This window comes from Silene latifolia, chromosome 11 (genome assembly GCF_048544455.1).
Source record: "Silene latifolia isolate original U9 population chromosome 11, ASM4854445v1, whole genome shotgun sequence".
In the NCBI taxonomy this organism is placed as follows: domain Eukaryota; kingdom Viridiplantae; phylum Streptophyta; class Magnoliopsida; order Caryophyllales; family Caryophyllaceae; genus Silene; species Silene latifolia.
In genome coordinates this window covers 102,135,055-102,207,143 of record NC_133536.1, presented here as the reverse complement: position 1 = coordinate 102,207,143, position 72,089 = coordinate 102,135,055, and the positions used below count along the sequence as shown (strand labels likewise).

At 36.2% G+C, this 72,089-nt stretch overlaps 1 long non-coding RNA gene across 1 annotated transcript; it reads left to right on the top strand.

Annotated features, from left to right (window-relative positions):
* Positions 1-42,143: 42,143 nt before the first annotated feature.
* LOC141615001 (uncharacterized) lies at positions 42,144-44,139 on the top strand. Its single transcript, XR_012529534.1, has 3 exons — positions 42,144-42,246; positions 42,347-42,454; positions 44,012-44,139. It is a non-coding gene; the product is annotated as an uncharacterized LOC141615001 (long non-coding RNA).
* The last annotated feature ends 27,950 nt before the right edge of the window (positions 44,140-72,089 follow it).

Below are 72,089 nucleotides of genomic sequence, written 5' to 3'. Positions count from 1 at the left end.
TTGTCCAAAAAGCGGTCACTTGAAACAGTGCACACTGTCGCACTTACTAAGGAGTCTTGCTCCTATCTGTCTCACACTGCGCCCCATAAGTTAGAGGACCCGGGTAGCTTTTATGTTCCTTGCAAAATAGGTACCTTCTCAATTGAGAAGGCATTGTGTGACCTAGGGGCTAGCATAAGCGTCATGCCCTTGAGTTTAGCTAGGAGGCTTAAGTTGACCCGGTTTTCTATCACAGACATGACAGTTCATATGGCTGACCGATCTGCGGTCGAGCCTATAGGAGTCCTAGAGGACATACCCGTCCAAATAGGGAAGTTTTTCTTCCCTGTTGACTTTGTTGTCCTGGACATGCCTGAGGATGCCCATATACCGATCATCCTAGGTAGGCCGTTTCTGCACACTGCTGGTGTAGTTATTGACGTAGGCTCTGGAACTTTGACCTTCAAAGTTGGGAAACATTCTATCATTTTTGCCCAACCTGCTAAAAAGAAGGATCCCATGTGGCCTGTTACTTGTAATACGGTCTCTGAAAAGAAATCGTACTTTGTGCTCCCCTGAATTGCTGTCCCTATCACTACTCTTCTTTGTGTTAACCCCTCCGCCCCAGATTGGGAGCAAGAAGGAGGAAGAATCTGTTGTTTTAGATAATGCAGGAGCTGGTTTGGGGAAGGAAGTGCTACAAGTTGTGCCAGCTGCAAAAAAGCCTATCATTCAAAGAGGAGGCCTTGGATGCCTAAGCTATGGGACTGATGAGGAAGTGGAAGATGAGCCAACCAAGGTGAGACGGTCTGACTTGGATTCCGTTGAACCCAACAAAATTCTTGATTGGGGAGCTGACAAAGTTGATCCGTTGAGCCCTCCGACTGTCGAAGCTAAGAAGGGTGCAGCTGATGAGATGAGCACCATTGAGGCTACCTCTAGTAGCCAGAAGCCAACGAAGTGGGCCATACCGTGGTCCTTCTTGATCAACTATTAGTTGATCGATCTCGTTATAAACTTCATTTTATTTGCTTTGTTAAGACAATTTTTATTGCTTTTGTGTGCGCGAAAACTTCGCATTTTATTTCGCTTGTTTAGGATTTTTAAGTACTTTAAACTTCGTTCTGGGTTTGCGCAATTTTTGGGCGCGTGTTATTGCGTACTTGCAGGTATTTAGAGCTTGTTAGCTCAAATCATGGAGCAATTACGAAGAAATAAGGAGTACAGCAGTACCTTCAGTCGATCGACTGGCCATCATGGTCGATCGACTGATTTGCAGGTTTACAGGAGCTACTGTTCACGCTCACCTGGTCGATCGACTGATTTCCGTGGTCGATCGACCACCGCTGCTGCTGTATTTGTTCACGACCTCTCCCCTGCTGTGTTTGGTCGATTTGCGGACTTAAGGGAGTTTTCTACTCCACTCTTTCTTCCGTCGTTTTATTTATTTCTTCTGATTTTCTCATTTGTGCACAATTTTACCGCTTCAAAAATTGTCTTCTCGATTTTATGCGTGGGTTTTATTTGTCTTTCAGGTAACTTTTAGTAGCACTGCTGGCTACTGAAACCTCCTAGCTCACGCTGGTTTGGGGAGGTTTCCTTTGCTGCGCTTAAAGTCTTGTGAGTTTCATATCTTTCCTTTGTGTCTTGCTTGTTTATTTTCTCGCAAATTCCCATTTCTCTTTCCTTCATTACATGATTTTGCACAATGGGGACATTGTGCGATTTGGTTTGGGGAAGGGTTTTGCGTCGCATATCATTTGCTTGCATTCACGTTTAATTTTGTTTTGCATTGTTTATTTCATTTCTCTTATATATACAGAAAAATTCAAAAAAAAAGATAATAAAATTTCAAAAAATTCCATAAAATGCACGTTTATTTTAGCATATAGGTCGAGTCGGAACGGTAGTATTTCTATGATGATTTTGCATTTGCACCTGTTTTGCCTGAGCCTTGCTAGATTAACATGTTATTAGTAGAATCGTATATGCATATCTACGAGTTTTCGTTACATTCTTGCTGAACTTGAGACTTGACTTTGATTTTTGGCAAACTACATCATATTTCTGAGAATTAGAGCCTATAACTGGTGACATTCATGACCGGTTTAATTAGGAATGTGAGTAGTACTCCTTATGAGACATGTTTCCTTAATTTGCATGAATATGAATTTGATCTACTTAATACATGTATGCATTCGGTTTGTGGTTTGTTGACACATGTGGTAGAGGTTGCCTTTTCTCATTTTACCCATAAGCTTCACACTGCCAAAAATAGCCTTTTTGTCCCATTACTACATCCTACATTTAGCCTGTCCCTCGTCAAGCTAGTAGTCTGTGTTCTTGGGATTGTTAGTCGTTTTTGGTGGCAATTGCTCTGTTGAGATGATGATTGGAAAATGAAAAAGGAAAGAAAGAAACAAAAGAAAAAGAAAGAAAAAATGAAAAAAAATGATTCGAAAAAGAAATGAAAAAAGAGGTTCTGTACTGTTTAAGCAGTCGATCGACTGCCAAATATGGTCGATCGACTGATATTCGAGGAAGAAGTCAATTCGCATAATTTAATCCTTATCTTTTGGCGATTTTTTGCTCCCATGTTTCATTGATATCCTATGGGGAGTTATTGATTTGATAGTTTGGAGATTGTCAGTTTTGTGCTTGCTATAGCACTGTTTCGTTTGATTTCGAGCAAGAAGTTGGATGTTGCCACTTGGTTCCGTTTTGGTACTAGCTTGATCACCTGTACCTCCACTTTACCATAAAATGTTTTGCCTCTTCTTACCCATACCTCACATATCCCATATATACCTCGGCATGTGTCATTGGTCATCTGTTTGGTTGGAATGCGTATGTACGGTTGTAGAGGTCATTTTCATATTTTATTGCTGGCATGTTTTTCATAGGTCGTAGTTAGGTGAGAGTCACTACAAAATTACTTCTTTCTATCTTATACATTATTCACCTGTGCTTATCGAGTGATTTGAGCGACCCGTGAAGTCCAATTTGATAAGTCTCCACAGTTGACGGTTCAGCATGTCTTTGACGACTCCATAACTCGTTTGCATGATTCACATTACTAATTGATTGTTGGTTGTGCATTAAATCGGTTTAGGCTTAACAGTTTGCATTTTGCTCTGAGATTGAACTCGTTCCATTAGGTCATTAGAATCGAGTCTAGTTCTTGCTTGGGGACAAGCAAGGGTTTGGTTTGGGGAAGTTTGATGCGTGTCATTTATATGATGTTTTACATCCCATTTTACACGCATTTCAGAGCTCATTCTTGTAGTTTGTGCTACATTTCTCCCTATTTCCGTCTACTTCCGTATTTTGTACATTATTGCAGAAATGTGAAGAATTCAACGGGAAATCAAGCCAAATCCGTCCCCGAGTAAACTGCATTGCAAATGACGTAAAGGAATTACTTAAGGAACGAGCTTGGTGCGCAATCCAAGGCCCAAAAGACAAGTCCACGAGTTTCAAGAAGTCAAGTAGCAGCTCCATTAGTCGATCGACCATCACCCTCAGTCGATCAACCAATGTTCGGGTTCCGAAGCTCTTTTTTTGAGGAGCGATCGATCGACCAGCCTTATCAGTCGATCGACCAGATTGCTATTCCAGACGAGAATTAGAAGACCGAGAAAGCGCAAGCCCATGATGCTAGGTTTAGGAAATAAGATGTTACGTTATTTGCTATATAACGTAACATAAAACATTCAGTTTATCATCCAAGTTTTATCTAAGTTTCATACAGTAACTTTCAGTTTTATTCATTCGAGTAATTAGGGTTTGGAACATCGTTTTAGCATTGGAATTCTGTTCTTGTTCTTAATCTTTCCTCTGAAATCTCGGTATTCCTTCTGCCCTAATTCCAGTTTATTGTTTTACTTTCATCATTAGTATAGATTTGCTAGTTAGTACCCCGAAAGCCAATTATCGTATTATCGCTGTTTGTTATTTACTTTAAGCATGAATTCAGTAATCACTATTAGTTTTATTGTTGTTTTTACCCTTAGCATGAGTAGCTAATTCTATAGTGTTAGGATGTAGGCGATTTATGGCATAGGCGGCAATAGATTTTACACGGACTGTCTCGCGCGTTGGTCGATCGACTGACATTGTCAGTCGATCGACTGACCTCTTAGGGTTTTCCTTCGTTTTAATTGAATTTAATCTTGTATTTAACGAATCGAATGCATGCGACCAGTTAGATACCTATTTTGTGACCGACCCATTAGATCGAAAGATAGGGAAAGTTATTTGACCATCAATTAAATCGACTAAACTGTGCTAAGATCGAAAGATAGGTATAGTTTAGACCGTTAGTCACTTTTCAGGACGAAAGTTAGTATTAGTGACATTAGGGACCTATAGCGAGATCGAAAGATGCTATTTGTTAAGAGTGGACCGAGAGGACCTCTTTATCTCCCGCCTTACCTGTGTTTGATTCAGACCGACTTAGTTTGCTGCCGCCGAAGCTATAATGAACCGATCATCCTAGTACCCTTCTTTTATCTGTTTAAATCGTTTATTTAGTTTATTATCTTTGTTCACTTTTAGCTGTAGACCAATTCAATTCAACCCCCCACAATAGTTACCTCAGACTGAACTTAAATCAACTAAAATTTACATCTGCCTCCTTGTGGTTCGACCCTGTTACCACTAGCCTAGGTTAGTCTTAATAGGAGATTATAAATTTTATCTTTGGTACTCACGACGACGGGTATCAACCACATTTTTGTCATCAAAGGGAATGGGCACAAAAAGAAATCAATTTGAGTTCAATGAAATGAAAAGTGAAAGAAAGTTTGCAAAAATGCATCAAATGAAAAGAGGAGCAAAAATAGAACTCCTATGCTTCAAATATAAGGCACCCTCACTACATATGGGGTGACTTTGAAAATGTTCAAAAAGAAAATGCAAAAAAAAGTTGAAAGTTGTCAAGTATGAAATGCCAAACATCAAAAGAAATGGCAAAAGAAAGTGTTCTCAATTGTTATATGCCACAAGAAATTGGGGGGAAAAACAAAGAAGAAAAGCAAACTCCCAAAGTGAAACTCAAATATCTATTGATCCCTTTATCCATCGTATCCATTTTTGTGCATGGTAGAGAGGGGACGACCCTTCTTCTTGTCTAGGCAAGGGGGGGAATTCCGCGATCCTCCAGTGTTTCTAACACCATAGGGAGTATACTCTTGGCAAAAGCATTTAACGATTGAGGACAAAGTTACCCTAGCTTGACACAATTTGGAGGTGATTTATTGGTATCCTTCTAGGCTTAGTAGTTTGAAGAAATTGCATCTATGAAGGAATGTGTACCCTTGAATTGCTTCCCTTGTAGATAATTTCCGCCACTTAGATGAGAAAAGTGGCTATTCTTTTGTAGATGCATCCATTACTTGATTTTGTATGCTTAATGTTTGGATGTGTCGCCATTTTGGCAAGACCCACCTTACCTTGCAAGAAGGCATCCTACCTCATGGTTGTCTTGTTGTGAGTTGAAGGGGCGGAGTGAGACCCGCTAATTGTCTCACATCGGCTATATTATTAGGATAGTTTAAATAAAGGTCTAGTTTTTGTCACCTCTTTACTCGGGACAAGTAAAGGTTCGGTTTGGGGATATTTGATGTGAACATTATTTGCGCACATTTAGTCCCCTAATTGAGCCTATTTTGCATACTATTATAACATTCTATGGCCATTTTATCCGTCAAAACCTTCCTATTTGTTTTTTCTATCGCATTTCATATGCTTTGTAGGAAAGAAGATAATAAGGCGGAAATTCCCGTCTTTCATGCGTATTCGGAAGCTATTTGACGATATTTGATGGACTAGTATGAAGAGGAGGCGAGAACTAAAGACCAAGTTTACAAGAATAAAAAGAAAGTAAAGAAAAAGGACGATGTCTCAGAAGACGTCCGTCTTCTCCCCAAGCCACCCGTCCTGCAGTGACAACCCGTGCGTCCCAGCAAGAAAGACGCCCGGATTCCTCCAAAGAAGACGAGCGGATTCTCCCAAAGACGCCCGGGCAGAAACTCACGAATCCGGCCGTCCCGTGCCTAAGACGCACGGATTCCAAGGCAGCACAAATTCGTTTCTTCTTGCTCCGTGAAAGATGCCCATCCTTCTAAAAAGACTAGCGTCTCCCTACTCTAAACTAAAAAGTGTAATTACTAATTTAGCCTAGGTTAACCTAATGAATCCCTACTATAAATACCCCATTTGTAGTAATCAAAAGAACACATCTTTTTAGCTAGAACAAAATCCATCTTTAGATTAGATTAGGAGTAGATTAGAATAGGCTACTCTTTAATCTTTCCACAAATCTCACATTAATCTCTCCTTAAATTATTGTTCAAGTTTGTTACTTTTGGGTAATTGAAGATTATTGGGTTATTATTGGAGGATTGACAACCCTTCATCAATCAATCAAGTTTCTTCTATTATTCTTTGCTTTATTATTTGGATCATCTCAAGTTTGGTATAATTCCTTTACTCTTTAATCTTTATTGTTCATTCCTTCATTCTATTATCATGTTTATACTTGTTGTGATGATTGACACCATTAATGACATGTTTCCCATGATAATGAGTGAGTAGTCTCTTAGCTAGGATTAGTGGGTAATTAAGGGAAACCAACATGGGATTGATTAATGCTTAATCTAATATGTTCACATGATTAAATTGCTTGCTTGTTGTGATGTCAACTTCATGCACATGTTATGTTTGATGAAATGCTAAGCCTATGAATCCTTGCATTTACAACCATCCCTTATCTACTCAACTTGACTTGTAAGATATAAAGCAACTCGAGTCTTGTTAGACCATGCATAGAGGTTGAATAGGAGGAAAGTAAGTCGACTTGTAGGTGTTGTACAATCTAATCGATTCGGCTCCGGGACCCAACTCCTCCTATAAACCGTAAGACATAAACCAACTCGGTTCCTCCACAACACTAATTGCTTGCTTATAATTGTAAACATGTTTGTATGATCAAAACCATGAATCCCCTATGACCCCATGATAACCTAGCACTTTTAATCATTTGTTTACATCGTTCCTTTTATTACTTGTTTTACCTTATTGCTTGCATTAGTCTAGACATAACTACAAACCCAAACAAATTGTGACACTAGCATAAATCGAGATAGATAGACTTAGAACCCAAAGCACACCATCCCATGGATCGACCTCGACTTACCGCTAACTAGTAGTTTGTTGAGTATTATAAATGTGTTTTGATTGGGTGTACAACGACACGCCCACGTCAATTATACACAAACTTCCAATAAAATATGATGACAATGGTAAGGCTTTTTCGAGAAGTTTTACTTGGATGAGAGATAAGCTTCGTCAAGGTGGTTATACGAACGTTAAAAAGGTCCACCCAACTTGGACTAAAGTTCATGGTTTTCTTGGTTACGCAATGATCGAGTTTGAAGGTTTTGGGAAGAAGCTGGAATCTTTTCGTCAAGCGAGAAAATTCCAGGCAAGATACGAGGATCATGATGCTGGGAAGAAAAATTATTATACGGATGATGTGTTACAAGCGCAATATTTATGGATTGCAACCGATTGTGACATTAATCTATTAAGAACATATCGGCACTAAATTGACACTGTGCCTCGTTCTTGGGAGGCAGAACAAGTGCCTCTTAATAATCCACATATTGAATTCCCAATATTTATCGCAAGCGCAGGGGAATTACAAGATGATTATGTTAATTAATTATTATTATTATTCTAATTAATGGTTTTAAAACCGCGCGTCTTTTAATTTTTTGTTATGTATGTGTTTTTCTTGAATAATATATGCGTGGTAGTGTATTTTATTTTCTAATTATTTATTGCAAGTTACGTAGGTTTAAAATATTTTTTAATAAGTCAACTTTTACATTAAATTAATTACCAACAGTTACTTTTACATTAAATGTGACTATAAATGTTAAAGCATCTTTTACAAACATTCATTAATCAAATCACAATATTTCATCCCCATTACACAAATTTGAAACAACATGGCAATGAACCCTAATTTTATCAACAACGAAGAATGGCTTACACAAACGATTGAAGATGATGGGAACGTTCTCGCCGGGCTTCCCGCCGATCAACACCCATTAATCAAAGCATCCCTTGAACATCAACGGAATTATTGGATTAAGAGGCGTGAAGCAGTCCGGCTTGTCAACAAAGCCTCATCATCATCATCATCTTCATACCCTCGTGAGCCTGTTACTCGCAACTTGGCTGCAGCCAGAGATATGTTGAGTTGTACTCTTCCAACCTTATCTCCACATGCAAGTCGTGTCCTTGCATATATTCAATCTGTTATTGCAAAATATGAAGCCAATGACCCGGAAGTTAGCGGTATACCAGAGTGGCGTGATTGGTGGCAGGTTGAGAAGCGCTTTTACGCTTAATCGGGTTGTTCCACTTATTATACATCTTTTGATTTCTGATAAATGCTGTAATGTATTTGGTTTAAAATTAAATGAAATGATCATTTTGAAAGTGTTGAGTTATGCTTGTTTGATTTGCTTCCATTTTTTGAACTCCATAGATAAGTCAGTAATCAAGATCCAGATTGCTCCTACGTAATACTCATCAACAACGGTTCACCTGCAACCGTTTTCAATTGGTTCATCAACAACGGTTCAGCTACAACCGTTGTAAATTGGTTCATTAACAACGGTTTGCCTACAACTACAACCGTTGTAAATTTATTCATTAACAACGGTTCACCTACAACCGTTGTCAATCGTGACGTTCTAACTTCAACGTGCACCGTTTATTAATTGTATGACCATACGACTCAATATATTAAATAAATAAATAAATAAATGTAAGATATGACGATACGACTCATTATATTAAAAAATAATTAATTGTTTGACTATACGGAATTTTTTAAGCCGTGTGCCAGTGGCTAATATTTCTCATTATTCTTGATTTGACCAATGCACAGACGTTTCATTTATTTTTTATTGAACCAAGGTACAAATATTGTGAGTTCATGGGTGTAGAGGGATCGTAAGTTGTCAGAAGAAGCAGAAAATAAAAGATTAAGGAAATTACGGCGTCAACCGAGCTATATTGAAAGCGAGAAGAAAATGGATGCGTTACGAGAAAGGTTAAAGGAACAATGTATGTTTATTAATTTCTCATTGGGTTGTATTTAGGAAACCAATTGAGGAAAGAAGTTACATTGGGTTGTCTATAACTTAGTCTTGAATTTCCATTTTCCCCCACTTGCTATCCCAGTTGCCTAATTAAGGAAAGAAGTTTGTACTAACTTAATACGGATTACCAAATATGGAAGATGCTTTTTTTTGGCGGGAAAAACTTGACACAATGAAATATAAATGGCAACGGTTAGGCACCAACCGATGTAATATAATGAAAACAATTACGGGTTTATAGTCAGCCGTGGTCATATTGCAAAATACAAAATACGGTTTCGCTTAACCCGTGTTTACTAGTTTTAATAAAATATTCAAATAACACACATGAAAACCTTCTCCTCGCCCATTTAAAACCCTCGCACACTGAGTTTCCCTAGAACCACTACTATTCTCCGTCGACGTCGTCTTTGCAGTCGTCGTCGCCGCCGCCGTCGTCGTCGCCTCTGTCGTTGCCATCCCCATTGCCTCTGCCGTCTCCTCCGTCATCGCCATACCGGGGCCGGCTTCTCCTCTTTGAAGAAGTAATAATAAACCCTACTCTTTCGTCTCATTAACTTAATGTCTTTATTTTCTTAGTTGTGATATTATCCCCTAATTATCTTAGCCTTAATGTGTGTTAAACAACATCTATTATTTTAAGTATATTGTGTGTTAAACAAATCTATATTTTTAGGTATAATGTGTGATCATTTATTTGAGACGGTGCTCTTGCTATGTCGACTTAATGCTTAAAGTTAGTAGTTTGTTAATTTCTAGTTTAGATATGGGTGGAAAGCGGAAAAGAAATGATGGGAAAAGGTCAAACGAAGAAGATTCAGGTGATGAGAATAATTTGGAATCAGATACTTGGCGAAGGACCCATAGGGTTTCCCTAGAAGCAATAAAAAGAGGTATACCTAATAAACTTGAATGGGATTCATTCAAGTTCATCGGGGCTGCCAGAAGGTGATTTTGCTGCAAATTTCGCGACTTGGATTGGTTATTGTGTAAGAGAGTATGTGCCTCTGGGTTTGCCGTGTATCAATCGGTTGAGTCAAGACCTGGAGGAAAAGCTATGGGGGAGAATAAAGGTATGTATATACAATAATAAATGCAGTGAGATGAAATTATCTTAGTATTCGATATGTGCTATTCGCCAAAACTAACCAAATATGCTCACCATATATGCATGCAGCTTACACTGTCCCCCAAGGACATGATGGTTACCTAAAAAGAAAGATAGGGGATTCCCTCAGAGCATGGAAGTTAAAGGTTGCTCAGAACCACTTGTTCGACAAGAAGACCGGGCAGATAAACATTGATGAGGTGATTTGAATTGTTATCGTTGATTGAGAACGTGATTATTGTGAAAAGTTGTGCGACAGTCAGTTTTACGTTGTTGAGGGAGTTTGTACACTGGGGTGGTGGTAATATGTACGTTGTGAGGGAGGGGTACTATTACATGATGGCGGTACGTTGTTAAGGGATGAGTACCAAAGTAAAGTGAGCACGTTGTTAAGGGAGGTGTGCTAAGTCAAAGAAAGGAGCACGTTGTCTGGGGGTTGTGCAATGAAAAAGGAAATTGGATTGATTATCGTATGTTCTTGTTGTTAGTATTTATTCCTACTCAACCTCGCGGTTGACTGTGTATTCGTGAACACCTGTGATTAACCATAATGGGGAGCAGATTTGACAGGTACTAAAGATTAGTTGACTTGGGAGCTATGGGATGCATGAGGACTTGGCCGACCTACCTAGAAGTCTAGATCACATAGATTATGAGATCACTTTATTTATTTCCACTGCGAGTTGTATCTTATTTTATATTAAGTTTTAGTTGGTTAAGTTGTAATAAACATGTAATCATTAAGTTTTAATTTAAAGTACTTTGGTGAGTTGGTCTTTGTTATTCACTACCTCGGGAAACCAAGATACTAACAGTTATATTTATTTGGGAATGCCTAGCTAATGGCTCCTGAATAAATGGGGGTGTTACAATGATTGATTTGAATACAGTCACTACAGATTCCCTTACGTGTATGAAAGCTACGCTATATGATTCATGCTTGTGGCACAAAAGGTTTGCACACATTAGTCCAACAATTTTAAATAAACTTAAATTTGTGGGATTTAATTGAGGGTTTACCCTCAATTAAATTCGAGCAAGAGAAGATGTGTGACTCTTGTGCCCGATGAAAACAAGTAAGATCTTCATTCAAACCAAAAAGAGTAGTTAGTACAGAACGTCCACTAGAACTGGTACACATGGATTTATGTGGACCAATGAAAGTTAGAAGCCGTGGTGGATCCAGGTACGTGTTCGTCCTAGTCGACGACTACTCGAGGTATGTTTGGCCTATCTTTCTATTTAATAAAAATGAAACTTTCGATGAGTTTGTAGTGTTAATGAAGCTCGCCCAAAACAAGTATGATAATAAGCTAGTGTCTATTCGTACTGATCACGGCATAAAATTTGATAATCAAGCATTTATAGAATATTGTAGGGAGAATGGTGTAGGACATAATTTTTCTGCACCACGAACCCCACAACAAAATGGTGTTGTAGAACGTATGAATAGAACACTAGAGGATATGGCTCGCACTATGCTTTTTTGCAGTGGCCTTCCTAGAAATTTTTGGGCTGAAGTCATTAGCAGTGCTTGCTATGTGCACAATAGAGCTATGATTAGACCTATTCTTAAAAAGACCCCCTATGAACTCCTTAGAGGGAGAAAACCTAACATAGCGCATCTTCGTTGCTTTGGCAGTAAGTGCTTTGTCCATAATAATGGAAAAAACAAGCTAAGCAAGTTTGATCCACGAAGCGATGAATTGAAGCTGTGTTTGTTGGTTATTCTAATCATAGCAAATCTTATAAGGTTTTTAATAAAAGAACATTGTGCATAGAAGAAATTGTTCATGTTGTGTTTGATGAAGATAATATGTTTGAACAAGCTGAACAGAATGAAGAAGAAGACTTGGATGATCCCGACTTTTGCCTGTCAAGGGATGACTTAGCAGAAAATGATGAAGAAGTTATTGAAGGAATCCATGATGAACTCGAAAAATCCTCAAATGATCTTGAAAAGAGAGCTGAGACAATTGTTGATGATACTAATGTCTCCTCTCAAAACAAGAATGAGGAAACCGAAGTTTTAACTGATGAAGCTATAAATTTGAATCCAAATCAAGATGAAGTAACTAAAGTTATACCAACTTCAGCTACAACCCCAGAGTCGAGCTCAGGGGGAACCAATCTTGATTCCGAATCATTTGAGGAAGGTGAGAGTTCATCTGATGATAATGAGCCTGAGCACTCCAAAAAGTGGAGATATAAGAGTTCTCATCCTATGGAGAGTATCCTAGGAAGTTTAAAAAAGGGAGTTCAAACAAGGAGAACTTTAAATAACTTTTGTTCATTTTATTCATTTCTGTCTACTATCGAGCCTACCAACAATAAAGAAGCACTTGCAGAATCCGTCTAGATAGTTGCTATGCAAGATGAGCTTCAACAGTTCGAATGCAATAAAGTCTGGTACTTAGTGCCACGACCTAGTAATCGATCTGTGATTGGTACTCGATGGGTATTCAGAAATAAGTTGGATGATTCAGGAGTTATATTTCGAAATAAGGCTCGATTTGTAGTTCAAAGATATAATCAACAGGAAGGGATCGATTATGACGAGACATTTGCACCTGCAGCAAGACTTGAAGCCATTCGTCTGCTTATCGCCTTTGCAGCTCATAAAGGGATGAAACTGTTCCAAATGGACGTTAAGACTGCTTTTCTTAACGGTTACTTGAAAGAAGAGGTCTTTGAAGAACAACCTCCCGGATTTTTAGATAGCAAATTTCAAAACCATGTTTTTATACTCAATAAAGCTTTATATGGTTTGAAACAAGCTCCTAGGGCATGGTACGACAGATTGTCTAAGTTTTTGTTAAAAAGCGATTTTAAAAGAGGATATGTCGACAAAACCCTATTTCTAAAATCTGAGGGTTCTGATTTACTTGTTGTTCAAATTTATGTAGACGATATTATTTTCGGTTCTACTAACAATAAATTGTGCAAGTATTTTTCAGATCTTATGACCTCAGAATTTGAAATGAGTATGATGGGGGAATTGAAATTCTTCCTAGGACTGCAGATTCAACAAACAAAAGAAGGAATTATGATTCACCAACAGAAATATATCAAGGAGCTGATAAGAAGGTTTGGTATGGAGAATGCTCATCCCATGGACACACCAATGGTAACTGATAAAACGTTAACCTTAGATTAACATGGTAAGTATGTCTTGAAAGGAAAAGTAGATCTATATACTTAACATATTCATATATGTTTTATTTTAATTTGTCATAAAATTAATAAATGATCTTATGCATGCAAACATCAATAGGTAAGAGAAGAAATCGGTTCCTTACATTGCATGTTTCGGATATTTGGGCACTAGTAAGGTCACCTACCTTACTTAGTTCTTGAGCTTTCCTTATGGATGAACAAGATTCAAAGGTAGAATCTCTCCCAAAGATGAATACCCAAGGTAACCACTAAAAAGACTAATATTATTAGATCTAGAACAATATTAATCTTACCAAAAATTGACCCAAAATATTATTTTGCACTCTATAATTTCGGTATAGAGTAGAAGCATTTTTGGAGTTTTTATCTCTTTAATTTCATAAGATGTAGAGAGTATTTTCTAATTCTTACTCTAGAAAATATTATGCAAAAGTATGAATGAATAATGATAGAGAAAACTCTCTATTAGGCCCTTGGAAAAACCGGTGGCAAGGAGTGGGAGGGAGCCAATGCATGGTGAAGTTTTTCTATCCAAGAAAACATAGGCTTGCATGGCTATGGCTAGGTGTATTTATACTATTTTCCACTCAAAAATATAACATAATTTAAACACCATACTCCCTCCTAATTTTCGGTCCAAATGAGATAAAATGGATTCTATTTTATCTTTGTCAATTTGTCAATTTGTCATATGTCACATGTCACATGTCACATAAAATTGTTATGTATTTTTAACTTATTAAAAATCAACGTATTAACAAAAATACGTCATAAACAAAATCGACTTAGTAATTCATAATTACTTGTACCAAAAATTTTACCAATTTATAAATCACAACATCTTGTATTTATAATAATTTATTCATTCAAATGCAATTGTTTCCTTCAACAATAATTTCATCTAAGTAATGAAACAATTCGATTACTTAGACCGTATCTTATTTAATCAAATTTCAATAAGACACGTAAATATTACTTCCAAAATCGTCCGTCAATTTTAAGTAATTTAATTAACCCGTATCGTCATACGATCAATTAAATGATCAATTAAGTGTGTTACCCTTTAGGTATGACCTAAGGGGATCAACTGGTCACCACCGTCTCACGACAGTAATGTCAAACTCTAGTCAACCAATCATTACCGATATGTGTGGACCAGTTGACTGTAAAATATTACATCCCACATGTATTCTTAAAATGAGATTTAAATATGTGATCAATATGATCGACAATTGTGATCGCATTATTGTCGGAGGACACATATTCCAACAATCTCCCACTTGTCCTCGACAAGTGTGCGTCACCAATTCTCTTGTCCTATTACTATCTCCCACTTAATGCAAGGTGTCTTTCAGGTCGTACTTGCAAGTGATCATATCGAGAGTGGTTTCCTCGATCTGGACAAATAACTGATTGACCGGATTTATCTATCATAGATACCTTCCGAGCGTGACCACGCATTTCCAGTTCATTACTCCTCGAGTGGCCCTGAGATATTGTTTTAACCCTGACAAGGGGATGGACAATTCCTATCGCACTTATTCCCTTCGACTAGCCACATCCATCATAACCCAAAATATGCCCATTTGACCCCATTTACGAAGGTCGTAGTAACACAAATCAAAGTTAATCTGAAACTGTGCCATCTTAGGTGAATAGTCTTTAGTCAAAAGAATCGACTCATTAGAATACTATAGTAGCTCTCGCCACGACCAGGCTATATAAATTTGCCAGAACTCTATAAGCGGTCACTGCCCGACAAAGTGTTCCTAACAGTCTGCCTATGTGATCGACTAGTCATCTCACATGACTCTATGGTACTTGAACTTGCCATCAATCGCTTCACACTCTAGTCACTTCGAGACGTCACCTCATGTAAGTGACTATGGGCGAATACAATGCTAATCCGTGCTCACTTTAACGGGGTTCAATTGTCTCTACAACCCGTTTGGATGTAACAAAGTATAATAAAAGAGTTTTAAAGTAAAACTCGAACGACAAATGCGATTATCACATATCAATAGTCAATGCCTGATTACTATTTCATGTTCTATAATCTAATTTGATCTTGTATGTAGTTGTTCATTTCAATTTAATTGAAATGACATGACTCATCACGTTAAGCCTATGAAAAGGCTTTGGTTAGTAGGTTTTATCAACTTCTTGTACCTTACTCAACCTTACTACATACTCGTTTTCTTTTGTAATGTATACATTTGCATCACTAAACTTTCTGAGTACATGTCGAGATCCAATCAAGACATAGGTCCTCTAGCCTTAGAATAGCTCCTACTGTTTTCACAGGTGTGCAGGACTCATTCTTCTTGCGCATCTCATGATTGCAAGTGTACTCAATTTCCGTTGTAAATATTTCTCATTGTTCTTTATTTCCTAGAACGATTCTAGAAAATCTATTTCTTAAATAACATAACCACAATGGTATCTTAACCATCCTAATGTGTTTTGATTATGGTTTTGTCGGAAACCATGCGCAATCTCAATTGTCAATTGTCATTTGTGTAACATCCTTACACAAAATTGCATCATAAACACTTTGCTTTACTTCCTTAATGCTTCTGCAAGCACTTAAGGGTAATCTTTATGGCTTACTTGGTAAAGATTACTTGAATTCGATTTTGAAAACAATTCATCATACTCAAGGTATATGAAGTGTTATACATCATTACTTATTTAATTGATTCGGCAGCGGCAGCAAATGGAATCAATCAAATATGTTCAATTTAATTGAACTAGTCATGAATCTTTTCAACGTAAGACTTCTTCTTGACACCAATATCATGTGGATTTATCTTCATAAATCCGGATATTAAAGATGTATTTTAATACTCCATAAGTCTTAAATTATTCGTAATGATCAATATGTCATCCACATATAAGACTAATTAAAATTACCGTAATTCCCACTAAACTCCATGTATAAACACAACTTCTCGACTTATCGAGAAAAGTTGTATAACATGATCAAATCATTGATTCCAACTCATTGATGTCCTACTTAAGATCCTCTCTTAAGTTTCACATTATCTTAGGATTGTAAGAATCTATAAAACTCATGACATGTATTGGATACATTCCTTCTTTTGAAGAAGTGGGTTTTAGATTCACTTTCTTATGTATTTCATAATGAAACACAATCCCTAAGAGGATCCAAATAGACTTAAGCATTTCAACTAGCGCAAAACACTTTGCCACCAACCAAGCTTTGAAATCTCTCTTTATTAGTGCAAAAACCCTTTGTCACTAATCAAGCCTTTTTATTTCGGATTTCCATGGCTCTAAGCCTTGTATTGAGTTGTGACTTAAACACTCTTATGTAAGTCATATGTTCATTACTTTCCAGAAGTAATCAACTTTGAATCAAACGATTTCTTTTGTAAGTTATAAGCTCTTTACTTTCTTAAAAGTAGCATGAATTCATCATCTTTAACAAGTGACGAATTTAACCTCCTAGGTTCGCAAGAAACAACGTCTTACACAAAACGTCTCATGTAGCCAAGAAAGACCAGTTTCTTGCGACATGACATTCTTGGTGGCTCTTGAATAATTTCTCCCACTCTGTCTTCTAGAAATAAACTTGTATTTTAGAAAGACAGCCTCACAAGCCGCAAACCCGTCGTACTCATGATAATTGAAAAGGAAAAATGAGCATTTGTTTCTTGTGAAAACTTACAAATATGGCACTCTACCATTTCATATCTCATATGATTCGTATTAGATTTAGTGGAAAAATAATTTAGACAAAATGATAAAATCCCCAAAAGGATCAAGTAACTCAAAGTAACTTGATCGAAGTCCAAACCTTATCGAATAGCGTTTGAATTCTTATCCAATCATACATTATCCCATAATGCGTGTTAAGAGAGATTAATTTGTGATACTATATCACAATTTATTTGGCTTATATCAAAGTCTTCACTTTGATAATCCCATCACGACTAAATCGTGATTCCTTGAACTCTTTGAATTTCTTCAAAGATTTCTCTATTTACCTTATTAAGTGAACATATTAGTGGCAACTTAAATCGTTGGTAAAAGATAATGATCAACCTATTTTGGATCGATGATTTACAATCTCGATCTCCTTTTCAACCAAAAGGCACGAGACATCTTGCTTTGAATACAAGATACGCATATACCATTAACAATCTAATGGTTTCAAGAGTACTTGATAACTCTTTGTGTTCATCATTCCAAAATTTAAGGTTTAATCTTGGGTTACCAATTTGAGTCTTACATCATCTTCATGATATATCATTCTAGTTTGGTTTAGAATATAATCACCTTGATGATGGACTAGCCATACATCAAATCATGGTGTATAGGCTCACAAAAGTGAAACCTCTTTTGTATCTTAACAAATTTGTATTCTTATTTAGAGTTTATGTACTTAATAGTCACAATTAAGTACAACTCCAAACCCAAAAACTAGATTTAGTACACAATGACTCTATCTCTCGACTTCATTGTTGCTAGTCGTCATATTCTAATCATCCTATGTATCAAACATAATGATGAAAACCACCACTGGTTTCTAATATTGACGAAGTAGTACTAGCAAAATTTATGTTTAATCAAATAAACATTTAAAGAAGAAGGTCCCATTAGATGTCCCACAACTAACTTGTTGATTCTTCAATAATTTGGGGTAGTTTCCTTTCTCGTGTCCAACATTTAAGAAAATGGAAACTTTATCGGTCGGGATTGATAGGTTTAGTATCGTCATTCTCAACAACTTTACCTTTAACATTACCTTGTATCAATTCCATTATAATCTTTACTTCTTGAACCTCGTCCTCATCTTAACGGTTTAAGAGAATGCTCCCACTCATTTCAATGAGTCTTTGCTTTGAGAAGCAAAATTGAATTTATGAAGATTACTCTTCATTTGTTCGTTTTAGTCTTAAAACTTTCATTGAAGTGGTTGCGTTATTTTGGTCAATTACGAATTCTGACAAATCTAATTACCAAAATAATTTATCGCTTCAAGGTACTTAATTTAATTAAGTATATGAATAACAATCCATTGTAAGTAGATGTGTTAGTCAAGAATCAAAAACCTGTTTGATAATGAATAACTTTTATCTATACTCTTTACAAGAGATCCTTAGCAATGGTTCATTTGAGGTTTTAGAAGCAAATTCATATTTGTCTTTAGTTACGATGTTTTAATGGAGATTTGAATCAAAAATCGAAATGATATCGTATATGAATTGTCGTAAAGAAATAGAACAATATAATAACGGAATAGTGGAAAACTTAACATTTATCGTTTTAATAATACTTGTAAATAACAAGTAAAGCATTTACACAGTGACCTCTACCCAACTATGATAAATGATTCCAAGATCCAAATTCATATTAACTTGGGCACGGTAGGGCCGATTCATCCCTTATCAATATAACTCGGTGGATTAACTCTTTAATCGATTCTACTATTAGAACTCTTGGTCGATAAAATTACATTAACATTTATCTTTAGCCCGGAACACATGCGACTACGGTCACGAATTCTTCCGTTGAGCTCAATCCAAATTTCGAATAAATGTGTCCATGATCCAAATCCACATCAACTTGGGCACGGTAGGGCCGATTCATCCCTTATCAACATGAATTCGATGGATAGACATTTATCACCCACTTCCCCTACGTAACAAGTTTTGTACCCCGGTAGGGTCGAGTGCACTCCCTCGCGAAATAGGTTTTCATGGTTTCTACTATTTGGTAAGGCTATGTCTCAATTGATTGTTTTAGCGAGAGGTCATGTCAATTTATTATCTATCACGTTTTAAGTGAACTAAAGCGGTGAACTACGATAATTTTAATTGACACGGTCGATAAACTCGATAAAATGACAATGCATGTTTTAGTTATGGCGATTTAGCGATGCATGCGACATATAAATAAAATGCAAAGCATAAATTAAATCCTAGTATGGCCTTCCTAAAATAGAAAAACTATTTAACTATTACATATTCGGAAACCAACTCCATTGGTCCCTTGAACTTCGGTTTTGGCACGCATCTCGAGGTAACACCGTCTTTATGTATCGCCTTCTTGAATGACTCCGTCTTTATGGAACTCCGGAATAAATAAATTACATAACAAATTACATAATTTCCTATTATACATTTGTAATTAAAATAAAATAAATCTATTAAATTACAAAACGGTGATACGAGATCACAATAAATTACAACCGAATCGATATTCCCATACATTTCGGGAAATACCAATTAAAAACTAAGGCCATACTAAGTAAAATTACATAAAATAAAATTACATAAAATAAAATTATGACAATCATAAAGAAAATGCAGCATTATAATATGTATGAACATGCCCAATTTTATGCTAAATCGCCTTTAAATAGCCAATATCGTATATTACTCGGTTTTTACGGATTTGCGTGATTTCAACATTTTATAATCACAAAAATTACATAAATTCATATTTATGCATAAGTTAATTACCCTAACCTTTTAGGACTCAAAATTTAGTCTTCACTAATTATTTGACCATAATTAACTCATATTACTAAAATTGTTCATTAATGGACCAAAATCACAAAAATAAGCTATAAACTTCAAATAAATCACAAAATTTCAAATAAATTTGAAATTTGAAATTTAAACTCATGAACATTCTGGAAAAATACCATGACACTCATAATGTTCAAAAACTTAGGTTAAAAATTTTCGAAATTTATCCGGAAAAACAATGTTGCGGTTTATCGGTTTTAACAAAATAATCATAAAAACATGTGAAAAAATATATTCATCAACTTTTCAATTTTAGATCTAAAAAAGATAATAAAATGCAACATATGATGTTTTTCCTTAGTCATAGAGTATGTTTTATTAATATTTCACTAATAAAGTCACCATTCATGCTATTTTTCTTCAAAAATCCATAAATCATGCAAAAAGACTTCAATATAGCCTATTATTTTACAAACATCTTGTAAAATGGCATATGACAACATAATAAATTTTTATGACCAGATTCGAAATTTATCTCATATTAATCTATTTATCACTTAAATCCGAATTTAATAATGAAAAATCCATTTTTCGAGCATAAAAACTCCAAAAACTATGAAAATTTCCAGATCAACTAAAAATAATATATGTGAAAACATATCCAAAAACCACTTGAAAATTCGAAGTTTAGCTAATTTTCGTCCAAAAATGACATTTTTATCATAAAAATCACATTTTAATGCCAAATTTATATAAAATGAACAATAAAAATCCATAAATTAACCAAAATATCCTAAATACATTTTAGGATCATAAACTTTAACATGCATAAATTATTTTCGTGATATATTATAATAACACAAATTATACAAGTTTTATATGTTAATCTTATAACTCGGAAAAACTTTTAACCGATTTGCATGCAAACAACCTTGTGCTCTGATACCAATTGAAAGGAAAAGTAGATCTATATATTTAACATATTCATATATGTTTTATTTTAATTTGTCATAAAATTAATAAATGATCTTATGCATGCAAACATCAATAGTTAAGAGAAGAAATCGGTTCCTTACATTGCATGTTTCGGATATTTGGGCACTAGTAAGGTCACCTACCTTACTTAGTTCTTGAGCTTTCCTTATGGATGAACAAGATTCAAAGGTAGAATCTCTCCCAAAGATGAATACCCAAGGTAACCACTAAAAAGACTAATATTATTAGATCTAGAACAATATTAATCTTACCAAAAATTGACCCAAAATATTATTTTGCACTCTATAATTTCGGTATAGAGTAGAAGCATTTTTGGAGTTTTTATCTCTCTAATTTCATAAGATGTAGAGAGTATTTTCTAATTCTTACTCTAGAAAATATTATGCAAAAGTATGAATGAATAATGATAGAGAAAACTCTCTATTAGGCCCTTGGAAAAACCGGTGGCAAGGAGTGGGAGGGAGCCAATGTATGGTGAAGTTTTTCTATCCAAGAAAACATAGGCTTGCATGGCTATGGCTAGGTGTAATTATATTGTTTTCCACTCAAAAATATAACATAATTTAAACACCATAATCCCTCCTAATTTTCGGTCCAAATGAGATAAAATGGATTCCATTTTATCTTTGTCAATTTGTCATATGTCACATGTCACATGTCACATAAAATTGTTATGTATTTTTAACTTATTAAAAATCAACGTATTAACAAAAATACGTCATAAACAAAATCGACTTAGTAATTCATAATTACTTGTACCAAAAATTTTACCAATTTATAAATCACAACATCTTGTATTTATAATAATTTATTCATTCAAATGCAATTGTTTCCTTAAACAATAATTTCATCTAAGTAATGAAACAATTCGATTACTTAGACCGTATCTTATTTAATCAAATTTCAATAAGACACGTAAATATTACTTCCAAAATCGTCCGTCAATTTTAAGTAATTTAATTAACCCGTATCGTCATACGATCAATTAAATGATCAATTAAGTGTGTTACCTTTTAGGTATGACCTAAGGGGATCAACTGGTCACCACCGTCTCACGACAAAGAATGTCAAACTCTAATCGACCAATCATTACCGATATGTGTGGACCATTTGATCAAAAATATTACATCCCACATGTATTCTTAAAATGAGATTTAAACATGTGATCAATATGATCGACAATTGTGATCGCATTATTGTCGGAGGACACATATTCCAACATGTCGATGAGACTACATATCGAGGTATGATCGGTTCACTTTTATATTTAACTCGCTAGTAGACCGATATTATGTTTAGCGTATGTGTCTGTGCTCGATTTCAATCGTGCCCTAAAGAGTCACATATGACTGGAGTTAAACGTATCTTGAGATATTTAATTGGAACATCAAAATTATACTTATGGTATCCACTTGAGTGTAATTTCAATCTAGTAGGATATTCAGATGCAAATTATGCAGGATGTTCTTTAGATAGAAAAAGCACTTCTGGATTTGCTACGTTTGTTGGACCATGCATTATTACTTGGGGCTCAAAGAAGAAAAATTCGATTGCGTTGTCTACTGCTGAAGCCGAGTATATAGCTGCTAGACTGGTATGTTCTCAGTTATTATGGTTAAAGCAACAACTATGTGATTATGGTGTTAATGTTGGTTGTATGCCTATATTTTGTGATAATACGAGTGCTATCATTATTTCTAAGAACCCTGCACAGCACTCTCGTATTAAACATATAGAAAAAGACATTATTAAACTAGAATTTTGTAGTACTGAAAATCAATGGGCTGACATATTAACAAAGGCGTTGGCTAGAAGACGTTTTGAGATTTTGCGGCTAGAAATTGGTTTAATCAATATCAATTAAATTCGTCATATTTATTTTGCGAACTTACATGAATGGTTAGAATTAGACAAGATTATATGATTGTGTTCGTATATTAAGTTGCAAGTATATCTGTGTTTAATATTGTTTTATTTTACGTAAATATCTTGCATGCTTGAGTATTATATTTTTCTGTTAAGATATGGACCACAATATTTACCAAAATCCACAAAAATCCTATTTTTTGGCCGAAAAAATTCCATCTCGAAAACCTAATATTGGCCGAAATTTTTATATCTTTTATCCTACCATATTATCTACATATTGCATATTTATCAAATATATTCTTATCACATATTTACCATATCTTATTAACACCTACCCTAGATTCCTTTTTAATCCTACCAAAATACAAAAAAAATAAAAAAAAAATAAAAATAACTAAAACCCTGCCCTACCATACCCCAACGCGCCACACACAACCATCACACACTCACTTTTCCCTTATTAATACTCAACCCCCAGCATAATTACCCTACCTTATTTTTACTCTTCAATTAATTACCACATCATACATCACCCACCATCATCATCTTAAAAGAAAAAAAAAACTCATCTTCCATGGCTTCCAAGCATTCAACACGGTCCACTACCAAAAATATCAAGACCACACCCTCCAAACCTCCATGCTTGGCTTCTGATCTCAACCTTTCACCAAACCCAAACGAAAAATCCCCTGTTTTGGATGTTGCATAGTCGGGTTCGGTGCTCGAGGGTTCGAAGAGGCGGCGGTTGAACAAGGGTAAAACTAAGGTCACTTCTGATTTGAAAATCATTCCTGAGCATGAAGGTGTCATGGCCCGTGATGGTGAAAAACGTACCCTGTTTCGCGAGTTCATGCCACAAGCTACGACATCCGGGTTAGAAAAGTTGAGATTAACTAAGGAGGAAAGAAAGCTAGTCAATCGGGTTTCTAAGTACAATATCCATGGTGGTCACAGTTATTGTAAGGTATGGTGTGATAAGCATATGGCTTAGAAATTTTTTAATGATTTTCTAAAATTTCAAGGTTGGGAGGATGTGTCTCGATTTTCGGGTCCTATATACCCGATTGAGGTCATCCAGTTTTATGCTTCTATTTCATTTAAATTTGGAGTTTAAAGTGCTCTGGTTAATGGTATTGAAGTCTCTGTTTCAGTTGATGAATTTTGCACCATGCTTTCAGTTCCTGATGATGGAGCCGAAATTAATCCAAGTTTGGAATGGGGTCAAATAACCAATGAGGAGAAGCTAAGTGTTAAGAAGTATGCTGATGGTGGTGCTAATATTGTTAGTACGGTATTGGCGGGTAGTTTTTTGCGAAAGGTGAAGTTCATGTTTAATTTCTTATGGAACACGATTATCCCGTGTCGGGGTGGTCGTGTCAAGGTTAGTTACTATGAGATGATTGTGGTGAAAAAGTGGCTTGAAGAAGAAAGGGTTAATTTGGCTTTACTTGTATTTTACCGAATATTGCAGACAAGTTACTCGGTTACGGAGGATAAGGTTTACACAACCTTGGACTTACCCTATGGCATGTGGATTTCACGCATGTTAGAGGTCAAGAAAGTTTTTGACCCGGCTAGCTATGGTGTTGTCCTTCGGGATGACATGAATGATACGTATTTGAAATTTATGAAAATAGCGGTCGTGGGTCCAGATTTGGTTTTTCAAGCTAAGGGTAGTCCGGGTTTCGATAAACCGGTTGTGGTTAATGTTTCTAGTCTTGAAACGAAATTAGATGTATTTATGGGAAGTATGATGGAGCGCCTTGATGCGCAAGAGAAAAGAATTTCTGATTTTATGGCAAGTATGGTGAAGGAGAAGGCGGCCTCGGGTGGTGAGCTTGGTGTTGAGGTGATGGAGTTTTTACACAAGTTTGAGGCTAGGCTTGGCGTGGTGAGTGATTGCGCGGACCGTACCATGCATGAGTGTATTCGTACAACTCATGGGGTCCAAAACTTGATGAGTCAAGGAGGGACGTTGTTGATCACGGGTAACACAATGCGAGAAGATATGCGAGTCGTGTTTGAGGCGGTCAAGGCTTTGACCTTGAAGATTGTTAACTTTGATACGTGTCTTACTGCTCAAGCTACTCGTGTTCGGACATGTTTGGATTGTCTTGATACTCTCGAGTTTCGCACCCGACCCGGTTACGTGGACCCGACCAAAGTCCGTCACCATTTCCCTTGAATCCATCCTACCCGTCCTTATGCCTAAGCTTTATAATTATTTTTCTTGTTAATTATCAAAGTCTTTAGCATGTGTGTTAAGTCCATTTGGCCCATTTTGGTTTTATGTTCTATTCGGCCCATTGGCATAAACTATCCTTTATTTTGCTCCAACTAATCTTATGGTTTGTAGTTTAATGGATCTTATTTGCTTGCTTATGCGTTTTATGACTTGTATTATATTCCATATTTGCATAGTTATTTCTTACCTCGGTTTATATTATTCTAGTCCTTTTATATCTTTGTTCTTGTCTTTTCAATGATGCCAAGAGGGGGGAGAAATATTATGATTTGAGTCTTTGCTTAAGCTTGCTCCCCTCGTCAAGACCTGTTATCTCTTAAAGTCTTTCAAGTTATAACTTTGACTAGTTTGTTATGTTCTTGCGATCAACTTTACTATAACTTTGGTAGTATTATGTTGAGGGGGAACTAGACTTTGTCACAAATAATAGAAGACTTATAGGAGACTTGTTATCATCAAAAAGGGGGGAATTTGTTGGACCTATAGTATAGTTTTGATAATGACAAGTGTGACAATTGATGATTTAAATGTTATATAAATGTTATATATCATATGCATGTAATGTGTGCTTAAGTCTTATTATAGCTAATACCAATTACAAGTTACTCGAGATCAAAGTTATAGCTCGAGGAGATACAACTATGAAGGTTTTTGAGACAATGTTATAGAAGCTTGAAGTATAACATTTAGGTTTCTAATGCAAAGTTATAACTAATTTGGTTACAACAGTGAAGATTAATTCAAGCTAGATCTACATCAAATAACGCAAGATTCAAGATGGAGAATTTTGCGATCAAGATGAAGAGATGATTCATATACTAAAGATCTTTGTGAAGATTAGATAGTATAGGTCGTCATCTGGTAACATTTCCATTTAGAGTGATTTTTGAATAGTAAAGTTATAATTGTTTTACTTATAACTTTACTAATCAAGTTCAATGTTATAGCTATTTCACCTATAACTTTGAATGACACAAATTATGCATGTCTTTGGAAATATATCTTTCAAATGTTTTCAAAAGTTAAAAGAGTATTTTATTTATATTATCAAGAGTTTAAATTGATTAATGTATTTATGAATATTCTTATTGGTTAGTAATACAACTTATGAGTTGTAATGCTACCTAGGGTTTCTAATACATTCTATCTTGTTTTGTTGTTTAAACCTAGAATGACCTCGGGTTTCGTGAGTTGTGTTGGACGGCCTCCAAGGTACCGTTTTCCTCCATGCAAATCTTAGGGTTTCAATAAGATATTTTCAACAATAAACAATTAAGAAGATAAATACATTTCTTAGAAATTAAGCTAGGGTTTTTAAATCTAAAATCTTGCCTCCTTATTTCGGTGGCTAGGGTTTAGGGTTTTACACCTCCTAAACTTTTCTTATAAATACTCTTCACATCCAAAGCATAATTTGTAACACCCCGTAATTTCGGACCGTTATTATTTTGCGAAAGTAATTTATTAATCAAGTTGAATTTAATATTAATGTATTTGAAGTAATAATATTCAACGAAATATAATTCTATTATATTTTGAAGTAAAGTATTTATTTTGATAGTTTCGAAATGTTTAAAAATAGTTTAAACCGTGTAAAAACCTTTTATTTCGAAATAAGGGCATATCGGGAAAAATGGCAATTCTTTTGAAAATTGGGCAAACGATTTTGGAAATGGGTCATATGAGTACTCAATCTTCTTGTAATCTCGTGTTTAAGAACTTTGGCATTGTCGGAATTTGTATTTGACAAACGGTTCTAATTATCGTCGAAACGAGCCAAAACCGACTAATGAAATTCCGCCAAATCCCGCTCCTCTTTCTCCTTTCTCGGCACACCTCCTCTTCCTCCTTCCCTTTCCTTCCTAGAACTTCCTTTGTTCTTCTTTTGTGCCTCTTGACCGAAATCCACATAAAAAAATAAAATAAAATAATCTTACAATCGTAATTTCATCATAACTTCTTCGTTTCTAGTCCGATTTTCGCGAAATTTATATTTTCGGAATCCTCTCTTCAAGATCTACATCCTAGTATGTTTTAATTTCAGTTTTCATTATGTTGATTTAAGATGATTTTGGGGCATAATTTCGGTTTTAGTGATTATTGTTGTGTTTTTGTTGTTTTTAATAGGTGAAGATTATGAGGATGATATAGGGGACTCCTATATAGTAGAGGATGATGGGTAGCTACTGTTTTTAGGGTTTTCTCAGGGTTATTTTGCCTTTTTCTAGCTTAAGGTAACATATTTCGAGTTACTCGACGAATTAATGTCACATTCTTTGCTTTTTGTATGATTTTGGTGAATGTTATTTGAGTAGTTTATTTCACATGAATATATGGGTTAAAAACATGTCTTTTGTTAGTTTAAGTTCACATATTAGTATGGAAATGAAATGGGAATGATTAATTGATGCTTCAGACGATGTTAAACTGAACAAAAATGGAGAAATGGAGGGTTTGGGGTGGCGGCCAGCAGGCCCAGCAGGCCCGGCAGGCCCAAGCAGGCCCACGGCAGGCCCTGGGTTGGCCCGGGTCGGCCCGTTGCTTGTTTCGCGGTTTTTCATGCGTTGTTCGTCGTTTCGGGTTTATTAATGTTATATTTAGTATAAGTAACATATGGGTAATCTTTTGAATTGAATAATGTTAGTAATGAATATAATGATGTTGGTAAAATTATGCTTATATTGGTAGTTTATACATGTTAGGATAGGTTATGATATGAAATTGTAATGAATAGACTTAAAATGAATTTTATAGCGATAATTGTAATGTTTGGATGATTATGCCGAAAACTGAGCCCTTAGTCCCTTTGACTGAATCGATGTCAGTCAATTGTGTGATTGGTCAGCCGCGATTGAACCCGTACCTGTCGCAGGACTGGGGTTGCGGGTAAAAATTCGGTTGGATGAAAATTATTGTGAAAAGTGGATAATTGGCCTTATTCTTGTTTTAGGCCATTTAATATGTTTTTATTTCACATATGTTGTTGGTTGATTTGAATGGGTTCTTATATTGTTGAAACGGCCTTAGATTCCCCGAAACCTTTAATATTGTTAATATTGCTTGAAATGGAATTTGGTATTGAATACTTCTTGCAGGTTGTTGTGTTTGTCATAGATAGGACTTTATAGTCTTTGACGAGTATATGTTCACTGCTTAATAGCCTTTGTGTTCCTGACTTGGTGGGATTATATCCAAGTTGGGGCATGACCTCGTTACTTATTTTGAGGGTAAGTGGTCAGCTTAAGTACTAGCCAACCCTTTGGTGGACTCCTTAGGGTACTCACTTTGTTTTAGAAAAATTGTGGGTCTTGGGTGCGGTGGTGTGTATCCGCATGTCTAGGTCTGCGCAGATTTTAGGCTAGGGTTGTGTTGTGTCTTGGCCATGTTTTGATAGAACCTCTGAGCCAAGATACCGGTTCGATTACCTTCCCTACCTCGTGGTATAGACTCGAGTTCTGAGTGACTATTGACGGTGCTAAGAACTTATGCCTGTCTTTGATATATTGCCCTTTCTTGTATGGTGATTTTATGAATTGTAATAGGTGAGATGCAAGCCGGTTACAATTGATAAAGTTTGGATTACTGCTTGTTATATGTTTCACATGATAGTTTAATTTGGTCAGTTTAGTGTTCATATGTTAGAATACTCGATAGTTAATTGATTTATGATGTTGTTTACATGTTACATTAAATATGACATTTCGTGGCTGGGAGGACTCGAAGTTACTCCCCACTGAATTGTGGCTTTCGTGTTTGTATAAAATGCGATTGACAGGTTGATGATGATTAAATGGGGTACACGGACGAGCTAGTGAGCAAAAGAACCTTGGACTTAGTTTGGTTATATTTTGTAGTAAACCTTTAAACATTTGGTTGTGTTTATATTTTGAAGGGACATATGTCTCCCTCTTTTACTTTGGTTTGTATCACTTTATCCTCGCGACTTTAGCTATGTTATGTAAATTAGTTTGTTAGATTTGCAGGTTTTGGCACTCTTCTTTTGGAAGTGTTTGTGAATGGTTTAGAAAAGTTTTTAAAATTACAGGTTTTTATCTAGTCGAACCAATTACAAACATATCCTGTCAGTTTTTCTATAGAATTTACTTGTTTATTTAACGTTAAAATGAGGGTGTCACCGTTGGTATCAGAGCTTGTTGCTCCCGACGCACGTTTGTGCACCCCACTTAAAATCACTTGACCTTTAAATAATAAACTTGAGAGATGGGTATTAGGATGGGTAGACTTAGGACCTTATGTTGTAGTCTCCTTGTGATTGCTCTTTGTTAGGTACTAACATGTTTGTTGTTTCTAATTTTATAATTGTTGTGCCCTTGGATCAATAACTGTGAACTTATCAACGTGAAGATCAAGACATGGTGCCTATTGCCAGAATTGAAGATTTGTTCAACTTTGAAGAATGCTTCTACTTCCTCGAAGATGTTTCTCATTCTTTGTGTACCTTGCCTTGTTCTTTACTTGTTAATGCTTATCCCTTCTTCTAAATCCTCTTTTATTTCTCCTTGTGAGTCACTCTTGTATTTCCTAATGTAACAACCCGGATTATAAAACAAAGGAAAAACTTATATAAAGAGAATATCAGAGTACGATACTGATAAAAAGGGTCAAGGTGGCGGAAACACCAAGCCCAAATCCGGTTCGCTACTAACTCCAAAACAAACTAATACATTATTCGAAAGGTTCTTAAAACATAAAGTAAAGTCCTAATTTATTATTAAGCTCGCTTCGCACATTCCCCAAGCAAGCATCAACCAAACAGCATCACACTGAACAACCTGAAAAGGGGGTCGACAATCAGTCGGGAGTAACTAGATGCTCTCCCAGTCATGTTTACAACAATTGAATATAATCAACAATCATTAACAATTGAAATGCAAAACTAGTAACATGCGAGACCATCTATACTCATGAAAACCCAACAAAACTTACCATGTCTTATCAACCTTAGACGAATGCAAACCTAGACCATATGCAACCACTAGACCATGAACACTTACAAGACTAGTAGCAACAGACGACCCACAACAACCTAAGGCACAAAGCTAGCATTGAAGCATAGCAAACATGGTAACACACAATCCACAGCCACAGAAGGCATAAAGCTAGCAACAAAGCATAGCGAATAGAGCGAACGCCCGTTAGAGCGTATAACCACTGCCTCTAACTGATGGAGCGTATAACCACTGCCTCCACCGGTACTATGTATAGCGTATAACCACTGCCTATATGTCTAAGACCTGGCCAGACTCTCGGTGCAATAACTGTACACCGAACGACACTCGGGAACCAGAGCGTATAACCACTGCCTCTGGCTAGTTCCGAACATAGACCCACAATCCCGCATCGACGGGTGACGTTATTTCGTTCCGATAGTATATAACTGATACTACCGCCATCTATTCAACTAGCAAATCACAAATGCACAGTATAACTGACTGTACTAACATGCGTGAACAACATCACGACTCAACTCGTAGAATAGTATAACCGACCATCCTACTCATCATATGAACGAGAGTAACCCAAGATATATAGGCAAACACAAGGACATAACATGTCGAGCACAATACAACATATGAAACAAGTATAAGCAACCAATGTTATAGTAACCTTAACCATAACATAAACTCTGGATGCGAGGTTATAGTAACCTCTACTATAACTTCAGTAAAAATAGCCCGGAAGTTATACTACCTCAACCATAACCTTGACACAAAATACAAAGTTATACTAGCATTAACCATAACCTTGAGCCATAATCCCAAAGTTACATTAGTTACAGCTATAACCTTGACTCGTACTTCAATGTTATAGTAGGTCCAAATCATAACTAGAGTAGCTACCCAAGGTTGTATTAACTTAAGCTATAACACTTGAATCATCATCAATGTTATACTAGCTTTAGCTATAACTTTGGAAAGAACCCTTGGCCGCCTATCATGCCGCCACTAGGGTTTATTCGTAAACCCTAATTACGCACATGACACCCATAATAAACACATAAACAACATACGATATATAATTAATACATTAAAACATATACAACATGCAAAACATATAATTAACATGATAATAAATAATCAAACATGTACCAATCATACAAGACAATCATTAAATCATATTAATTACATCAATTGGCATAAACACACTTAAAAGAAAACACCTAGTTACCTTATTAAGCAATTAAAACCCTAGAGATCGTCTTCAACGATATAAACGTCTTCTCCAGGAGCAACTTCCACGCCTTCATAGAAATCATCCACGTGCCAAAGATAACGAAACTAATAAATATACTAACTATATATATAAAAACTATAAAAACTGTTAAACTATGCGAAAACATAAAACTTACGAAGAAGATAGATAAATCCAAGAAGTAGGATCGATCTAAGCACGAAAGAACGATGAAGAACGAAGAAGAAAAGAGGAAGAACGGCACGAAACCCTAGGAGGGGCGCGCGGCACGAGGAGGAAGGAGGAGGAGAGAAACTAGGTTTAGGGTTTTTGTGAGAATGATAAGAAAAGAAGAGCAAGGGTTTGGTTTCCCTTCATATATATAGAGAAGCTCATGGGTTTATTCTAGGTTTAGGCCCAAAACTCACCCATCAACACCAAGATTCACGTGAGACCCAAAGGAGAAACGGGTCTTCATTGTTTTTCGAGCCCAACGAGCCCAAAAGATAAAAGACGGATATTTTCCCGAAATAAAATATAAAATATGGGAAAATAAAATTATAGAATTATTTTACGGAAATTAGGGGTGTTACAATCCAACCCCCTAAAAAGAAGTTTCGTCCTCGAAACTTGATAAGAGAACTACCTCACTCGAAAAGATGCGGATGCTTCTCTCGCATAGACGCTTCGGTTTCCCAAGTCTCTTGCTCAAACTTCTGACTTCTCCACAGAACCCGAACCAAAGGTACAACCTTATTCCTTAACCTCTTCTCCTGACGTTCCAAAATGCGAACAGGGACGTTCCTCATAAGTCGGTTAGGTTCAACCTCGATCACATCACTGTAGAACGTGAGAAGGATCATCTTTGTGATAACGACGCAATCGCGACACATGAAACACATCGTGAACCTTCGACAGATTCGGAGGTAAAGCCAACCTATAGGCTACCTCGCCAACTCTCTCGAGCACCTCATACGGTCCAATGTACTTAGGACTAAGCTTTCCCTTAAGCCCAAACCTCTTAACACCTTTCATCGGCGAAACCTTAAGAAAAACCTTATCGCCAACCTCAAACTCAATCGGCCTACGCCGCAAGTCTGCATACGTCTTCTGTCGATCCTGGGCTGCCTTAAGCTTCTCGCGGATCAACCTCACTTGCTCAATCGATTCTTGAACCAGCTCTGGACCAAGAATGACAGCCTCACTAGAATCGTCCCAACACAAAGGACTACGACACTTTCTTCCATAAAGTGCCTCAAACGGAGCCATCTGAATACTAGCTTGATAACTGTTGTTGTAGGAGAACTCCACTAGCGGTAAACTCTTCTCCCAACTAACATGAAACTCCAAAGCACAAGCTCGCAACATATCCTCAAGCGTCTGAATCGTACGCTCGGTCGACCATCGATTGCGGCATGAAAAGTCAGTACTCATCTTAAGCTCACTACCCAAAGCCAACTGCAGCTTCTTCCAAAACTGAGAACAAAACCTCGGATCACGGTCGGAGATGATATCCTTAGGAACTCCATGAAGACGAATGATCTCATGCTGATAAGCATTCGCTAGTTCCTCGAGACTCCAAGTCTCCTTCATTGGAATGAAATGCGCGACCTTAGTCAAACGATCAACCACGACCCAAATCGCATTCATTCCCCTCGGCGACCTCGGCAAACCCATAACGAAGTCCATCGAAATCGAATCCCATTTCCATGTGGGAATCTCCAAAGGTTGCAGTAGACCACCAGGTCTCTGATGTTCGAACTTGACCTTCTGACAAACCAGGCAACGGCTCACAAACTCGGCGATCTCTTTCTTCATACCCGGCCACCAAAACTTTAGCTTCAGATCCTTATACATCTTATCACCACCAGGATGAACCGAATAGGGAGTACTATGAGCCTCTTTGAGAATCTTACATTTTAGGACCTCACAGCTAGGCACACACCAACGACCATGGAATCGTAGACCATCATCAGGTCCAACGTCGAAGTCTTTGGCACGTCCTTCGCTTATAGCGACTCGAACTCCTTCTAAGTATTCATCCTCTCTTTGCTTAACTCGGATCTCATGAAGGATCTCGGGTTCAGCAACCATCGCACTCAAATCTAAAGTACCAGGAAGAACTACCTCAAGGCTCATCTTCTGGAACTCTCGACTCAAGTCATCAGGTAACACCAACACAGATCTCATACCATGGCACACCTTGCGACTCAAAGCATCGGCAACCACGTTTGCCTTGCCCTCATGATACTGCAACTCAATCTTGTAGTCGTTAAGCAACTCCAACCAGCGTCTCTGCCTCATGTTAAGATCTTTCTGAGTGAAGATATACTTCAAGCTCTTATGATCCGTATAAAAATTGCAAGAGACTCCATACAAGTAGTGTCGCCACAGCTTAAGTGCAAACACCACTGCTGCTAACTCAAGATCGTGAGTCGGATAGTTCGTCTCGTGAACTTTCAATTGACGGGACGCATAAGCCACAACTTTACCCTTCTGTATCAAGACACAACCCAACCCAAACTTTGACGCATCGCAAGACATCGAACTCAACGCCATCTTCGTAGAGTCAACACAGAGCGGTAGTCAACCTTTTCTTCAACTCCCGAAAAGCGACTTCACAGGCCTCGGTCCAAATGAACTTGGATTCCTTCTTCATTAACCGAGTCATCGGTCTCGCAATCTTAGAGAAGTCATGAACAAACCGACGGTAATACCCACTAGTCCAAGGAAACTCCGAACCTCGTTCACATTCTTTGGACTTTCCCAATCGACCACGGCTCGAATCTTCGACGGACCAACCATAACTCCATCGCCAGATATCACATGACCCAAGAAGGTAACTTCCTTTAACCAAAACTCGCACTTCGAGAACTTAGCATACCACTACGCTTACGCGAGAATCTCCAAGATAACACGAAGGTGATTCTCGTGTTCACCTCATCCTTCGAGTAAATCGTGATGTCGTCTATGAACACCACGACACACTTATCCAAATACTCGCTGAAAGTGCGGTTCATCTGATCCATAAAAACGGCAGGTGCATTTGTCAAACCAAACGGCATTACCACGAACTCATAATGGCCATACCTTGAACGAAAAGCGCCTTAGGAATATCCTCATTCCTAATCGAATCGATGATAACCTGACCTCAGGTCGATCTTTGAGAACACACTTGCACCACGGAGCTGATCAAACAAATCCTCAATCCTCGGCAAAGGATACCTATTCTTGATAGTAACCTTGTTCAGCTCACGGTAGTCAATGCACAACCGCATACTACCATCCTTCTTCTTGACGAACAAAACAGGAGCACCCCACGGCGAAGCACTCGGTCGGATAAAACCCTTATCGATCATCTCCTCAAGTTGCTTCTTAAGTTCTTGTAACTCACTGGTGCCATACGATATGGAGCTTTCGAAATGGGACCGATTCCGGTAGCAAACTCAATCGAGAACTCTACATCTCGCTCGGGAGGAATACCAGGTAAATCCTCGGAAAGACATCGGAAAACTCCCTAACCACGGGGATATCCTCTAGCTTAGGCTCACCAAAACACCATGAACACTGCACGGTAGATCGATGACCCTTTCTACCCATGTTAACCATCTTCATAGCAGAAACCCACTTGACCGTAGGTGTAACCCTAACACCCTGATAAGAAACTCTCGAACCTGTGGGACTCTTAAGCACGATCTTCTGATCACGACACAGGAACCTAGCGTCATAGCGAGATAACCAATCCATACCCAAATCACATCAAACTCTCCGAGTTTGAATTGGACGAGATCGGCGGGAAGGATCGCCCTGCGATGCGACAGTAGTGCGTCCTTGAAAAGAACGGAGCAAGAAACAATCTCACCCGTAGGAAGGGAAATAGAGGTATGAACGGATGAAGAAGAAGAGAGTCCAAAGACGGACGGAAAAGGATTCGAATACAAAAGACATCGATGCACCCGTATCAAAAAGAACAAAAGCAGATAAAGAATGAACGAGAAAGGTACCCGTAACCACATCTGGATTAGCATCTGCTTCAGCACGACTCATAACGAACACTCGTCCAGCCTTTGGAGCTTCAACCTTCGGCGTTTCCACCTTCGGTTTCTGGGGACAATCAACACTTTGTGTCCGGAGCTTTACACGTGTAACATGTGATCGTAGTATCGAGCACAACTCTTTCCCGGATGGTAAGGCTTCCGGCATCTGAAACAGGTCATACCCTCCCTAGCTTGACTCTGATCACGCGGTGTATAAGGGCGAGCCTCATACTTCTGTTTCTTCTGGGACGAACTGGGAGAAACATAGGGCCTCTTCATGAACTTATTCTTCGCACTCTCCTCAGCCTCGGTAGCAAGGACAGAATCATAGATGCTAAGAGCACGATCATAAGCCTCTTTGGAAAGAAGTTGAAGGAATGCCGGACATAGCGATCCGGACTTTAGGAGCTAGATTCTTCTCATAGCGACGAGTCCTCGAAACCTCATCCATAGCTACGAAGTAACGAAACGTGATGACTTCACGAACTTGTTGGTGTACTCCTCAACGGTCATGGAACCTTCAGTAGACGAAGGAACTCCTGCTCCTTCGCGGCGCATCTCCTCGGATAGAACCTCTTCTTGAGCTTCGAGAAAACAGCCCAACCATATCCTGGTTGGACTTCCAAACCAGCTCTAGCAAGAGCCCACCAGTTGTCGGCCTCGTCCTTCAGATAATAGGTGGCGATATCCACCTTCTGATCCTCAGGACAACCAGTAGCGAGGAACAACTTCTCGATCTCTCGGATCCAGGCCTCTAACGCAGTAGGATCATTCGCACCATCATAAGTCGGAGGACGATGACGAGCAAAGCGATCAAACACAGTCTGCTGCGGATGGTTGTTGTTGTTGTTGTTGTTGTTGTTGTTGTTGTTGTTGTTGAGGTGGTTGGTGAAACCTTCGGCCATAGATGCCAAAGCGGCCTCAAGTCTCCTGATGCGGTCAGCATCAGTCTCACCATTAGCGTTACGCACCATCTGTAAGAACAAAGTCTCGTTATAAGTGGTAGAACCTAAGTACCACTCCAAACAACTACTCAAACACTCTACAAACATAAGAAAACCAACAAATCCTATTGGTTTCTACCCCATTTACTCTCACTCATTAACTAGGTCATTTATTTTAGTCATCAACTAAGCGAGAGTTGGGAGCGTGTTCGCTCTGATACCAACTGTAACAACCCGGATTATAAAACAAAGGAAAAACTTATATAAAGAGAATATCAGAGTACGATACTGATAAAAAGGGTCAAGGTGGCGGAAACACCAAGCCCAAATCCGGTTCGCTACTAACTCCAAAACAAACTAATACATTATTCGAAAGGTTCTTAAAACATAAAGTAAAGTCCTAATTTATTATTAAGCTCGCTTCGCACATTCCCCAAGCAAGCATCAACCAAACAGCATCACACTGAACAACCTGAAAAGGGGGTCGACAATCAGTCGGGAGTAACTAGATGCTCTCCCAGTCATGTTTACAACAATTGAATATAATCAACAATCATTAACAATTGAAATGCAAAACTAGTAACATGCGAGACCATCTATACTCATGAAAACCCAACAAAACTTACCATGTCTTATCAACCTTAGACGAATGCAAACCTAGACCATATGCAACCACTAGACCATGAACACTTACAAGACTAGTAGCAACAGACGACCCACAACAACCTAAGGCACAAAGCTAGCATTGAAGCATAGCAAACATGGTAACACACAATCCACACCACGAAGGCATAAAGCTAGCAACAAAGCATAGCGAATAGAGCGAACGCCCGTTAGAGCGTATAACCACCCTCTAATCGATGGAGCGTATAACCACCGCCTCCACCCAGGTACTATGTATAGCGTATAACCACCGCCTATATGTCTAAGACCTGGCGGACTCTCGGTGCAATAATCGTACACCGAACGACACTCGGGAACCAGAGCGTATAACCACTGCCTCTGGCTAGTTCCGAACATAGACCCACAATCCCGCATCGACGGGTGACGTTATTTCGTTCCGATAGTATATAACTGATACTACCGCCATCTATTCAACTAGCAAATCACAAATGCACAGTATAACTGACTGTACTAACATGCGTGAACAACATCACGACTCAACTCGTAGAATAGTATAACCGACCATCCTACTCATCATATGAACGAGAGTAACCCAAGATATATAGGCAAACACAAGGACATAACATGTCGAGCACAATACAACATATGAAACAAGTATAAGCAACCAATGTTATAGTAACCTTAACCATAACATAAACTCTGGATGCGAGGTTATAGTAACCTCTACTATAACTTCAGTAAAAATAGCCCGGAAGTTATACTACCTCAACCATAACCTTGACACGAAATACAAAGTTATACTAGCATTAACCATAACCTTGAGCCATAATCCCAAAGTTACATTAGTTACAGCTATAACCTTGACTCGTACTTCAATGTTATAGTAGGTCCAGCCATAACTAGAGTAGCTACCCAAGGTTGTATTAACTTAAGCTATAACACTTGAATCATCATCAATGTTATACTAGCTTTAGCTATAACTTTGGAAAGAACCCTTGGCCGCCTATCATGCCGCCACTAGGGTTTATTCGTAAACCCTAATTACGCACATGACACCCATAATAAACACATAAACAACATACGATATATAATTAATACATTAAAACATATACAACATGCAAAACATATAATTAACATGATAATAAATAATCAAACATGTACCAATCATACAAGACAATCATTAAATCATATTAATTACATCAATTGGCATAAACACACTTAAAAGAAAACACCTAGTTACCTTATTAAGCAATTAAAACCCTAGAGATCGTCTTCAACGATATAAACGTCTTCTCCAGGAGCAACTTCCACGCCTTCATAGAAATCATCCACGTGCCAAAGATAACGAAACTAATAAATATACTAACTATATATATAAAAACTATAAAAACTGTTAAACTATGCGAAAACATAAAACTTACGAAGAAGATAGATAAATCCAAGAAGTAGGATCGATCTAAGCACGAAAGAACGATGAAGAACGAAGAAGAAAAGAGGAAGAACGGCACGAAACCCTAGGAGGGGCGCGCGGCACGAGGAGGAAGGAGGAGGAGAGAAACTAGGTTTAGGGTTTTTGTGAGAATGATAAGAAAAGAAGAGCAAGGGTTTGGTTTCCCTTCATATATATAGAGAAGCTCATGGGTTTATTCTAGGTTTAGGCCCAAAACTCACCCATCAACACCAAGATTCACGTGAGACCCAAAGGAGAAACGGGTCTTCATTGTTTTTCGAGCCCAACGAGCCCAAAAGATAAAAGACGGATATTTTCCCGAAATAAAATATAAAATATGGGAAAATAAAATTATAGAATTATTTTACGGAAATTAGGGGTGTTACACCTAACTTATCCTTGGTTCCTTGCTTATCCTTACTTAACGCCTTTTGATAGCACTATTTCTTTTGAGAAATGTTGACCTTGGTTGGAAATTATGACCTTTGAGGAGATAGTTTGTGTTTGACCCTTAATCCTGGTTTTGAGAGGATGTGATGTTAGGAAGACTTAGGTAAGGTGATGAGACATACTTAGTGATTCTTATACCTAGTTACTTGACAAAGTGAGTATAATTGATTGGTGGATTCTTTGTGTTAGGAATGAGTTGCCTATGTGATTAAGGTTATGAAACATGGCATTGTTGTTTATGTTTGGGATACTAGTGCTTAGTACTTGACTTAAAATGGATGAAACTGAATGGTGGATTTGAGGATATAGGATTGACTAAGTAGTCGAGTTTGTGATTGACTTCCATAATCACTTTGGATATAAGGGTTTGATAATGTATAAGTTACCATGGGAGAAATGTTAAATGTGGGATTATTAGTTGGTTTTAGTGAGTGATATTGATTACTACTTGAGGTATGGTATGAGAGTGAGAGTAAGCTATATTATTGGGAAGTTTTAGCACTTGTTTTAATAACTAGAAAGGGTAACGGTATGGTTGACACCAATTGTTAGGTTAAAGAACATGGTTTCAATTTATGGTTTTAGGAACTTTGAGGTGATAAAGTGTTGTTACAATTAAGACCTTGTTTCTTGGGAATTTGATGGTAAGTAAGTTTTAGGATGTCAAATTTGAAAGAATACTCCTTGGGATGTTGATGACCATAATGGATTGGTGATGTGATTTAGTATTAGTTGGCTCTTGAGAGTTCGTGAGTTAAGAGAGAGACTTAGTATTGAGAAGAATTTGTTAACCTTATAGTTTTATAGACCCTGAGGTCGCATTGAGTACTTGAGATGATGGGATGATGTTGTAGCTGAGTGTAGTTGCGCTTTTGGGAATCCTTAATAAGTAAAAGGATAGAGCAACTTGAGATCCTATTGATTTTTCAGATTTTGGGGTTGGTATGTTACTACCTTGTTTTAAAATGAGAACCTTGTGGAATATTTGAGGAACCTTCTCTTGGAGTTTAGAGCTTGGTATTGGGATTCTTAATTGAAGGTTTACCTTTTTGAGGAACCCATAGTTGACACTAGTTGGATACGAATATAGCTTTGTTGGAAGCCTTGACCTTAGGCTTGTGAAATTGTTTCTGGATGTTTGAGGATTTGGAGCGATGAGATCACACTTATAGTGGAGTACCTTGTTTCAGGGAATAGATTAGGATGAGGTAACATAAGTGATTGAGGAAACCCTTGGGAGTGATGTGGTTATGAGTTTTGTTGTTAGGAAGTTTTCGGATCCGTTTTGAGTGATGTTGTTGTTTGAGATAAGAGTGTCTGGCGTTTCCTTGTTGTCTAAATTCCCTTATTCCTTGATCATGAGCGTTACCGCTCATACCTCTCTCCCTTACTTCATCATACTCCTCTCATAAGTTTGATGTTGGTAACCTATGAAACTCCATCTTTGACACCCTTTTAGGTTCGACTTCAATTCTTACCCCATGAAATTCATCATAGCTCTTTTGATTAGTTAAGCTTGAATCCTTTTAGCATACTTGCACCTATGATGTCTAAGTTACTTTTCACTTCGTGAAATTTCTAAACATTTCAAGCTACCAGTTTTGAGTCGTTGTTAAAAGTTTATGATACTTTTGCAAAACCTTACCTATTTTAAAGGTTTGAAAATGAAAATTTGATTTAGTTCCCTATTCCTTACTTGAATATAAACTCATTTATCGTAATTTTAATTACTAGACCTGAGATTTTGTTAAGTTTTGTCCAATTTCTGTTAACTTTAATCTATTTATGACTTCTTTGTGAAAGTTTAATGTTACATTTTCAGGGATTTGACCCCATTTGGGTTTAAAAGTGAAACCTTTATTTCTATTTTGGCTTTTTGCAAAAGAAAATTTGAGTAGATTACCTTTCTCTTATTTTGATTTTAACGTTGATCGGATGTTAGATCTAGTTATTGGAGACGTTTGATAACTTGTTCTACGCTTGTCGGCGAATAGTTTTTGTTTTAAATTTGTCTCTGACTTGGAAAGTTAGCGTTCTTGTGTGCACGACAAGAGCAATTCCGTTCCATGAATGAGACTTATATTTTTGAAAACTCTTCATTAATGTTTTTGAAGGTATTTTGATTTTTGATTTATACAAATGATTTGCCTTTTGACCTTATCTTTGATTTGGAATGTGATGTTCTTGAATACGTAACGAGAACACTTCCGTTCCTCGGATGAGAGTTTGGTTCTGTCGGAAAATTTTAGTTGAAGCTCTTGAAAGAATTTTGATTCTTACGATAAGTGACCTTTTAAATGTTTTAGTTACCGATTTCAATTCCAGATTTAGAGCCTAGCTTGACTTTGGAAGATAGGCCAATCCGGATCCTTGAAAAAGCCATCAAGCAACTTAGGAGCAAAATTGTACCTCTAGTCCGTGTTCTTTGGCGTTGTGGAAATGTCGAAGAAGAGACTTGGGAAACTGAAGCTTCTATGTTAGCTACATATCCTGAATTATTCTCGTAAGGTATTCTTTTTTTTTTTCTTACTCTTTTTCCGCATTACTAAGCCGTTTTTGGTCATAATTAGTAAAGATATTATTCTTACTATAGAATTTTAAACTAAAATTTTGAAAGGCTTTTATGATTTTTAATGGTTTTAACATTAATGAGTGTTAAATCTTGTTATTGGTGACGTCCCAATAATGGGTTTTCTCATTCATTGGTGTAGAAATATTTTTATATCTTGATATGAAATGTGGATGTTCTTATCTGATCAACAAGAGTATCACTGTTTCATTGAAAAGATACCTATATTTTACCTATGATTAAATTATTAAGATGTTGATTATTAAAATTTCTCCTTCTAAGTTTCGAGGATGAAACTTTTTAAAAGGAGGGGTGATTGTAACACCCCGTAATTTCGGACCGTTATTATTTTGCGAAAGTAATTTATTAATCAAGTTGAATTTAATATTAATGTATTTGAAGTAATAATATTCAACGAAATATATTTCTATTATATTTTGAATTAAAGTATTTATTTTGATAGTTTTGAAATGTTTAAAAATAGTTTAAACCGTGTAAAAACCTTTTATTTCGAAATAAGGGCATATCGGGAAAAATGGCAATTCTTTTGAAAATTGGGCAAACGATTTTGGAAATGGGTCATATGAGTACTCAATCTTTTTGTAATCTCGTGTTTAAGAACTTTGGCATTGTCGGAATTTGTATTTGACAAACGGTTCTAATTATCGTCGAAACGAGCCAAAACCGACTAATGAAATTCCGCCAAATCCCGCTCCTCTTTCTCCTTTCTCGGCACACCTCCTCTTCCTCCTTCCAATTCCTTCCTAGAACTTCCTTTGTTCTTCTTTTGTGCCTCTTGACCGAAATCCACATAAAAAAAAAATAAAATAATCTTACAATCGTAATTTCATCATAACTTTTTCGTTTCTAGTCCGATTTTCGCAAAATTTATATTTTCGGAATCCTCTCTTCAAGATCTACATCCTAGTATGTTTTAATTTTAGTTTTCATTATGTTGATTTAAGATGATTTTGGGGCATAATTTCGGTTTTAGTGATTATTGTTGTGTTTTTGTTGTTTTTAATAGGTGAAGATTATGAGGATGATATAGGGGACTCCTATATAGTAGAGGATGATGGGTAGCTACTGTTTTTAGGGTTTTCTCAAGGGTTATTTTGCCTTTTTCTAGCTTAAGGTAACATATTTCGAGTTACTCGACGAATTAATGTCACATTCTTTGCTTTTTGTATGATTTTGGTGAATGTTATTTGAGTAGTTTATTTCACATGAATATATGGGTTAAAAACATGTCTTTTGTTAGTTTAAGTTCACATATTAGTATGGAAATGAAATGGGAATGATTAATTGATGCTTCAGACGATGTTAAACTGAACAAAAATGGAGAAATGGAGGGTTTGGGGTGGCGGCCAGCGAGGCCCAAGCGAGGCCCCGGCGGGCCCAAGCGAGCCCACGGCAGGCCACAGGTTGGCCCGGGTCGGCCCGTTGCTTGTTTCGCGGTTTTTCATGCGTTGTTCGTCGTTTCGGGTTTATTAATGTTATATTTAGTATAAGTAACATATGGGTAATCTTTTGAATTGAATAATGTTAGTAATGAATATAATGATGTTGGTAAAATTATGCTTATATTGGTAGTTTATACATGTTAGGATAGGTTATGATATGAAATTGTAATGAATAGACTTAAAATGAATTTTATAGCGATAATTGTAATGTTTGGATGATTATGCTTGGCGAGCCCTTAGTCCCTTTGATCGAATCGATGTCGATCAATTGTGTGATTGGTCACCACGATTGAACCCGTACATCGCGGCAGAGATCAAGGGGTTGCGGGTAAAAATTCGGTTGGATGAAAATTATTGTGAAAAGTGGATAATTGGCCTTATTCTTGTTTTAGGCCATTTAATATGTTTTTATTTCACATATGTTGTTGGTTGATTTGAATGGGTTCTTATATTGTTGAAACGGCCTTAGATTCCCCGAAACCTTTAATATTGTTAATATTGCTTGAAATGGAATTTGGTATTGAATACTTCTTGCAGGTTGTTGTGTTTGTCATAGATAGGACTTTATAGTCTTTGACGAGTATATGTTCACTGCTTAATAGCCTTTGTGTTCCTGACTTGGTGGGATTATATCCAAGTTGGGGCATGACCTCGTTACTTATTTTGAGGGTAAGTGGTCAGCTTAAGTACTAGCCAACCCTTTGGTGGACTTCTTAGGGTACTCACTTTGTTTTAGAAAAATTGTGGGTCTTGGGTGCGGTGGTGTGTATCCGCATGTCTAGGTCTGCGCAGATTTTAGGCTAGGGTTGTGTTGTGTCTTGGCCATGTTTTGATAGAACCTCTGAGCCAAGATACCGGTTCGATTACCTTCCCTACCTCGTGGTATAGACTCGAGTTCTGAGTGACTATTGACGGTGCTAAGAACTTATGCCTGTCTTTGATATATTGCCCTTTCTTGTATGGTGATTTTATGAATTGTAATAGGTGAGATGCAAGCCGGTTACAATTTATAAAGTTTGGATTACTGCTTGTTATATGTTTCACATGATAGTTTAATTTGGTCAGTTTAGTGTTCATATGTTAGAATACTCGATAGTTAATTGATTTATGATGTTGTTTACATGTTACATTACATGTTACATTAAATATGACATTTCGTGGCTGGTAGGACTCGAAGTTACTCCCCACTGAATTGTGGCTTTCGTGTTTGTATAAAATGCGATTGACAGGTTGATGATGATTAAATGGGGTACACGGACGAGCTAGTGAGCAAAAGAACCTTGGACTTAGTTTGGTTATATTTTGTAGTAAACCTTTAAACATTTGGTTGTGTTTATATTTTGAAGGGACATATGTCTCCCTCTTTTACTTTGGTTTGTATCACTTTATCCTCGCGACTTTAGCTATGTTATGTAAATTAGTTTGTTAGATTTGCAGGTTTTGACACTCTTCTTTTGGAAGTGTTTGTGAATGGTTTAGAAAAGTTTTTAAAATTACAGGTTTTTATCTAGTCGAACCAATTACAAACATATCCTGTCAGTTTTTCTATAGAATTTACGTGTTTATTTAACGTTAAAATGAGGGTGTCACCGTTGGTATCAGAGCTTGTTGCTCCCGACGCACGTTTGTGCACCCCACTTAAAATCACATGACCTTTAAATAATAAACTTGAGAGATGGGTAGGATGGGTAGACTTAGGACCTTATGTTGTAGTCTCCTTGTGATTGTTCTTTGTTAGGTACTAACATGTTTGTTGATTGTCATTTTATAATTGTTGTGCCCTTGGATCAATAACTGTGAACTTATCAACGTGAAGATCAAGACATGGTGCCTATTGCCAGAAATTGAAGATTTGTTCAACTTTGAAGAATGCTTCTACTTCCTCGAAGATGTTTCTCATTCTTTGTGTACCTTGCCCTGTTCTTTACTTCTTAATGCTTATCCCTTCTTCGAAATCCTCTTTTATTTCTCCTTGTGAGTCACTCTTGTATTTCCTAACTTATCCTTAGTTCCTTGCTTATCCTTACTTAACGCCTTTTGATAGCACTATTTCTTTTGAGAAATGTTGACCTTGGTTGGAAATTATGACCTTTGAGGAGATAGTTTGTGTTTGACCCTTAATCCTGGTTTTGAGAGGATGTGATGTTAGGAAGACTTAGGTAAGGTGATGAGACATACTTAGTGATTCTTATACCTAGTTACTTGACAAAGTGAGTATAATTGATTGGTGGATTCTTTGTGTTAGGAATGAGTTGCCTATGTGATTAAGGTTATGAAACATGGCATTGTTGTTTATGTTTGGGATACTAGTGCTTAGTACTTGACTTAAAATGGATGAAACTGAATGGTGGATTTGAGGATATAGGATTGACTAAGTAGTCTAGTTTGTGATTGACTTCCATAATCACTTTGGATATGAGGGTTTGATAATGTATAAGTTACCATGGGAGAAATGTTAAATGTGGGATTATTAGTTGGTTTTAGTGAGTGATATTGATTACTACTTGAGGTATGGTATGAGAGTGAGAGTAAGCTATATTATTGGGAAGTTTTAGCACTTGTTTTAATAACTAGAAAGGGTAACGGTATGGTTGACACCAATTGTTAGGTTAAAGAACATGGTTTCAATTTATGGTTTTAGGAACTTTGAGGTGATAAAGTGTTGTTACAATTAAGACCTTGTTTCTTGGGAATTTGATGGTAAGTAAGTTTTAGGATGTCAAATTTGAAAGAATACTCCTTGGGATGTTGATGACCATAATGGATTGGTGATGTGATTTAGTATTAGTTGGCTCTTGAGAGTTCGTGAGTTAAGAGAGAGACTTAGTATTGAGAAGAATTTGTTAACCCTATAGTTTTATAGACCTTGAGGTCGCATTGAGTACTTGAGATGATGGGATGATGTTGTAGCTGAGTGTAGTTGCGCTTTTGGGAATCCTTAATAAGTAAAAGGATAGAGCAACTTGAGATCCTATTGATTTTTCAGATTTTGGGGTTGGTATGTTACTACCTTGTTTTGAAATGAGAACCTTGTGGAATATTTGAGGAACCTTTTCTTGGAGTTTAGAGCTTGGTATTGGGATTCTTAATTGAAGGTTTACCTTTTTGAGGAACCCATAGTTGACACTAGTTGGATACGAATATAGCTTTGTTGGAAGCCTTGACCTTAGGCTTGTGAAATTGTTTCTGGATGTTTGAGGATTTGGAGCGATGAGATCACACTTATAGTGGAGTACCTTGTTTCAGGGAATAGATTAGGATGAGGTAACATAAGTGATTGAGGAAACCCTTGGGAGTGATGTGGTTATGAGTTGTTGTTAGGAAGTTTTCGGAACCGTTTTGAGTGATGTTGTTGTTTGAGATAAGAGTGTCTGGCGTTTCCTTGTTGTCTAAATTCCCTTCTTCCTTGATCATGAGCGTTACCGCTCATACCTCTCTCCCTTACTTCATCATACTCCTCTCATAAGTTTGATGTTGGTAACCTATGAAACTCCATCTTTGACACCCTTTTAGGTTCGACTTCAATTCTTACCCCATGAAATTCATCATAGCTCTTTTGATTAGTTAAGCTTGAATCCTTTTAGCATACGTGCACCTATGATGTCTAAGTTACTTTTCACTTCGTGAAATTTCTAAATATTTCAAGCTACCAGTTTTGAGTCGTTGTTAAAAGTTTATGATACTTTTGCAAAACCTTACCTATTTTAAAGGTTTGAAAATGAAAATTTGATTTAGTTCCCTATTCCTTCCTTGAATATAAACTCATTTATCGTAATTTTAATTACTAGACCTGAGATTTCGTTAAGTTTTGTCTAATTTCTGTTAACTTTAATCTATTTATGACTTCTTTGTGAAAGTTTAATGTTACATTTTCAGGGATTTGACCCCATTTGGGTTTAAAAGTGAAACCTTTATTTCTATTTTGGCTTTTTGCAAAAGAAAATTTGAGTAGATTACCTTTCTCTTATTTTGATTTTAACGTTGATCGGATGTTAGATCTAGTTATTGGAGACGTTTGATAACTTGTTCTACGCTTGTCGGCGAATAGTTTTTGTTTTAAATTTGTCTCTGACTTGGAAAGTTAGCGTTCTTGTGTGCACGACAAGAGCAATTCCGTTCCATGAATGAGACTTATATTTTTGAAAACTCTTCATTAATGTTTTTGAAGGTATTTTGATTTTTGATTTATACAAATGATTTGCCTTTTGACCTTATCTTTGATTTGGAATGTGATGTTCTTGAATACGTAACGAGAACACTTCCGTTCCTCGGATGAGAGTTTGGTTACAATGGAAAAATTTTAGTTGAAGCTCTTGAAAGAATTTTGATTCTTACGATAAGTGACCTTTTAAATGTTTTAGTTACCGATTTCAATTCCAGATTTAGAGCCTAGCTTGACTTTGGAAGATAGGCCAATCCGGATCCTTGAAAAAGCCATCAAGCAACTTAGGATAATGTTGAGGCAGATTATAAGAAAGCTGAGAAAAACTCGAAAGCCATTAGTTTGTTGCAAAATGGCATGGTTGCTAGTGAGTTTGATCGATGCTCAACTTGTTCATCTGCCAAGGAAATATGGGAAGGTCTAAAGTTAACGTAAGTTAGTATAGAGTATTTAGCGATACTCAATCTGAGCTATAATCATAATTGATTATAGGAGTGGGTTGATAATTTTGTAATCCGTAGAGAGGTACTAAAATTATTAATCGAGAATAGTGGACGTAGGTTCCGACTTGTGAAACTGAACCACTTCAAAATTCTTTGTGTCGCTCTTCATTTCGTTTTTCGTTATTTACATTTAGCATTGATTAATTAATTAGTTGATTTTAATCAATAAAATCAAATAAATAAATAAAGTGGGCATAGATTTCAATACTCAATTCACCCCCCTGCCTTTCTTTCGTATTCGATCAATAGACTCTGCAGCTTGTAAATATTTCTTATAAATATTCTTTTAATTAAGGATCTCGTGTCTTTTAATTAGAAACTGTATTTCCATTTTCCCCAACAAGAGCATGAATTACTTCATCACTACTTTGAAAGGCTTGAAAAATATTTTGTAGATCACTCATATCTAGCTAAGTGTCAAGGTATTTGGGTCGGAATTTACTATAATTTCAATCTAAAGACTCAAATAGATGTTCAAGTCGAAAGTGAGGGTTGATTTTTCGAGGTAAAACATGAAAAGAAATGGGATGTACTTGATATTTTGGTTGAGAATTCCCGATAATTAGGATTGACAAAATCAACTCTAATCCTAACCCTGTTTTTGACATCCCACTTAACAATGAATCGAGTCTAAATGATGATGTGAGCAACAACGATTATCCTATTTTACTTATAAAGGATGGGAGTGGACTACATGATAATGAGGTAGGGAGTCATGACTTTAATTTGTCCACCTTGTCTTACATTGAATCCAAGGTAGATTTTACCGTACCCTCACAATTTGATTATGGCACTTTGGGTGGTTATTTGGGTGGTATCTTATGGGATTTGGACGATAATTTTATTGGGAGTGGGAAAAAGAATAACTTGCTTGAGATATCCCATTTTTATAAGGAGCCATACCATGAGTACGTGATTATTTCTTTTTATGCCTATAGAATCAGACAAAAATATCGTTCATGTTTATATCATTATGAATTGTGCATGGTTTCTTTCCATTTTAAGCTATCATGATGTCTCTACCATCTCTTTTTCTAGCTCATACGATCTTCGCTTAAGGGCATTGACATGTTTCGCTTTTAAATTGAATGTTATTTTGATTGAAGGGGTGCTGCTGTGACCCTATAATTGATTCTTGAGCTTAAATTTGCATCGTGCTGGACGTTAAACCAGCGCTTACGAGAGGCAGCCTGATTTTTGTTATTTTATGCATTTTATTTAGTTTTGAATAAGGTAGGTTGAATTATTCACATGAAGCTACATGGGCGATGATGGGAGCGCATCTTCAAGTTTGGATGCTCTCTTTTGCTTGGTAATTTCTATACCCGCCCTTTTCTTCTTCTCCCATCCCTTATTTTGCTATTGATGACAATGTCATGTTCAAGTGTGGGGGAATGGTTTTAGCTCATGATGGTGTGATATAGTTGCATTTTAGATAAATTTAGTCATGTAGTTGCATTTTAGTAATAAATATGGAAATCAACTCACCTTTTTCATGAATTTAGTTTATATTTTCTAGTTTAGAAATGGAGTTCACATATTTGAAGTAGGAGTTTTAACATTTGCATGGTAGATCCTTGTGCCTATTTTGACGAGTTGAATTCAACTTGGCGTTCACCTTGGACCCTTAGTGGTGTGAAAAGGCATTTAATTGTCATGATTGTCACAAAAATGTAGGTTGATCAACATACCCTCCGTTATTCCCAAACAAAAAAAATCAAAAAAAAAACTAACAAAAAAATCTCAAATAAAGTGAATTGTTCTCATGTTGTGAAATTGGTATAAGATGTTACATTTCCAAGAGTTATGTTATTTTGCTCTAATGTTAAAAAGTTTTGCTCAAATACAAAAATGCCTATTAAGTAAAATCATTACAAGTTGATATCTAATGCTTGTTGTCACGTTTGCTAAGGACCGAGTCCTCTATTAAACTAAAGGATGATTAGTGTGGAGGTTGATTCATCTTTGTCACCTAAAGTTTGGATCCAATGGACCGAGTCCGGAGGTGGAACAAAGGGTGATATAAGCGGATTGAGAATAAAGTGGCACATCTACCAAATCAATGAAGTTTCTAACATAGCCAAGTGAATTCAAATGTTTCAGTACCCAAAATAAAGTGTTTTATGCTCAAAAGAACAATTCCACCACAAAAATAAAAATCATTTCCATTTATAACCCTTTGTTGATCAATTGAAGTTTGAGTGATGGTTGTGGTGTGTTTTAGTGTCTACTAACTCATTGGGCTTGAAGAGACACACTTTGTTGAACTTGATGCTTGTTAGAGTCGGCATAAGTGGCTCATGCATTTATTACGGTTTCCTAAATCACTCTTTTGAACTTGCATTAATCTATTAGAACTTTTTAACTTGTGATTGAAAATGTGAGGACGTCCATGGTCTAAGTGAGCTTACTCGAGGGCAAGTAAGGTCTAAGTGTGGGGGAATTTTATGTGACGGTTTTATACCATCTTTACCAACCCAATTCTTAGCTAATTTAGCCCCTATATATGTTATTTATGGTTATTTTATCTCACTTATGCATTTTGGTAGTAGTTGTGTTGTTTGGATGTGTTTCTACGCAATTTTGGTTTAATGTGTAGGTGTCGTGATCGATCATCGTGTTCCGAGTTTTGGAAGTGAGTTGGACATTTCTACACTAATGTCTTGGACAAAAATATGCCAATTAATGGGCTTAGAAAGGTCAAATGTTTGTTTATTGAAGCCAAGTCATGGCCCAAAGCATCAAAGTCAAAGCGCGTAAGCAAGCAAAGAAAAAGAAGCATCACGAGGAAATGCCACTCGGAGTGGCAAAACTGGTTGATCTTCTTGCCACTTGGAGTGGCAAAATGCCATTAGGAGTGGCACAACATTGGATTCCGCATTGGATTCCGATAACTCCTTAATTTTCCTTTATTTTGGCAATTATGCTCATACTTTATGAGACTTTATGGAGATGCTCTTTGAAGACCTATATAAGGAGGTGTTGTTGACAATTTTAGATATACTTTTTACATACTTTCTCTACCTTTTAATCATTAGAATACATAAACAATTTCCAATTTTAAGTTTGTTTTTATGATTTGTATGGAGGGCTAAGTTTTACATCTTGGAACAAGTTCTTGAAACCATTAGTTATTGAATTGTAAGAATCTTATTTTATTTCTATTTCATTGTTTGAATATCAAGTTTAATTTGGATTATTGTTGGTTTGTTAATTATGCATCTAGAATGATCAACTAGTTGTTATTAGTTAATTAACCATTGTGAATGAATCTTTGTTTGCTTACCTATTCCATTGTAACAATTATAATTCATCAAGTAGTATGCTAATTCCTCATTGTTGAGTTATAAATGATTAAACTTGTATGAATCAAACTGGAGCATCACTTGTATTCTTCATTTATTCATCTTTGCTAAATTTCATCGCTATATTCTACAATCTTGATACGATTAAGCGCCTAACTAAATTGACAATATTGTAAGGGTTATTTGTTTAAACTTGTAGCTAATAACTAATATTATGTGGAATTAGAAGTCAACAACTTCATAGCAAAGTATTCAATTATGAAATAGATTAGAAGAGTCAATGATCAATTCATAACTAGTTGGTGGAAATTACTTGGTCCAAGAATTATTCTCACATTTGTTTACACATTCAATTATTTATATTGCTTTTACATCTCATTGCATTAGATTATTACTTTAGTAGACTTAAATCCATCAACATATCAAAACCCCCCATTTGGTTACTTAACTTTTGCACACATTAAATCGACATAAACACCTTCCTCGTGGGATCAACCCTTACTTACACTTGCTACTAGTTTGAGTTTGTAGTGGATAAAAATACTAATTTGGTGAATAGAAGCGATGCTCCACTTTGATTCATACATGTTTAATCATTTATAACTCAACAATGATGAATTAGCATACTACTTGATGAATTATAATTGCTACAAGGTGCGCATAACAATATGAAGGAGCTTCATCGATAATAGCTCGTTCATCATTACACCCTTCTGGTCGATACCCAATTAGTTGTTTAATCCTTGCAAACTTTCATCAATCCCTCAAAGGGATACTAATATCGCAAATACACTGGGCCGAGATACAAAATCTCTCGGACTAGGTGGTCTGTCAAATGAACCATGATAGTGAAAAATGATGGAGGAAAATATATTTCAAACTAACAAAGACTGGTGACGACGAGGTCCTGCAAAGAATCTGCTTCTTCAGGATCAATGACTTTACTACTTATTGATTGGAAGAAGATGCAAAATCTAGTTATTGCATATGGAACCTTTTTAGGTAAAATAGAACGAATGACCATGACTTATATTTGTTGCATAAATGTATGGCGGTCATTTGACTTTAATCCAGTAAGTTTTAGGTCCTCCACTGATACAAGGCTTCTAATATTAGACGAATAGCCCTCTGGCACTTTAATTCCATGCAAGCATTCACAAAACTCTAATTTCTCCTTCCTTGAAAGAGTATGAGCTGCTGGTGGCAAAAAAGTCTGATTTCCTTTTTTTAGCTGTCAGCTCGGTCCTAATACCCATCTCTGACATATCATCCCTAGATGCCTTGTTGTCTTTTGTCCTACCCGGAACATTCAAAAGAGTAATGATTATATTATCACAAACGTTCTTCTCTATATGCATAAAATCTAGACATTGTCTTACCGGAAGGTCACGTCAGTACGGATGTTTGTTAAAAAATACGGATTTTTTCTTATAACCCCGAGAAGACAACTTAGAGCCTTTTTTCCCATACGTTATCTCAATATCTATTACTGTCTCATACACTTCATGCCCATTCAAAATCTTAGGACTCGTACGATGCTCGGCTCACCCATCAAACGTCTTGTGAAGCTTACGATAAGGGTGATCGCGGCATAACACCCTACGATTTCCCATATACATATGCTTGAGAGAATGTTTCAAGTATTCTGATACAATATCCTCTCCACACAATGAGCAAGCCTCTCTCCCATGTACAATAAGTCTAGAAAGATGGTCGTATGCCATAAAGTCAGTTATTGTACACAAGAACATTGCTCTCAGATTGAAAGTTTCCTTTTTATAACCATTAAAGACTTGTATCCCTCTATCCCACAAAATTCTCAAATCATATAGAAGTGGTTCAAAATACACATCTATGTTATTCCTAGGTTGTCGAGGGACAGAAATCAACAAGGACAACATCAGATGTTCCGTTTCATGCAAACCCATGAGGGTAAATTATAAATGGCCAATAATACTGGCCAAGTACTATGTTGGCTACTCATATTATCATTCCATCTTTAGTCTTATAACGACATACAAAGCAGCGCAAAGAGTTTGATAATTTTTCATAATCTTTGGGGTACAATATGCAATCATTGGGACAAACATGTATTTTCTCATATTCCATGCCCAATTCTTTTATCATCTTTTTAGCCTCATATGTCCGACAGGGAAGAACGTTACCGTCTGGAAGCATGTCACATAACAAAGCTAGAAGATCGGTAAAACTCTTATCACTTCACCCATATGACCCCTTCAAATTATATAACTTCACCACAACCGACAAATTTGTATACTTCATAAAACCATTAAATAAAGGCATTTCAAATTGACTCAACTTCTCAAATAAGTTTTCAGCATTTATATCCCCATCACCATTAGCTTTAGAAACATCGGATCCATCATTTTCAAGAAACATCATCGATGTAATCTCTATTATCTAGACCAACTTCAAATGAATAATGATTGTATACTTCTTTTGCATTAGAATCGCCATCGCCTATATCTAAACAACCTTCAGGTGTACCATTTTTTACTTCTACATCAGATTTATCCTCTGATTTTCCATGAAAAATGCAACGACAATAATCTCAACTGAAACTATTCTTTTGTAAGTGTATTTTCACGTATGGGAGAGGGAAAAACCTAATATTACCACATTTATTACAAGGGCATGGGATTCGTGAGGAGCCTTTTTTTGACAAACAAAATTGTAAAATTCAACTATTCCATCATCATAAACTGGATCACCTTTTTTACCATCAATAATCAAAGTTCGAGCCATATGTAAACTAATTTAAATGAAAACCAGACTATGAAAGTGAGATCACCTTTTATAAGCTATGAGGAATAACGACGGCGACGACAAGAGTAATGAGAACTTGATGCTTTTGTTATGATACACTTTATAAGTAAATGTACAATGGTGATTCTAATGAAACACCTATTTAATTAAAAAAAAATCTAAAACGGTTGTTAAAACCCGTTGTTAATTGTAATTATTCAACAGCGATGCAGGACAAACCGTTGACATTTATTTTTTATATTTATTTTTTGGCGAAACAATCAATCTTTTTAATATTATTTTTAATAATAATATCAGATTATTAATTATAAAATGTTTATAAATTCTGTAATAATTTATTAAATGTTTCCATTAAATTTATTTGTTTTTAATGCAAAGTAAATCTTTATTATCATTTCATAATTAATTACCGTGTTAATTATTTTATTTAAATATTAAGCGCTTTCATATCTTATATATATATATATATATATATATATATAACTGGGTTGAAACGCTGTGGATGCGCCACGTGTCAACCCAGCCTTAAATACACGTATTAATTACAACTGAAATTAAATATAAACATAATAAATGTTGTATAAATCTCAGCAAAATATTAATTATTGTTTAATAAAATTTATTATAAACTTATATTAAATAGTTACGGTGATTTGATTCTAAATTACTAAAAAGTTATTTTGATACAAATTTTAAAATGTAAATAATTACGTTCATTGTGAAAAATGTTTTCAATTGAGTATAATTTTCATTATATTTATTGAAATATTTATTTTGATATGTAAAGATGATTAAAGTGAGTGTTATATTTACGTAAAAAAAAAACATTTTGTGAAAGTTATAAAACTTAGACTATTAAATCCATTAAGAAAAATATATTTGGAATAGTCATTGTATATATTAGAAACACAACTTTAAAAAAACTACTAAGAGATAAGTTTGTATAGTGTGGGAATGAAAAAAATTATATTAGACAAATTGAATACATATGAGATTTTGATAGGTTTTAATAGTGTGATAATGAGTAGGTGTTGTACGAGTGTTTATGTACATAGTGATCGCGAGTGCATTTGAATAATTAAAATAAAAGTAATGATTATTAAGTAATATAGTATTATAAACGACATTAATAGGTAGAAAACACGTTACATTTTTCTTTAATAACGTTAATTAAATATGTATAAGTCAAATATAAATTATTGATTATGACTAACCAAATACTCCGTATTACTTTCAGTTAAATATTTTATATGTTATCTTTTAAATACTTTGAAGTTAAACATTAAAAACTAATATTTGAGAAAGTTCAACCTATTATATTTACATTTAGAGGTAAACTCTTAAACATCATTATATATAGTTGTTTAAAAAAAACAAAAGGTGCAAATTTCTCATAGATATGTTTGACACATATCACATGCAAGACACAATCAAAACCTTTGAATAAGTTGAGTTTGCACCCTATATGTTTGATAGATAAATGTCACATGTTATACATAAAATTATGCTCACAAAATTTTGAATAAATATTAATTGATTTGAGACAGAAACTATCGTGAAATGATATAATTTGAGAACTTATTGTTGATTTTTGTATTATTCGAATAAATTTTATTTTGATTAATATGATATTTCACCAGTCACAAATTTATTTATAAAACATTGATCATGCATAACTAATTATCACTTATTAGTTTTAATTAAAACTGTTATGTACTCCCTCTTATTTTAGATAAATATGTCATTGTGTGGATGACACAAGAATTAAGGAGGGGAGTTAAATAATATAAAGTATTGTGGTGGGGTGAGTTAATTGGAGAGAGGGAAGGTATTGTGGGATATTATTTTGAGTGGAGTGATTAAAATAAGCATTGTTGTGTTATGTACTCCCTCCTATTCTAGATAAATGTGTCATTGTGTGGATGACACAAGAATTAAGGAGGGGAGTTAAATAATACTCCCTCCTATTCGGGGTTTTCTTCCCCTTCGATGTGGGCACAAGATTTTAGGAGATGATTAAATAAATAATAAAGGAAGATGGTGGGGTTTGTGGATTGGAGAGAGGAATGAATAATTAGGAATTAAATAAGGAATTGTGAGTAAGGTGGGGTTTGGTGATAGGAGAGAGGGATGAATAAAATAAGAGTAAAAGTTGGGTGGGGTTTGGTAATAGGAGAGAGATGAATAAAATAAGAGTAAAAGTTTCCAAAATAAAAAAGGGGAAGAAAACCTGAATAATCCGTTTAAGAAAATAGGGAAGAAAATAGTGAATAGGAGGGAGTATAAACTATTGTGGTGGGGTGAGGTAATTGGAGAGAGGGAAGGTATTGTGGGATATTATTTTGAGTGGAGTGATTAAAATAAGCATTGTTGTGTGGTATGGTGGGGTATTGTTGTGGGTTGAAGTGGTTAAAATAAGTATAAAAGTTTACCAAAAATAAACAATGGGGCATTATTTTGAATAGACGGAAATGGAAAATGGGACAGTTATGTAGAATAGGAGGGAGTATTTTATTTTAAAACATTGAAGTTAAATCTAAAAAAAAATTAAATTTGAGAAAAAAATATTTATAAGAGAAAATATTGAAGGTCATATATGAATTATATAATTTTTCTTCAATTATAATCTTAAAATTTTAAAACAGGCCGCGCGAAGCGCGGGATACTACCTAGTGTATAATAAGAACTACTCCGTATTTAAAAGTGTATATCGCACGCAATAATTAAAACAAGCAATAAAAAAGCATGACTTTTTTTTATTATGGAAACATTAAAAACATAACAGAAAACAAGGAAAAAAATAAGCAATAAATATTACAAAAGAAAGAAAAAAAACCAATATAAAAAAATGCCCAACAACAAACGACATCTAAATTACTTAAAATCCCTAACAGGAATTTCACTCGGGAGTGGGTAATCAGGATAAACCTGATCATAAATCAACTTTACTATATCAACATCACAACGTTGATCAAAATGAGGCACTTCTTCGTCCTCCCAGGATTTCGGTACAGTAGTAAAATTGTGCGGGTACTCCTTTCTCAGCATATGACCGTCCTTAGCAACAACAATCCATAAGTACAGTCCGCCGTAAACATAACGATCAGGATTATCCTTATAGTACTCATGTTTCCCCGATTGATGATCAGGTGACGCATACCTTGCAGCAATTTTTTTCGCTTGGCGAAAATCGTCTTGCCTACACCCTGGAAACTCAATCGGGGCATACCAATGAAAACCACCATCTTTTGTCCACGGTGGGTGGACTTTTTTGACATTTGTATAGCCATTATTACGGAGGGTATCCCTCAACCAAGTAATAGTTCTAGAAAACGGTTTACCCTTGTCATCATATTTGACGAGAAGATTGTGTATTATGTAAGTAATTTGATTGATATAACGGATAACCGAGAATTGAGTAGTAGATGACGACATAATTAAATCTTAAGTAAAGTATGTTGTATGCTATTTGTGGTAAATATAGAATAATGGATAGATGTTTTAATTAAATAGTCCATATATGTTAGGCTATTTATAGTATAATGATATACTCCTAATTATTCAAGAGCAATTTAATCCATAAGTTACATTCAAACAACAAATAAATGCAACGTTGAATACACTGCATGCCGTGCAGTAACTATACAACGTTGAAAACATAAAAACGTTCAAACGACCAATAAGTGAAACATTGATTCAAACCAAAACATCAAGAATGGTCCATAGATATACATGCAGTTGTCAAATCATACATAGTGAAAAAATAAAACGGTTTATCAAATACTGTTCTCCTTTGTTAAAACATTCATAACGGTTTCATTAAGACCGTTGTCATATAATTTAATATATAAATTTAAATTCATATTAAGATAATAAACGGTCCATTTAAGAGCATGCATTTGTCAAAACATGAATAATGAAAAGTCAATGCATAGGAAATAATGAATAATAATGACAACGATTGCTAAAAAACCGTTCTTTTATGTGATAATTGGCCACGGTTTTCCCAGAACGGTTGTTATATTTGGATTTAAAGATAAAGGTTTCATAACCCGTTGTCATTTTATCTAAGTATCGTTCTAATAGTTCAAAATTAATCACAACGATCCATAATAAGCATGCATTGGTCAAATCAAGAATTGAACGGTCCAATATTCAAAATCTGTTCAGAGGAAGAGAAATCTTGATTACTGACCTATGAAGTTCAATAAATTAATCAAATCAAGCAAGAAAAAATTCAATAAACATATCATTTATTTCATTAGAAATAACCCAAAATACATTAATATTACATTCATTAGACATGAAAAGATTCAAAATAATCCGGAACAATCCCATTTAAGAGTATAAAGTTCTTCTCACACTGCCACCTGTTAGGTTATAATACCTATTATTAAACTCTTCTAATAGTGAACTAATTAACATATTAATGTGAGTTCATTAGATCTAGTGCATGCACAACTAAATAAGTGATTAAATGAGAAAAAAAATGTTCCTTACATTGTTATATGGCTCGAAATAATGGGCACAAATAAGGTCACCTTCCTTATTTGTTCTTGAGCTTAAATGTAATGGATGATCCTCCAAAATCCCAATGTAGAGATCCTCCTCTTGATTGCACCCAACACAAATCCCTTAAACTAATATATTAATTAACTAGATTAATACATTAGAATTTAGGATGAACAATCTTTTGATTTTCTAAAACAAGTTTTAGAGAGTTGTGAGAAAGATGATGAGAATGCATGCAAATGAATGTATATTAGTAAAATGAGAACAAAATTCTCATCATATATGGAGGAAGGAGCCGGGTAGAGTAAGGCTAAAATGGCATCTTACTTTTGCTTTTACTCTTCTCCAAATATGTAGGTGTGTAAGCTAGTTAGACTAGGTATGATTATATATATTTTATCTCATAAAATAAATCAACCACAATCCTCTACTACTCCCTCCATTTCGGTCCATATGTATAAAATGGACTACCATTTTATTTTGTCAATTTGTCATTTCTCACACAATATGTCACATGTAGTATATTACATGTTATTAATTAATTTAATGCATATTTATCAAATAAACATCATTTTATACATTAATTAAATTACATACAACAAATTGTCAAGTGATTCTTGATCACATAAATAAAATAGGTCATATAATTATAATTCACAACATATTGTAATTATAATTAACCATTCATTCTTATCTCAATTGTTTCACAAACAATAATCGATTTTAGTAATAAAGTATTTCAATTACTAAAATAAATCTTATTTAATCAAATTACAATAAGATATAAATATTCTTTCTCACAAATTGAATTGTTCAATTTTAAGGAATTGATTAACTTGTATCGTCATACAATTAATCAATTTTTCTATTAAGGGAATTGTCCTATAGGTGTGACCTTAAGGGATCAACTGATCACCACCGTCAAACGACAGTATGTTAGCCAATCATTACTGATTAATGTTGATCAGTTGACTATATAAATGAATCATCCCTTACGTACTCTTAATTTGAGATTTAAACATGTGATCGCACTATTGTTGAGGACACATACTCCAACACCACCAACCACGCCACTCTGGTATACCGACAACTTCCGGGTCATTAGTTTCGTATTTTGCAATAACAAATTCAATGTATGCAAGAACCAGTCTTGCATGTGGAGATAAGGTAGGAATAGTAGAACACGACATATCTCTTGCGGCAGTCAAGTTGCGAGTATCAGGCCGACGAGGGTGTGAAGACAGTGATGAGGATGATGACGCTTGGTTGACAAGCCGGACTGCATCAATCCTCTTACTCTAATAATTTCGGCCATGTTCAATGGATGCTTTAATTTATGGGTACTGATCAGTGGAAAGCCCGGCTAGAACCTCCTCCTCATCTGCAATCGTTTCTTTAATCCACTCTTCGTTGTTGATTAAAGCGGGGTTAAATGCCATCGTGTTTGAATTTTGAGTGATGGGGATGATGTTAATAAAAGGATGCTTTAACATTTACTATTTATATAAGAGTAAGTTGGTTTATGTATCAACTAGATCAATGACGTACTATTTATATCCGTCTTCAATATTCCTATTAATTTTTTTGTATTTAATTTTTTCTTTTTTTAATTAATGGGAAAAAGAAAACTGATATTCATTAATTAGAGAAAGAAAATACATAACAATAACAAGAAAAGACGGTTTAAATAATTCAACACTACACGGGGTCAATATATTAATAATAATTATTTAACCATAATTTTAATCATCTTGTAATTCCCCTGAGATTTAGTTAAATACCGGAATTTCAATATAGGGATTATGAGGAGACACTTGTTCTGCCTCCCATGATTGAGGCACGGTGTTAATATCGTGCCGATATGTTCTAATAGATTAATGTCACGGTCGGTCGCAATCCATTGATATTGTGCTTGTAACCCATCATCCCTATAATAATTGTGTTTTCCAGCGTCATGATCCTCGTATTTTGTCTTGAGTTTTCTCGCTTGACGAAAAGAGTTCAGCTTCTTCCCAAAACTTTCAAACTCAATCATTGCGTACCTAAAAAATTACGATCTCTAGCCTAATCTGGATGGACGTTTTTAACGTTTGTATAACCACATTGACGAAGCATATCTCTCATCCACGTTAAACTTTTCGAAGAACCCTTACCATCGTCTTCAACCTTGAGTAGAAGGTGGTGAAAAATACACGTAATAGGATGGACATAGCGGGTGTTTGATTATGATTCAACGGTTGTAGAAGACGATGACATGATGATCGAAGTATAAAACTTTTAATTAAATTATATGTGATAATTAATTACTCGATGAATTGGTGCTTGTGGTTAATTAAACTATGAATTGGTACATATTTATAGAAAAATATGTATGCATGTGAATGGATAGTAATTAATAATGGTCAAACAAATTAAAACAATAATAATACATAGAAATTTAACATAATTTATTTATATAAAATGACAACGGTTTTACAAAAACCGTGATCAATGGATCCCATAACTACGGTTTTCCTTTACCGTTGTCAATTTTGAACCATTGAAACAATTCATATATTTCATTTATGTATACAAACCGTTTCCAATACATGATGTCTAAGCCCATATATATATATATTAGATTCCTATAATTAAACTTTTAATATTCACAATAAAATCTAGACCCTTTTTTTTAATATATCAAATTATATATTCAAAAGTGTATTCATTAATTATGTTGTCTTATAATTCATCGTCTGATGAAAGATTGTACGAATCTGATGTCGAATCATTCGACGGATTGGAAATTTTGAACGCCTAACTAGAATTTTGTATGTCAAACCTTTGATGTGCATTATTGACAATCTCCCATACACAGAAGACAGGAATGGGAAGAAAATATTGTCCTATGACCTTAACTGGTTAATAGGGGTGATTCGGGCTGTCGAATTGGATTGGTTCAACTTATCCACCCGGGTCTTTCGCATGATGGGTCATTCAAAGGTCATGCACTCATCGAGTTTGGTGTGGGTGAGGAGTGGGAATACTTCCATCAAGCTCGCAAACTGGAGCGAGCTTTTTATAACAATGATTCTTCAAGTTTTTGGTTTGATACCGATGAGAACGGGAAGGACCATATTTATGGGTTGCGAATGAAGATGATGATGGACGAGTGACGTATGTGTACATACACGGTCGTAATTTCGTGTTAGGGAGAGATTCGTTGGAATGGGAAAACGACTCGGTGGATTGGGTTCAACGTGAAATAGATGTTTTTAGTTAATTGTCGATGGATTCTGCACTCTGTTCTCTGATAATTAATTAGCTTGTTTTTTATTTTTATTTGATATAATTTTTATGATCAAATTACCTAGTATGGTTTTATTTCAATTCTTTCTTGCTTCGTTCCTTTGTTTAATTTTTGAACACGCAAACGAATACTTAACAATTATAAAACTTAAATAATTAAGCTTAATTCATTAGGAAAAGAAATCAACTTAATTTCATTGCTAGAAATTAAAATAAAGACGTACATAATTATTAATTATTAGAATATGATGACAAATGATAATTTTCATGAAGTTCGATCCATATCAAGTCGTAGAGCGTCCCTTCATTGTCTGTGGCCACCACAGATGATATTGCCTCTGTCTCCCATGATAGAGGCACATTGACAAGATCCCGATGCCTTCTGTAATGACTCAGCAGAATATGATCAACATGGGTCACAACCCATAGATAAGAACCCTTTTGTCTAGCATTCGAATAGAAGTTCAGTTTCCCCGCATCTTCCCCCGCAAATCTAGCCTCTAATTTTCTTTCCTGACGAAAACGTTCATGGTGGTTGGCTTCGTCAAAAAGCAAATCCTTGAAAACCTGGCCTGTTAGTCGACACAGGGTGGACTCTTTCAACCGCAATCATGAAGCATTAACCCCATCCACCCAAAATCCTTATTTACACCCTTTCCATTTTCTTAACGAACAGGGAGATTATGAACAATGCAAGTAATAGGATAGACGTAACGAGAACGTGATTAAGGTTTCCGAAAACCAGCCATATTATTCGGTACGGAGTATATTTTAGAGAGAGAGAGAATGAAAGAGTAAGAACCTTCTTGTAGCCACAGCCACCAACACACATATACGCCACCATTCCCTTGGTGGTCCACGACCAGCCACCAAGGTTAACAACCACCTCTAACCAACACCACAACAGCCATGATACACGGCTAAGCCGCGTGCCCTAAACATCAACCACCAACACACCCCATACACCATTAATGACCTTAAACACCGTACACAACCACCATCCTCAGACCACCACCGTACCTCCATTGTAAACCAACAACCCATGTTACCACCTCACGCCCTACCCAACAACAACAACAACAACAACAACAACAACAACAACAACTACAACCCGACAACCACCTAGCATAACACACAGCGTTAACGTAGTTACCCCTGACTCACGGTGGTCCAGTAGCAACAACCGCCACAAATCCCCCAATAAATCCAGCCCTAAACATCTGAGGTCAGCCATACACGATGGGGTCAAAACCTTGCTAAAACACGGTCTTCAAACAACATAAACCATTCGAAATCCTAAGTCAAACCCCTCATCGCCGGTCAACGGTGGTCAAGTTAGGTCACGATGTGTCACACGATGGGTCGAAGTCACGGGTGGGTCAACGATATAAATTAATTGAAAGACGGATTAGTTATAAGACAGTTTCGCGAGTTACTTACCTTTAGATCATAAGATGATGAAAAGATGAACAAACCCTCATTAACTTTCTCTCTCTTTTAAGGGCCATTAGATGGACTAAATGGATGGTTGAGATGGATGGAGAGGGAATGGATTAAGGAATACCAAAAAGAAAAGGAAAAAAATGTGGATAGTTGGATTAAAATGGATGGTTTAGATTGAAAAAACAAATTATAACTAATCAATTTTTTATACACTAATTAATTGTCTTTCTCTCTCTAGCCCCTAATTACTCACTTTTGAGTTTCAGATTTGATGAGTGTAACTCTTTTGTTGTATGTGTTTTAAGAGTGTAACTTTGATTTTTTGAGGAGGTTTTGTATGCAAAAAAATTGAATTTATACAATTTTAACATTTTACAAGTGGAACTCTAACATTTTACGAGTGTAACTTTTAAGTTTTACGAGTGTAGTTTTGATTTTGTTGTGACAGAAATTTTGAATTTATATAATTTTTACATTTTACGAGTGTAACTTTGATGTTATAGAGTGTAATTTTGATTTTTTTATGACGGAAAATTTGAATTTAGATAATTTTAATATTTTACTAATGTAACTTTGAAGCTTTACGAGTGTAATTTTGATTAATTTTGTGATGGAAATTTTGAATTTATATAATGTTAACATTTTACGAGTACAACTTTGATATTTTACGAGTGTAAATGTAATATTTTAAGAGTGTAAATTTGATTTTTTAGGCAATTTTCTATATAAAAAATTGAATTTATATAAACTTAACATGTTACGAGTGTAAATTTGATGCTTTACGAGTGAAAATGTAGTATTTGAAGTGTAAATGTGAAGGTCTACGAGTGTAAATTTGAAGGTTTACGAGTTTAAATTTAATGTTTTACAAGGGTAACTTTGGTCCTTTAAGAGTATAATTTTGGTCCTTTATAAGTGTAACTGTATTACCCCGTAATTTGACAAGAATTTATATTGATAATTAACACATTTTAAATAATTAGTTATAGTAATAAGTTTATAATTTATAATTGGGAATAAGACGGTAAATAAATAATAGAGTAATAGAATAATAAATGAGTCGGGAAAGGAGATGGGCCGAGTAAATTGAAAGTGTAAATGGGCCAAGCTTGTGTACTAGCTGTATAGCCCATGTAGAATAATAATAATAGTAGTAATCGTATTTCATAATTATAATAGTAATACTTGCCTTAAAAACGGATTTCCTAAATTGAAAAGGTATTAGCTTAAATTGTCTTATAAAAGGGAAAATAATACATCTAAATTATCATAATAAATTTGGAATTTGAAGAGAGAATTGGGGATCTCGGCAAACGTGATAAGAAACTCAAATCAACAATCGACTCAAGGTAATATTCTAAGACCGTCTTATGTATACACCTTTGCTTCCTTATAACTCGTTAAATAGACAACCGTTGACCGACCCAAGACAATGACATTGACCGTGGGAAACCAGGGATTGACCGGACCCACTTTTGACCACCTTTGACCGACGGGAAGGGGTTGTTTTCTGAGTGTTTTCGAGGGTGGTTTAAAGGGGTTGTAATATGGGTTTACACGGGTTTAAACCCTTATTCATGACTAGTCTTGACTCAGACCCGGGTTGGTTGGTCATGGTGGGAGGATTCGACCACCGTGGTGGTGTCTTGGTGGTCGGGGATGGTGGTTTGCGGCGGTGGTGGCTGGAAACAGGCGAGAACGGGGGAGGGTGCTTGTGTTTTGCTGCCGGTGTAGGGTTGTTGCTGGGGTGTTGTTATTGGGTCAGGTTTTGTGCTGGTGGTTCGTGGCATGTCAGGGGCGTGATGGGTGGCTTTCGTGGTGGCCGGAGGTAGCGTAGGGTGGTTGATAAGGGGGCTGGTTTTCACGGTTTTTTGTAGGGGTTTGCGGGTTGTGTGTGTTGAGTCGTAGGCTGTGGTGGTAGGGTTTAGGACTAGGGTTGCTGATGGAGCTGGGTACGGGGGAGGACGATGGTGACCCGTAGTGGTGGTGGTGGTTTATGCGGTGGTGGTCGTAAATAGTGGTTAAAACCGTGTCTTTTGTATACGTTGCGTCGGAATCAAATGTTATTGCTGCGTGGGAACCGTGGTTGAGGTTGTCGTGGGTGCGGGTCAGGACGGGTGGTGCCTTAGCTGGTGAGTTAAGTGACTGACTAGGTGGTGGTCAGTGGTAGCGTGAGGTGGCGTGAGCATAATAGTATTAGATCTTGTCGTTGTTGCTTGTGTTGTATTAGCAAGTTAGGGCACCCACGTAGGGTGGCGCTAGTGTGGGTCGGGTCTGATGACCATCGTGGCCGGTAAGGAGGGGTGGTGGCCATGATAGTGGTGGGGTCAGTGGGGCTGCCGAGGGTGTTTGCGAGGTGTGTATGGGTGTGTTGCATGGAGGGAATCGTGCGTGTATGGTGTTGACTAATAAGATGGGTTTTAATTTTTATTAGACGGTTTGAGCAGAAGTTTTTCATAGGTTTGACCACGGACCCGGGTTGTTGATTTGAAATGAGTTTACACTTATTAAGTTACGTAATAATATAATTAATATAACTAGTTTTATAATTAGTTTAATTTATTTATAATAAGTGAATCGAGTAATTAGTAATTAAATTATAAATATTATTATTAGGTGACAGATTTGTTGAGGAGCATTGCTTATTGGATTCGCTTTGCTAATTACTTGGATTTGCTTTGCATTAATTGGACTTACTGATCATGTAGGATAACTACTCAAATGGCTGTTATTATTGTATCTCACATGAGTATTGTGGCTGGAAGTATACTTGTTATATCGTTGTGGTTGAGTACTGTGGATTTCGGCTGATTATTAGTATTGTTCGTTGCATATAAGATGGCATTTGCATTAGTTATCAGATTTATTCTGGCAGACATTACTTATAGTAATGTATAGTGGTTATCAGATTTATTCTCGCAGACGATATTTATCGTGAATTCTCAAGGCAGGCCCCAGGTTGGTCTGCAGGCCATCTAGTGGATATTTATCAACTGTGTGTTGAGGCAGACATTACTTTATAGTAATGTAGTGTGTTTTCTCACCTTCGGGTTGAGGCTACCCCGGCCAGGGATTGGCGGGATGAATAGTGTTGCGAGTGATAAACTCGGTTGGATGGTTCTATTAAGTCATATCATGCATATTCATATTATTGTTGTCATCTACTGTTGTTAGTTATTCTACTCAACCTCGTGGTTGACAGTGTATTTGTGAACACCTGTGATGAACCATAATGGGGAGCAGATTTGACAGGTACTAAAGATTAGCTGACTCAGGAGCATTGGGACGTGAGCTCGACTTGGACCATAGTTGCTGTCTAGATCACTTAGTTGACTTATACAACTTTATTTATGTAATTTCCGCTACGTAATATATTGTGATGTTAAGGTTTAAATTTAATCGGTTGGCAATGTAATAGAACCATTATTTCAGTTAAAGTTATTAAAGTACTTTGGTTTGTTTTAATTTGTATCATTTACCTCGGGCAACCGAGATGGTAATAGTCCTATTTATTGGGAATGTCTTGCTAAAGGCTCCTAAATAAATGGTGGTGTTACAGTAAATGTAGTCCGACCACCGACAAACACCACCACCGTCCTCCACCACCAACCTACCCTCATAAAAAAGGTAGACCTATTAAAAAAACCAGAAAAATAAAGCAAAAAAACTAGATCTGAAACCAAAAAAATAGAATACGAGTGTAACTCTGAGGAAATACGAGTGTAAATTTTAAAAAATATATATAACACGACGAATTTAAACAAGCCGAGATTAAAAAACATATAAAACAAAAAGAGATTTGAAAAAATAAAAAACTAGTGTAACTTTAAGGAAATACGAGTTTAAATTTGAGGAAATAAAAGTGTAACTTTACAGAAATATGAGTGTGACTTTAAAAGAACCAAAAAAAAACAACACCACATAAAAGGCAGGTCTGGAAAAAAAAAAAAAAGATTATTGGACGAGTGTAACATTTATAGAGTACGTGTGTAACTTTAAAATAATACGAGTGTAACTGTAAAATAATACGAGTGTAACTATAAAAGAAGAAACAAAAAAAAAGATCCGAAACCACCACAATAACAAGACAAATTTAAATATAAAATCCGAATACAAAAATATATAACAACCTCACACTACCAACATACCTACATAAAAGATAGATCTGAAAAAAAAAATGAAAAAAAGAAAGAAAGAAAGAAAGAAGGGAGGCGTCAGCCACCAACCGCCACCAACACAGCATCACGAGAACACAACCACCATAGATTGAAAAAAGAAAAAAAAAAGAGAAAAGGAGAAGGGAGGGCAGCGACAGCCACCAACCGCCACGAACAGCCCCACCTGCCCCACCACTATCGCTCCCACCACCACTAACAACCCAAAAAACATAAAAAAAGGAGGATGGTGCGTGGTCATCCACCGAACCCACATCTGCGACAAACACACAAGAAAGGAGGATGGTGCGTGGTCGTCGTCATATTTTTGTTGTCGGCTAGTGGGCGGTGTGTGTTGGGGTTAGTGTCCTTTACAGTTAGTGCAAGGACTTATAAATCTCTAAAAGGATCAAAGGGTATACTTTTGTATCATAATCAGTTGGTCCACGTTTATCAATAACGGTTGGCTTGCTAGATAAGTTTGACGTTATTGTCATACAGATGGCGGTGATCAACTGGTCCCTAAAAGTCACACCTATAGGATACGTTTGAGAGATGTGACGGTATGAAAATACAGTCATGTTGATGCCTAATATGACTAACCAGTTAGTCAGAGTTATTGACTAGTAATTAGTCAAACGCGATGTTGAGATAATTATTTAATACGGATTAAATAATAATGGCTAAGACGAATTAAGCAGTTAATTCGTAAATTGAATATAAACGATTTATATTTAATTAATGTATATTGAATTAATTAATTATACAATATTGTCTTTGTCGGACAAGTATTAATATATCGACTGAGTCATGTTACTAGTTGATATTTTAATAACCGATAACCGATGACAATTTATAATAAAACCGCGTCGTATACATTTTATCGAGACGAGTCGGATCACGAGTCAAAATAAGGAGAAAGTGGAAAGCCCACTCCCTCCTCTTGAGACCCGCGGACCGAGGCTAACAAAAGAGAGGCTCTCTCTCTTTTGTAACCTAAGCAATTCATTTGTCTCAAAACTAGGGTTTTGGAAAAATTCCTCTGAAACCTAGATCTCACATCTAGCAAAACTCATAACAAATTCTCTCGATATTGCAAGGCAATTAGAGAATACTTTCTAGCACAAGGGGCATAGTTTCAGACGGTCTTGGGTGCAACAATTAGGAGGAAATCTACGTTGATTTCTGTTCATTTTGCCGAATTGCACTAGGACCCGAGGTTGATTCTTTACCTTTATCGTTTCTCTTGTATTTATGTTTTATGACCATAATTCACATGTAAATTTGCGTTATAATCCTTAAAATTTAAGGGAATTTTACGGATATTTCCCTACAAGTGGTATCAGAGCGAGGCCACGTAAATTTTCATTGTGATTTTTTATAAATCAATTTGAAACGATTTTGTTTTTGCTTAAAAATCGTGCGGCAGCAGCAATTTTCTCTCGGCAGAATTTTTTCCCTCGGCTGTTGCGTTTTTTAAACCATGACATGTTTTTACACGGATGTTTTACCTTGTTTACGATTTGTTCTTTTGCATATTGTTATTTTATACGGAGATTATAGCAATATGTTAAGTTTTGTCAATTGTAGAATTGATTTTATGCGTTTTAGATCATTTTGCAATTGGTTTTGTTATATCAAATCGTTTTTTACGAGGGTTTTAAAGTTTCAGCTTGTTTTTCTCTCGATCGAGCATCTTTCCTGTCGATCGAGAACCTTTTCAGTGATGTTTTCGTTCGATCGAGCACATGCTTTACTCGATCGACCTCTTTTAAAACCCCCACTGCTCGATCGAGAAGTCCTCGTACTCGATCGAGCAGTATTGCTAATATAAGTCCTCGATCGACCACGAGTTCTGTCGATCGAGTACTTCCTGTTTGGCAATCCTCTCGATCGAATGGCAGCATCATTCGATCGAGCTCTTTTGTTCCTCGATCGAGAACTTTTGTCCCTGGATCGAGGGATTTCGTTTTTGGCAGCGTTAAAATTTATTTCTTTTGTTTTAAATTTTATTTTGGCCATAAAATGTACTTTATACGGATATTGTACACTCGTTTGATAGTGAAACGGTTCACTCACGTACCATATAGTTATTTTAAAGCGATTTAAAGTAACGGATTATCATGAATTAAAAGGTGGTTTGGATAAATTTAACATAATTACGGAATTATGTCACGAATAAATTTGTTTTAGTTGATGCATTTTATTTATCGTTATTGTTGAATGCCTTGAATGTTTATAATTACGTATTTATTTATTTTACAATCGGTTGTAACTTAGTGTGGCCTTAGTAGAACGTGTTACCGTAATGATGGAACACGGTCTTGGTTGTATTTTGAGATCTCGCATCTCCGTTTTGGTTTTTCTTTTATAATTACAGTTTTTATTTAGAATGTAAATAGGTTTATATTTTGTAATTTTAAATTGTAATTTTGAGAAGACCAAAGATGGAGAATCGGATGCTCACTCCCGCTACATGGATCAAGATGGAACATCAAGACAAGCTTCCCGGGTCCAACGGTGGATTCCAAAGTTGTTTTATATTTTTTTTATTAGGATAGGCCACACTAGGAATTTTATTTACGTATTGCATTCTTTTATTTATTTCGATAATTTGCATCATATTCCGCCTAAAACCAAACCACCTAATTTATTGCATGAAAACTGACTCATATAGAGGTCACGCGTTAGTTTTCTATGACATTCTTATGTCACACGATCTTTTAAGCCATCACCTAAGTTAATTCATTCACGTAATGCTAGTTATTTGTTCACTTAAAATGAATTAAAACTAAGTTGATCGGATCTTCCTCGTATAACCAAAAATTGAGAATAGTCTTTATAGGTCAAACTCCAATGAATCCCTTCTTCGTCGGTAGGCATAATATGACCCCTTCTACGTCGGGTAAGTTGGAACTGATTGACTTATTTTATCTCAACACTATGGTCACTCGTACGATCCTGTGATTATGGTGGACTATAGATAGGATTTACGGAAATCTATCGACCAAGAGTTTTTACGGAAGAACTAGCTGAACAGTTGGCTTATCAATTTACGGAAATTGAGTCTTGGGATCACTTGTATTATTCTTGAGGGAGATCAATTATGCAAGTGCAATGAGTCTACACGATTAAAATGACTTTTAAATAGACTTAAATCACCTCGATGAGTTGCTTATTTCGTTTTTGTTTTTCTTTCTTTTTCAGCGTAGATCACGTTTTTTAAACTGCTAATAACATAATGGCTGGGATCCTCGATGACCCAATGCCAAGTGCCACATTGGACCGTGAGTCCTGGCTTCGGATCTTCATGAATCAGATGAATCAGTCTACTAGACTGAAGAATGATGGATCAAACTTCGCGGAATGGGAGACGGCATTACGGAATGCTGCCACTGCTGACGGGAAGCTCAAGTATCTAACTGAGCCCCTGCCGCCAGCCCCAGGCCCCACGGCTCAAGTTAACGAGGTCTCCACGTATAGCGACTTCGTCATGGAAGCGGGTGCGATTAAAAACGTACTCATTTTTGCAATGGAATCCAATTTGCAGAAACGCTTCATAGCCCAAGGTGCAAACAAGATTTTCACCACGCTCACTAAGTAATTCTCGAAAGCACCGAGAATCGTGACCTATGAGCATACCACTCGCTTCTTTGATGCGAGACTCCAGAAGGGCCAACCGGTTAGCCCACACATTCTTAGCATCATTGAGAATGTCGAGAGACTGGAGGCGCTTGATTGTAAAATCAGCGAGAACATTGTGATTGACCGCATGCTTCATTCACTCCACGATGGTTTTGCGCTCTTTAGAGCGAATTACTATATGAATGATTTGAAGAAAAGTCCCCATGAACTGCAACTCCTTCTCGTAAAGACCGAGAAGGACATGAAGTTCAGTGGGAGCCTGAAACAGGATGTTCTCGTTGTGTCAAACAAGGGCAAGGGTAAGGGCAAAGCTCGAGCGGACCTAGCGAGGCAAACCGAAGTTCAAGAAGTCGTGGTCGGGTAAGAGTGGGCCTGGTGAGGCAAGTAACTCATCAGGCGCGACAAAGAGCAAGACCGAAAACATGGAATGTCATCACTGCCACAAGACTGGGCATTGGAGGCGTACATGTCCAGTCTACCATGAGGACATAAAAGTAGGTCGTGTTAAACCTGTTGGTATGTTTTCTTCCTCTTCTACTTTCATTCATATGATTGAGATTATTCACGCAAGTTACGGAACTTGGGTACTAGATACTGGTTGTGGTTCTCATCTGTGTAATCATGTGCAGGGGTTCCGAAACATCGAACCCCTCGTAAAGGGTGAGGTGGACCTGCGTGTTGGGAATGGAGCACGAGTGGCTGCCGTCTCAAGGGGAACATATGTGATCCACTTCCTAGCAGATTTTGAGTTATTTTTATATAACTCGCTATTATGTACCCAGTCTCTCTAAAAACATTATTTCGGTTTACGCACTTGACAAACTTGGTTTTTCATTTGTAATAGAGAATAATTCTTGCATTTTCTCATTACACGATATGATTTATGGCAAGGCGGTCTCCATGAACGGAATTTATGTTTTAGATCGACCACCAAAAATATTACACGTAATGAATAAGAAGTTAAAGGTCGGTGACAAAGATCAAACATATCTATGGCAATGCCGTATGGGACACATTAATGAGAAACGCGTAAAACAGATCATAAAGAATGGAGCTATCTCGGCCTTTGATTTTCAATCATTTGGCACGTGTGAATCATGTCTCATCGGTAAGATGACTCGAATTTCCTTCAAAGGTGTTGGAATGCGCGCTGCCGACCTATTAGGACTCATACATACGGATGTGTGTGGACCTATGTCAATCACCGCACGAGAAGGCTATAGGTATTTCATCACTTTCACGGATGATTTAAGTAGATATGGCTATGTCTACTTAATAAAGCACAAAAGTGAATCCTTTGAGAAATTCAAGGAATACCGAGTCGGGTACAGAACCTCTTTGGGTAGAAAGATTAAAACACTGCGATCGGACCGTGGTGGCGAGTATCTTTCTCACGAGTTTGATCAACACCTCAAAGATCGTGGGATTGCCTTACGCTTAACTCCACCGGAACACCTCGGTTCAATGGTGTGTCCGAACGGAGAAATCGAACACTACTTGATATGGTT